The 70,677-nt window shown below is 32.5% G+C and overlaps 7 protein-coding genes, 1 non-coding gene and 1 pseudogene across 12 annotated transcripts; 3 read left to right on the top strand and 6 right to left on the bottom strand.

The window, feature by feature from the left end:
• Positions 1–1,649: 1,649 nt before the first annotated feature.
• Positions 1,650–1,744, bottom strand: TRNAY-GUA (transfer RNA tyrosine (anticodon GUA)). Its single transcript has 2 exons — positions 1,708–1,744; positions 1,650–1,685 (listed from the first exon to the last, which is right to left on the bottom strand). It is a non-coding gene; the product is annotated as a tRNA-Tyr (tRNA).
• An 889-nt stretch (positions 1,745–2,633) lies between these two features.
• Positions 2,634–8,331, bottom strand: LOC11436303 (TBC1 domain family member 13). Its single transcript, XM_003601592.4, has 9 exons — positions 7,839–8,331; positions 7,659–7,751; positions 7,277–7,381; positions 7,030–7,182; positions 6,259–6,357; positions 6,038–6,166; positions 4,888–5,067; positions 4,170–4,286; positions 2,634–3,109 (listed from the first exon to the last, which is right to left on the bottom strand). Exons 1-9 carry the CDS (start codon positions 8,097–8,099, stop codon positions 2,948–2,950), a joined length of 1,299 nt encoding a protein of 432 aa, XP_003601640.1. The 5' UTR covers positions 8,100–8,331; the 3' UTR covers positions 2,634–2,947.
• A 4,064-nt stretch (positions 8,332–12,395) lies between these two features.
• LOC11433230 (purple acid phosphatase 15) lies at positions 12,396–24,682 on the top strand. Of its 3 annotated transcripts, XM_003601589.4 has the most exons (8): positions 12,396–12,570; positions 20,496–20,799; positions 22,276–22,467; positions 23,030–23,363; positions 23,450–23,667; positions 23,763–23,953; positions 24,033–24,317; positions 24,392–24,682. In XM_003601589.4, the coding sequence occupies exons 1-8, from the start codon at positions 12,436–12,438 to the stop codon at positions 24,527–24,529; spliced, it is 1,797 nt and encodes a 598-aa protein (XP_003601637.2). In that variant the 5' UTR covers positions 12,396–12,435; the 3' UTR covers positions 24,530–24,682. The 3 variants fall into 3 exon arrangements, with proteins under 3 accessions (XP_003601637.2, XP_024635414.2, XP_039687507.1); XM_024779646.2 differs by lacking the exons at positions 20,496–20,799; positions 22,276–22,467; positions 23,030–23,363; ... (2 more) ...; positions 24,033–24,317; positions 24,392–24,682 and adding exons at positions 14,322–14,513; positions 15,565–15,898; positions 16,039–16,256; ... (1 more) ...; positions 16,610–16,894; positions 17,260–17,536 and having other exon boundaries at positions 12,409–12,874; XM_039831573.1 differs by lacking the exon at positions 12,396–12,570 and having other exon boundaries at positions 20,137–20,799.
• Positions 24,683–25,675: 993 nt separating this feature from the next.
• On the bottom strand, positions 25,676–29,383 carry LOC11427558 (uncharacterized). The gene is made up of 6 exons (XM_003601588.4): positions 29,093–29,383; positions 28,746–28,861; positions 27,040–27,073; positions 26,761–26,891; positions 26,291–26,327; positions 25,676–25,975 (listed from the first exon to the last, which is right to left on the bottom strand). Exons 2-6 carry the CDS (start codon positions 28,815–28,817, stop codon positions 25,821–25,823), a joined length of 429 nt encoding a protein of 142 aa, XP_003601636.2. The 5' UTR covers positions 28,818–28,861; positions 29,093–29,383; the 3' UTR covers positions 25,676–25,820.
• Positions 29,384–36,514: 7,131 nt separating this feature from the next.
• LOC11442475 (vegetative cell wall protein gp1) lies at positions 36,515–41,816 on the top strand. Of its 3 annotated transcripts, none has more exons than XM_013605747.3 (9): positions 36,515–36,648; positions 37,507–37,818; positions 37,990–38,115; positions 38,230–38,266; positions 38,364–38,446; positions 39,285–39,362; positions 39,484–39,537; positions 39,621–39,749; positions 39,902–41,816. In XM_013605747.3, the coding sequence occupies exons 2-9, from the start codon at positions 37,522–37,524 to the stop codon at positions 41,507–41,509; spliced, it is 2,412 nt and encodes an 803-aa protein (XP_013461201.2). In that variant the 5' UTR covers positions 36,515–36,648; positions 37,507–37,521; the 3' UTR covers positions 41,510–41,816. The 3 variants fall into 3 exon arrangements, with proteins under 3 accessions (XP_013461201.2, XP_003601633.3, XP_024635343.2); XM_003601585.4 differs by having other exon boundaries at positions 38,227–38,266; XM_024779575.2 differs by lacking the exons at positions 36,515–36,648; positions 37,507–37,818 and having other exon boundaries at positions 37,984–38,115; positions 38,234–38,266.
• Positions 41,817–43,203: 1,387 nt separating this feature from the next.
• LOC11435671 (non-specific lipid transfer protein GPI-anchored 6) lies at positions 43,204–45,012 on the top strand. The gene is made up of 3 exons (XM_024777900.2): positions 43,204–43,685; positions 44,470–44,565; positions 44,667–45,012. Exons 1-3 carry the CDS (start codon positions 43,358–43,360, stop codon positions 44,801–44,803), a joined length of 561 nt encoding a protein of 186 aa, XP_024633668.1. The 5' UTR covers positions 43,204–43,357; the 3' UTR covers positions 44,804–45,012.
• Positions 45,013–49,337: 4,325 nt separating this feature from the next.
• On the bottom strand, positions 49,338–50,185 carry LOC11439468 (F-box/kelch-repeat protein At1g55270-like; annotated as a pseudogene).
• Positions 50,186–57,869: 7,684 nt separating this feature from the next.
• On the bottom strand, positions 57,870–63,991 carry LOC11427011 (DEAD-box ATP-dependent RNA helicase 52C). Its single transcript, XM_003601577.4, has 7 exons — positions 63,830–63,991; positions 62,964–63,688; positions 62,786–62,869; positions 61,808–62,050; positions 61,159–61,326; positions 60,385–60,498; positions 57,870–58,906 (listed from the first exon to the last, which is right to left on the bottom strand). Exons 2-7 carry the CDS (start codon positions 63,675–63,677, stop codon positions 58,388–58,390), a joined length of 1,842 nt encoding a protein of 613 aa, XP_003601625.1. The 5' UTR covers positions 63,678–63,688; positions 63,830–63,991; the 3' UTR covers positions 57,870–58,387.
• A 4,030-nt stretch (positions 63,992–68,021) lies between these two features.
• Positions 68,022–70,477, bottom strand: LOC11437358 (pentatricopeptide repeat-containing protein At5g39980, chloroplastic). Its single transcript, XM_003601576.4, has one exon. It carries the CDS (start codon positions 70,422–70,424, stop codon positions 68,370–68,372), a length of 2,055 nt encoding a protein of 684 aa, XP_003601624.1. The 5' UTR covers positions 70,425–70,477; the 3' UTR covers positions 68,022–68,369.
• Positions 70,478–70,677: the final 200 nt, after the last annotated feature.

Genomic DNA, 70,677 nt, shown 5'->3' with positions numbered 1-70,677 from the left:
GGTAAACTCGGACGAGTTTAACACGTGTTAACTCGGTCAAACTCGTCAAACTTTCTGATTTCACCAAAAACTAAGTTTATCTCCGAATTTACACGTTTTTGCCACCTAAAAACGTAAACTCGGACGAGTTTACGAGTTAACACTCAATTTATGGAGCAATGATTTGGACATAGAAAAACCTAACACCTCTTTGAGCTTAACAGAGCTTGCTATTATTATAGATTGTGACCATAGTTAAGATTAACCCAAACTTATATTTTTTATTTATATTATCATCATCCTCATCATATCATAATTCATATCAATAAATTAATAAAAACATATATTCACACGTGCAACCGCACAATGTGCAGTTAGCATTTAGTTAGATAAGACTTGACATGTCAATGTGTTTTTATAAGTGGAGCAGTTCACATCTTACAAAATCAGTTTTGTAAAGATAATTTTCAGACCTAATATAAAAATATAATATGATATCATAAATGAAATGGAAATTTTTCTTAATACCCAAAAGCAAAATAATTATAAATTAACGGACAAAAGACATATTTAAACCTAAAAAAAATAAATGGTGTACATTATTATTAAATAACGCTATGTAGACGCGGATTTCGACTACACCTTTGATGTTCAAAATGAGGAAACACACCATCATTGACAGGCATCTTGCAACACAATGCAGTTATAAAACATGCTGTCTTTCTAACCAAGTGATTAACATGGATCACCAAACCAGGAGACACCATAATAGGTGATTAAAAATCCATTGAAAAACACAGGTAGATACAAAGATAGAAAAAAATAATGTTGGACCAAAGAACTGAAGCTTCTTAACCAACACAGATGTTAAAGGAGGTCCTTCACGAACAAACAAATAGTCCCAAAACGAAAGCTCCTAAGATAAATTCTTGATCTATCTTAACCGAAAAAAATACCAAGAACAAAAACCTTTTTTTTTTTGAAACAGCCAAGAACAAAAACCATTGAAATGATATGGATGTAACTGTTGTTTTCAGTGTGTTAGTAACCAAAGTTGTGGACAAAGCTATATATCAAGTTAAGAGTTTTGGATTTGAAGTTCATTCACGAGTGAAGCAAAAACTGCAAATGAACTTGTACTATGAGATACAAATGCCACATAAATTCCATGGCTGGATTGCTCAACAATTTTTACTTTTTCAGGATGTAGTATATTAGTGGTGCAAAGGCAACGGATAATGGTACACCTAATCTAATTATTGAAATTTTCCATACTCTCTTTCATGTCCTTGTTGAAATTCATTTGTACAGTACACCGTTTATGAAAATGAAGAGTTACAAAACCATGTAACGAAATTGTTGAAATTACATCATAAGTTCCATATGAGAACAACACAATTATATATCTGTCCAATGTCAATACTCGCTCTGTTCCAAAATGCTAGCATCAGTTACTTTACAATACAATTCACTGTACGTAAGCTCGTCTTTGCTTTCATCCATTCCTGCCTGCCCATTCGTCATTCCTTATTTTGGAGCATATGTTTAGATAACGAAAACAAATGGCAAAATGATAATATACAAAGAAATTAAAGCTTATTCAAATTACGTTTGTGATTATTGTCCAGATTGAGAGTGAATAGTATAAATAAAAATAATAATAAAACAGTTCCGACCTACCGGATTCGAACCAGTGACCTAAGGATGGCTATTAGGCTTTTATACCAACTACAGTCCTCCGCTCTACCAACTGAGCTAAGGTCGGAAGATGCAATATTTCTGTTCAAATTTAATTTAAATATAAATATATTTTAAACACGTGTTATGGTATGCATGCATGTATGATGCATTTGATTTGATGATAGGATATATTCGGTTGTTCTTATTGTAACATTTTATGTTATTTTACAATCAAGTATTATTGTCATTTTTTATACTAAAACTTCTACTAATATTTTTTTTCCCTACTTTTAAAAATTTCTCCTCTAAACTATTGGTGGAAAATATGTGTAAATTAAGTCGTAATTTCTCTTTAAACCACAAAATTAGTTACATTCCTTAATTTATGTGTCAATTTCTAAAATGAAGTACCTTTTCAGGCATATTGTAATTTGTAAACATGTTTTCTATTAATAAGGCATCAAAAGGAAATCAAATTAATAAGTTAAAATAACGTCAAAAAAAAATTAATAAGTTAAAATGATAGCAAAGGAAATCAAATTAATAAGTTAAAATGATAGCAGATAAATAAATATGTTGTACCCTTCTAAAAAAATGTTGTATTTGAAATACGTGATTATTAATAATTTAAGATTGCCACATAATTATTCAAATCCACAATTAAAATGACACATTTGCAAAATTAAGTTTTGAATTGGATTAGGAGAAAAAATCCTAAAACTTGTGAAATTGAAGGATTATTTCCGAATTCTATACCAGCACTGGATGGATGCAGTCATGCCCTCCGAATTCAGATATGCTGCCGTTTCCGGCATACTGATGCTGCAGAGGTTCTATGCCATTAATAGCATGTCTCACTACATATAGATAATGTTGTTTGATAGGTTCTATTTGTCTATCAAAGAATAGAAGGAGAACGAGTTGTGAGGTAACTTATATGCAAGCCATACATTATAAAGCCAAGCCATAAAACATCAGTCAAAGGACACATGACACAACTTAAAGCCTTTGGATAGTATTACAAAATACAGTATTAATAAAAAGCTCCACCAATCTATTGTCCTTTTGAGGATACTAGGAGCCGTGTAAGTGGATAATTGATACAAGAGTTTCATCAAGATCACAGTGACGAAACAAACAAAATTTTAAAAAGAAAAAAAAAAAACTGAGTATAAAACAATACTAGTTGCTGCTCTGAACCAACATTTACAGAGTAATTTACAAACATAAATGGAAATGCTACGTTGAAGGCTAAAACAAAATGCAAAAAAAACAGCTGGCAAAACCATTAGATTGACTGTACACGTAACTTGTTAGCAACATGGAGCAAATGACTAATGTTTGTAGAAGGATAACTTTGCAGCAACTTGAGATTAGAAGTGAAATCACCCGCCAGGAGACGCCTACGAACGAGAATTAGCATTGCACAGCATACCCGGAGAAGTGTCTCCTACACAGTACTAAGAGTTAGTTTCCAGTTTTTCTATTTCCACTAAAAGAATTACAAGTAAATTAAAAACATGATCCCATGCTCTTCTCAATACACAATTTGAGATAAAAATGAATCTATTGTAGGGAAGGAAAGGTCACAAAAAGCACATGACTTGTGACTTGTAAGTTGTAATATACCCTTGCACAATTAAGGGCAACACAAAACAAAAAGAAGCCTTTATTTTAGTTCTACAAAAATAAAACCATCCAACACCACGAGTCCACGACTAATCAACTCTTTTACATATGATCCATCCTATAACATTCAGGGTATATATTTCTTCAAGGGATAAATAGGATAAACATTATAAAGTAAAGTAGGGAGTGAATCTCTGTTAATGAACAAATCAACAATTCAGAATTTTATCCGGTAAAAGGCGTGTGAAGAAATAAAATTGTATTCATTGCTGAAGGACAAAATGGAGCGTTGTGTTGAGTAATTTGTTTCATTAATCAATCAACTACTGAATAAGCTAAAAATGTTGTGATGCATTTAACCCCTCGTTGATCACCATTGCTTCGACACATCTTTAATCCTCATAGAGCGAAGGCGGAAAAAAAAGATGATTTTTTTGGGATACTTATCTGAGATTTTGGTGACGTGTCGAGTGTTGGACACCGACGGGTGTTGGGAAGAGGCACACCTAATCCTACAGGTGTCCATGCTTCATAACCTAGGAGGGTTCTACGAGGTTGGTTCTTTATTTGTCTCCTTAAGATATGTTTGCTTTTTGTATGTTCCTTTGGTTTTGTGATTTCTATTGGATGATACCTTGTCCTTTACTAATATACAAGTACAGTAATTATTCCCCAGTTTATAAGAGCCAAGTCCTTTGCTTCATATTTTCCATCTAAAAGTAACTTAACAACTTCAAATCATCTCTTATACTGCCAACTAATTCTAAGATCATCTAAGTCACTCAAAATTACTCTTAAGATACAATCAAGATATTATAAGATATTTTTCAGATAACCTTAAAACCAAATACAATACAAGGTAGAAAGGAATAAATTTGTACCTGTGGACCATCAGGATCACTGACAAGGGTGTCCCAAATACGAAGGCTATCAGCAAAATCAAATTCCTGAGTCAAGAGGAGAGTAATCCACCTAAATGCATAAAATTGGGGGTTGACCTGATATTTAGAAACAGAAATGTGAGAATTTTTTAATCTAACTTTCCTTCTACTACACAGCAACATAAGTTATTTCTGTCTCTGATTAGTTTTACTTCAGTAACAATATTACTCGGTTTTTCAATTCAAATTCTGGTGTCTATCACTAGGCAGGCAGTATCAAGAAGATATACAAACAGAAACGGAGATGAAGATTGCGGAGAACGGAAAATCCCTCCCATTTGTTCAAGAGATATTTAATCCAAAAAAAAGAACAAGAAGAACTCCTCCTCCCTATTCATTTCTACCCCATTTCACAATTAATTGTCTAGTGCAGCCTACTGAATAACTATCTGTGGTTCTAACATTTGTAACTTTCATTGTCTACCAACAGAAACAAACTTTCTAGTCAATTTCATATTTATATTTATTAAGATCGGATATAAAAGTAAACACAAATTTAACAAAACATAGGACAGCTTCACAGGACAAAGTCCACATTGATCATGTGCCAACCAAATTGAGTTCATCGTAAACTTTCTCAGGATAAATTCTCCCTTTAAATGCTTCTCTTTTCTCAAAATATTAAAATGGTTATGCTATATTTAAAATTGTGTCTTACTTTGGTTGTGACCTCAAGATGACGCCATAGTTCTTCATCATGTTCTTTCAAAAGCTGAGACAATCTTGTTATAGTTGAACGAATTCCAACAATACTATTGTCAAGTTGTTGACAAAAATTATCTCGGAATCCACTCAATAGTTCAACAAAACAAAAGAATGTGTCGGCTTCAGAAAAGGCCTGCGTATAATAATTGGCAACAGTTGAGCAAAATAAAAATCATGAAACATGAGTAATGTGAATCTATATTACTCAACACTAGGGGTGGCAAAAAAATCCGTGTCCGCGGGTATCTGTGGATAAAATCTGTCATGGGCACGGAGCGGGTAGCTAAACGGGTATCCGCGGGTATAATAAACTAGTATTTAACTTCCGTTACTTTATGGGCACGGATACGGATTTGATGATACCCGTGCCCGCGGGTATCCGTACCCGTTAATAAATTAAGTAATTTACTAAAATATCTATGTGTATAAGAGTTTGGTGTCTCAAAAAAACCCTAGTTTACTCATGTCTCAAACGCTAAGATTTTGGATGAATTTATCCTTTTATTTTATTTCAAGAATTTGTATGGATTATGTGAGAATCATGAATTTTGTATGCTTTATGGTATGGTGAATTTGCATGAGATTATGTAAGATGAATTTCTTTGGATTATGAAATTAGAATGGAACATGTTATGTATGGATGTTTAAAAGTTAAAAGTTTGTAGGTAATTAAAAAAATATTTTTCTTTTGTACAAAAAATTAATTAAAAAATCCATGGGTACCCGCGAATATCCGTGGGTATCTAAATACCCGTGGATTACCTGTATAGAGATGCCTGCACGGGTATGGGGACGGGCACGGGTACCAAATTTATCCAACGGGGCGGGGACGGATATCATACTACCCGTACCCATGGATACCCATCGACATCCCTACTCAACACTGTTATCCGAGAAACCTATTTTGTAAACAAAAAGCCCGTCAATATTCCGGTGGACATATTAATCATTTCACATATTTTCATTTTCTTATGTGCACATGAGAAAGCTGAATTTTAAATTTGGCAATATTTATTGTCCTAATTCTCTTGGAAAGCAATAATACATTTTCAAACTTATAGAGAAAAAAGGGTGAGGGACAGCTTGCAAGGATATATACTCACTGCATTTTCCTCGTCGGGATCATTTTTGAACACGTAGAATAAAGGAGCCAATACTTCATTCATCCCTTGAACGTATCTAATACCTGGGTTCAACTTTGCAAAAATAATTAATATGTTCTTTAAAGCCTCCTGAAAATGCCCCCAAAAGAAGAAAATCAAATCAAAAGATAAGGCTTTGGTTACTAAGTTTGCATGAGTTTCAAAGGAACCAAAGGAACAACCTGATTAGATTTTGCTAATTGAGAATCGCCACAGAAGAAGTGCATATCTGGATGAGTACGCTTTACATCACGGTCAATCTGCTCTATGATATCGGTATCCTAAAACGCACAGTGTAACAGTTACCATCACAATAGCCCTTCACTCCCCAGAGTACAGCACATTATATATGAGATACATTCATTTAGTTTGTGATACAAAAAAGAGCATTAACCTCTTTGTTAACGATTAAAATTAAAATTAAAATGCCAATAACAGCTAGATCATCAGCGGCATGTGGCAGCATGTTTGCTAAATATAATTACCTCAAAGCCTACTGTTAATGTACAAACAAAATAAGTCATGACCTAGTAATTACGGGTACGGTACCGCTACCGGGAACGAAATGTGGCACTTTAAAAAAAAAAATCAAGGAACGGGTAAGTTGATAAAATACATGAGAGCTAAATTGTTCAATTCACAACATAAACATAAAAATAAAAGTTCGAAAAGTAAAAAATTGTGTATCGTTAAGACAAATAGATGAGAAATTCACAAATTTCACTCGCAACAAAATACTGAGAAAAATGAAGTACCGGACAGGTACGGTATGCGTACCAGTCATGACATGAAGAGCACACATAGATATACTATAACTATTTAGAAACTTTCCTCACAACAGATAACACAGTAATTATGATAAAACAATGGTACAAAGCAGCATAAACACATTCACGCAAAAGGGAAGTTCGAGTAGCTTTCTAATGTCTTATAGAGAAAAGTCTGCATATTACCTGGAAAAACTGATTCCATATGCTGGTCTTGCCAAGACTCAAAGGATGTTCCCCATGAGTGATTTGTGATCTAGAAAGCATGCCCCTTGTCTCACATTTGACATCGTCAGCATCATAACTAGCAGAGTTGAACATCCTCCTCGTGATTTCTGACTAACTAGCCACAAAAACATTCAGATGGGAGCTAAGCAGACAAAAAATAGATATAAATTAGTCTGAATAACAGTAACCAAACCAACTAACTTACAGGATTGATGAGAATGTCTTGTTTAAAACGTTTGTATTGAGACCTCTTCTTTGCTAATTCAGAGGACCAAAGGGACCGATCGGGTGGAAGATACCCTAACAAAAGCTGCAAAAGTTACACGAATAAGGCCTATTTTGATAAATAACTGTGAGACTGGCACTTATTTGGAACTCCGGATTATTAGGGGCCCATTCCCCTGGTAACCAGCTTATGGAAACGAGCTTATGACATGTCCATAAGTTGTTTTCAGGTTATTTCCATAAGCTCTCCAGGAAAGCTAATAAAAACAATTTAACTTGATATTATCTTTTGTTATAGAATCAGTTTATTTGTAAACATAGTGTTAATTGAATTCGAAAGAAAAATGAAAAGGTAAAGGTACCTTCCAGATAGTAGAACGTAAACCAGGAGAATCAGGTATTCCTTGAGATGCGATTTTTCTCAATTCACGCATATCTATAACCTTCCTAGATAACTATTAGTAAACGAAGAGTTAGCAATATTAATATAATTGAATTGAGAATAATAACTATAAGCATTTGGATTTGAGAGTGAAAGGTACCTCTGCTAACAATTGGGACTGGGACTGAGCCAGACGGGAGATGGACATGTCATCGGTGGAGGAAGTAGAAGCGGAGGAGGAAGAAGAAGAGGGGGGTGAAGTAGTAATGGCATTGTGAATTGAGGGAGGATCTTCTACGACGGTGACAGGCGGTGGAGAAGGAGGTTCCGATGGGTAAGAAGTGGCGGAGAAGCGATTTTGTTCGGTGGGGGAAGACCACATAGGACTGTTGAGCCAATCGGGAACACGTTTCTTCGCCATCAATGGTTTACGATTTTCTAGGGTTTCTTTATTTTGATTCTGTTGCGAGCGAGCGAGATTCAATTTGTTGAAAAAGGTTCAAGAGAGTAATCAAAAAGAGTAGATTTTAGAAATGAAAAGGGGCTGCTAGATGTTTGCTTTGCTGCTAATTGAGTGGGCCACTGTACACATGGCCTGTGCAAATGCAACCACAACAACACTGATTCTTCTAACTTGAATGAATTCCAATTCCAACACTAATTCTAAGTTCTAACCTATTTTTTTCCATATTTCTTTTTATTATTAATTTGATAAATAGACAGTGGAGTTTGAATTATTATTACACTGAGTTATTAGTACTGGTGAAAACTTCTTATTTTTTGTTTGCTTGGGTGCAAAGAGAGAATAAGAAATTCAAGCATACATATAAATGAAATGAAAAGGAGAAAATAAAATAGTATGGAAAAATTGGAGCAAATTTATCAACTTATTTGTTTAAATGAAAAAGTGATAAATAGATAAATCTACTATTTCGTACGAATTTTTCCTATCTATTCATTTATCCTCTTAAAAGAAGATAAATTAATTATGTACATCCTTCCTTCCTATTTTCTTTTAACGAAATTGGCTCATTCCCTCTTCATTCAACACCGTTTCCTATATTTTCAACTCTTATAGTTCCTTAAACTCGACTTATATAAATTTAGTTTCAAAAGAAAAAGTAAATCATAGGCAAAACTTAATTTTTAAACTTGAGAAATGAAAATTACTTGATTCAAAGGTTTGTTAAATAATAAATAAAAATGCTACCATAATGTTGGCTCATTAGTTGTGTCATGTTAAACTAAACTATTCAGCCTTCACTAAAACAGCAGTGCTTGGAAGCAGAGTCGGGTTCAATGGTCTGTTTATCACTAGCTTGGAAGAAAAAAGCAATGCAAGTTTGGTCAGTGACCGTTCTTTTTCCTAAGAGATGTGCAAGGTCCAAGAGCTCCATAGATTTTGACATCATTATTTCAACGGTTGCATCAAAATTCATCTTCAAACAAGTGTCTTCGACATTTCCTAAATTGATCGGATTCAACCAGAACCATAAATCCACCTGAGCGCTCAATGGGTTCTCCAAGCTCAGAAGAGAGAAAGCAAACAAATCAAGAACAACAGACGCATCTGCAGCCTCTTAGCAATTTGCTTGTATAAACTGCAAGATGTCCATTGCATATATATATGTCATTGTGGGTTCTCATTGATTGCCAGAAATCAGAGTCCAAAACCAGTCCAGGTCCAGAAGCGAAGACCATGATTCTAGAGCCAGTATTCACAAAACAACACTCTAAGAGTCCAAGGGCTGCTGAAAATGCAACTCCCGTGGACCGGTTTCTGGACTTGAAGTTATACGTAGAATGAATATCTTCAATTGCAACAGTGATCCCTGCTTTGGAACAGGCTGTGTTTGTCCAGGTGGTGTAGTGTAGTGTACTCAAAAAATATGCAATAGAACCACATTTATTAGAGAGAGACATTGAAAGTGGTTCCGATGCTCTTAGATCAATCTTTAAACTTTCTAAATAAAGAGAGAAAAATGTTAACAAATCCTTTTTTTAAAGTTTAAAGTGAAAAATTTATTTTGAAAATTGTGCATTCAAGATATTGAAACATTAAAAAGTTTTTTTACATTAAATTTATAAATTATTTCTATTTTTGAATTTTTAACAAATGTTCTAAAGACACTTGTTAGTATAACGCGTAAAAATTTTATTTATTGGTATTACTAACCGGTGCCCTAATAACAATGGTTAAAGAATCCAAAAATAGATATTTTATGTTGAAAATGTAAGATGTTACATTTGATCAGGTAATGATAATACTAGTTTTTATTAAAAACTTACATGTTTTAATTGTTTAACCAATGTCTATAGCGCATTAGTTAGCATTCTCCAAAATTTATTTATTCAAAAGTCAAATAATTTAATTTTTAATGTATTAAATACACATATTTTCATAAAAATTTAGCACCGTTTGTTTTAGATCCTTAAAGATTAAAGAGTGTCTTTAGGACTCTAGTTAGTATTTCTTTAAAGGTAATCTTTCTAACATCCATTAATACTGAATATATGACATTAATTAATTATTAAAATATAAATCTAATTCAATTCATTACTTATTTAATCATTGTTCAATAGCCTTACAATGGAGTTTTTTTTTTTTGAGAGGCCTACAATAAAGACTTTTTCACTTAGAGAATTTGAATTTATGATAAACACTTTGGTTACGTTTAGTTATTAAAATTGAAGTGCGGTGGATGATGTATGGCGATGAAAAATAAAAATTAGAGGGGAAATGTGCAGACTGACGTGCGGTGGGCGTGGGAATTGTTGCCTGATGATGAAAAAACAATACTTAAATATAGAAAGCAAAAATATATTTAACTTTGAAATTATATATCCTATTTTTTAATGTCCCTTTAGAATAATGCCTCTAAAGATCATCCTTAAAGTTTTTCGAATAAAAGAAAAGACCATCTTAAATCAAATAAAATTATAGTTTTGCACTAAATTAGAAGCCTTAGAAGTACTTTTTTTTTTTTCAATGGTGAAAAGAATTGATATTGAGTAAATGGATTATGTAAAATTAAGTATGTTAATAGTAAGTTGAAGGCAAAGTAATATGTATTTGAATACAATTATGTAAAGTGATACAAGAATCATTTTGATGACGAAATCAATTACTCTAAAACAATTAAACATATACAAGAAACATTTTGACCGGTGGTATTCACACCTCAAAAAAAAACAAATTACGTCATAGAATGACTAATATACCCTTTAACTAAAATAAAAATTTTAAATTAATTAAATTTACATTAACGTAAATTGAACATAAGTAAACTTAATTTACATTAACCTAAATTGAATATAAGTAAACTTAATTTACATTAACCTAGATTGAACGTAAATAAACTGAATTTACAAACTGAATTTACATTAACCTAGATTGAACGTAAGTAAACTTAATTTACATTAACCTAGATTGAACGTAAGTAAACTGAATTTACACTAACCTCTTATATACATACGTAAACTAAATTTACATTAACCTAAATTGAACATAAGTAAACTTAACTTACATTAACCTAGATTGAATGTAAGTAAACTGAATTTACACTAACCTAAATTGAACATACGTAAACTTGAATTTACATTAACCTACATACGTAAACTACAATAACCCCTTTTATATACATACACGTAAACTTAATTTACACTAACCTCTCACTTAAAATCAAATTGACAGGCATATCTCATACCAAAACAAACAATAAACAAATAGAAACTCATCGAAAATGAAATTCATGAAATTCACTAACCTTTATGAATATAGTACAGATCAATAACAAAGATGTTGATTCAGATATTGGTTGCACATCTATGGTGATTTGTGGATGAAAGAGGTACGGGTTCAGAATGATCATAAAAGATGGATTTTTAAAAATTTACATGAAGAGGACAATTTTGGTATTATTATAAAATTTTAAATAAATTTGGGTGTAACTTGTTTTTTTTTTTGGGTGTGACTAACACCAGTTTGATCATTTTAAAAATGAAATCAAACATACACAAAATAAAGATAGATATCACATTTTAAAATAGATTTTACATAAAGTTGAAAAACACCTTAATTTTATTTAGGAAAATGTTAACTTATGCCCTTAAAACACAAGTTAATAAACTAAATATAAAAATATTTTATTGGAAATTATGCATTCCATGTTTTAGAAATTTAAAATCTTATCTTTTTAAGACAATATTTATGTTTTAGGAGGGTATATTGGATAATGATTCTAAGGGATTTTAAAAGACTTTTTTATCATGAAAAAGTCTTGTGGTATTCAATCAAGACTCTTTCCAATTTAAAAAAAGTCTTGTGTTATTCAATCAAGATTCTTTGTCATTTAAAAAAATTCTTGTGGTATTCAATCAAGATTCTTAATCACTTAAAAAAAGTCTAGTGGTATTCAAAATCATTCAAATTTCGAAGGATTGTTTAATAAATCAGATTTTGATGGATTTTGTGGGATTTTCCAGTGAAATTTTAGCATGAAAAAGTCTTTCATAAAAACATGAGATTTCTTAAGATTGTTTTTTTCTTTTAAGATTTTACTATCTTTCAAATCTTATGAATTAAATCCATTGAAATCCTTAATAATCTTTTAAAATAATCAAAATGTCTTTTAAAATTCTCAAGGCCTTTTTAAACAAAATTTGTTATTTAAAATCCTAATTCAATACACCCTCCTTACTTCCATTTTTAGTTTATTAATTTATTCTCTTAGAACAGAAGTTAGTTAAAGAGGAGCATGCTTGTTCAAAAGATAATGTTAACATCATCTTTGCACAATTATATATATCATATGCTCACCGCTCTGTTTTCTAACAACATCAATTCTTTGACCTTTCACATTCCTTCTTCTTTCTTATCTATACACTCCAACATTCTAGCTAGTTATATTTCACATTTGAAAATGGGTTCTGTTTTGGTGCATACTCATGTTGTTACACTGTGTATGTTGTTATTATCACTAAGTTCAATCCTTGTTCATGGTGGAGTTCCAACCACACTGGATGGACCTTTCAAGCCTGTGACAGTTCCTCTAGACAAGAGCTTCCGTGGAAACGCTGTGGACATACCAGACACAGATCCTCTTGTTCAAAGAAATGTTGAAGCTTTTCAACCTGAACAAATTTCTCTCTCCCTCTCTACCTCCCATGACTCTGTTTGGATTTCTTGGATTACAGGTACTTCACCTCCCTTCTTCTTTCTTACTAATGTACTTTCTAATCTTATTCTCCAACTTCAAATAAGAGGTCACAAATGAACTAGGTAGCAACACCTTAGATTCAATGTCGTGTCGGCCTACATGACATCGACAAATGTAGTTATGTTCAATCACTTACACCTTTTTAAATTATTATTGTGTCCATGTCGTGTGTCCGGATAATGCACTTGAAGTCAATTTGGGGCACCATGCCCCCACTAAATTATTTGTGTTGAATAATTTAATTTTTTTTCCACTAAAAATTAAACACTGCATTCACTAAATTTTTTTGATCAATTTCATTTACGAATAATTAAATCTGCAATGATGTGAGAAATAAATTGCATACTGATTGTATGGTTATACATAGATTTTTGAGGGGTGTGGCTATACATAGATAAAAATATTTTTTACGTATTAAAAATGAAAAAAATAAATAATTAATGTTAATATTAAGAAACTTAGAAATCAATTATATATATATTTTTTTGACAAGATAATTTTTAAACATTAGGGTGCTTCAACTTTTTGTGTAGATAATGCATGCATAATTTTTTTGAGAGGTGTATGGTACAATTTTGTTATCTCCAAATTTTCGGTAATATAATGGCATATTTTTTTTATCGCCTATAGATTAATGTTTTTCCATATGAATATTCATTTATAATATGAGATTAATTACACTAATAAAAAAAATTAGATTCGTCGTTATGTCTTTTTTTAGTCAAGTAGTCGAAGGACTAAAATTCACCGTTTAAGATGAATAAGTGAGGTGTCCGAGGTTCGAACTTCATCCCATGCATATTATAATGCATTGTCCATACCAACTAAGATATGTTCATCGAAACCATCGTGTCTTTATTGTTGTTGGGTTCATTCGTTGGTAGATTGTACTAGTACTATTTTTTTCTTTCTTTTGAGGTAGTATATAACCTTTTTGTTTTGAGGGACATATGTTTATAACCTTTCATTCAAAGGCAATGGAGTTAATGTTGTTTTGTTAACATGGCTGTTTACATTGTGTCATACATGAATACAAATAGCTTTGTTTTTATTTTTCTAAATGGAATTAATGTCGTTTTCACATGCATCGAATGGAAGGATTGATAGAGCAAGTACAGTGACTCTCACTCTCTATTTGGTAATAACTCTTTCTTCATTCCACAATTGGCAAAACTTTTATTTTGAGTTAATGCATTTTGAGGTTTTTGAACTACTAGTACTAACCTCACCAATTTCATTCATTTGAAGCTATAGCAACCTGTAGTACCAATTGTAAGTTGATTTTTTCTGTTGTCTTAAGGCCATATTTTGGGAATGTGTTAATTTCATGTCAATTCAAGTGACTGAACTCTCTTTTTTGTTGCTATATATAAGTAGTGTCTGTTTATTTGAACATATATGATATTGTTAGATTACATTTGCAGGAGAATTCCAAATTGGGGAGAATATAGAACCATTAGATCCTGAAACAGTTGATAGCATAGTTCAATATGGAAGATTTGGAAGGTCAATGAATGTCCAAGCTGTTGGTTATTCCCTTGTGTATAGTCAGCTATATCCTTTCGAAGGACTTCAGAACTACACTTCTGGAATTATACATCATGTTCGTCTCACAGGTATATTAACACTTTGACTTAGGATACAACTTAGATGATGATACTTAGTAGTGCGGATGTGATACAATACGATACGGATACACAGATATGCAAATATTTTTAAATTCAAGAATGAAGATAGGATACAACTTAGATGCTTTACCAATTTTTTTATAATAAAACTTATATTCATGTAAAATACACAAAGGAATATACATTGATCATTCTTCATTAATATATAATTATAAAGATCACACTTGCAAAAAAATAATACTTTGATAAGAACACAGAGGGTAGAGCTTTGCTTATAATCATAATCTATTTCATTCCTATTACATGATATCAACAAAAACATCAGTAAAATAACTCAAAACAACCTTTGTGTCATGTTAACAAATTAAGTCTCCTCTCTCATTACCTTCTTCCCCATAAAATACATGAATTTTAAGTCTGATTCATTAAGAGATCATTCTACCGATTCCAAAGATCTAGCACCAACATAAATTGAATCACGTACATCTCCGCTGAATTCTCATAACTTTGTCTCACCTTTTTTATACCTTCAACTTTTCTAGGATACACGTTAAAAAAAGAAATTCTGATACTTCTAGAGTATGTATCAGTGAGTATCCATGGACTATTGGTGTCCAATACAGGCACATCATTTTTCTGAGTATTCGAGCTTTATAGGCTTTAAGCATCCTTTTGTCTCACATGCACCAGCTTTTTTATCCAAGTAAATTGACCCATGTCTTGAAAGGGAAGTGTTCAGAGTACTGGTAGTATCAAATATGGCCAAATTAGTATTTATAGACTATGTAGCACTGATACCTCAGCATGAAGGCATGTATGAGTGTCCAATATTTGTTAGTGTTCGACAATCATAAGAACACACATGATTACATTCAATTACTTTCATTTTTTAAAATTATTACCAGTATTTACATCTCAGTGTCAATGTGTGTTTAGTCTCCATGTCAATGCTTCATAATTTATAGGTGGTGGGCTGTCTCTACTTTACAAGTTCGTTTGCTGTGAAGAACTAATTAAAATTCCATTCTCTTTGCTGCAGGTTTGAAACCCAACACACTATACCAATATCAATGTGGAGATCCTTCTTTACCAGCAATGAGTGATGTTCATTATTTTAGGACAATGCCAGTTTCAGGCCCCAAGAGCTACCCTAGTAGAATCGCAGTGGTCGGAGACTTAGGTCTTACATACAATACCACATCTACTGTCAATCATATGACCGGCAATCATCCTGATCTTATTCTATTGGTTGGTGATGTTAGTTATGCTAACCTATATCTTACTAATGGTACTGGTTCAGATTGCTATTCTTGCTCGTTTTCGAATAGCCCCATCCAGGAAACATATCAACCGCGTTGGGATTATTGGGGAAGGTAAAATTTAGCTTCACTAACTTCACTATGAATCTTTCTGTTATAACTGGTTTAGGCACATGGTGCTAGTCTTGTCATTGTTTTGATTTTGATTTTGAGATTTATTGGCTCAATCGAATCAATGTGAATTATTGATTCAGGTACATGGAACCTCTGATTGCTAGTGTCCCAATAATGGTAGTGGAAGGGAATCATGAGATAGAAGAACAAGCTGAAAACAAGACATTCGTTGCTTATAGTTCTCGATTTGCATTTCCGTCAGAAGAGAGTGGATCATCATCCACTTTCTATTATTCTTTCAATGCAGGAGGAATACATTTTATAATGCTCGGTGCCTACATATCATACGACAAATCAGGTTAACTCTTGGTTCATCATTTTCTTCTGGTTTCTTGTACACAATTGATAGTCCTTAAGTGTCATCCTTCTTTTATTGCAGGGGACCAGTACAAATGGTTGGAGAAAGATTTGGCTTCTCTTGACAGGGAAGTAACTCCATGGTTGGTAGCTACATGGCATGCACCTTGGTACAGCACCTACATAGCACATTATAGAGAGGTGGAGTGTATGAGGGTGGAGATGGAAGATTTACTATATAAATATGGCGTTGACATTGTCTTCAATGGACATGTAAGCACCTTGTAGTTATATCTGGTGTAGTTGATTGTTATCATTCTCAAGATCCAAAATTCTCATGAGAACATTGAACAGGTTCATGCCTATGAGAGATCAAACCGTGTATATAACTACACATTGGATCCCTGCGGTCCTGTTTATATCACCGTTGGTGACGGTGGCAACCGAGAAAAGATGGCAATTGCTCATGCCGATGAACCAGGAAACTGTCCAGAACCATCAACTACACCAGATAAATTTATGGGTGGCTTTTGCGCCTTTAATTTTACATCCGGTCCAGCAGCAGGTAAATTCTGTTGGGACCAACAGCCTGATTACAGCGCTTTCCGTGAAAGCAGCTTTGGTCATGGGATTCTAGAGGTAATCTTTCCTTATCTAGTCTCTACACATTTATCTTTATTTTTTCTTTCTAGAAAGGGCTTAACAAATATACAACATTTGAATTATTCAACCTGAAAACTGAAAACCTTGTTTCTTCATTGCATGTACTCTCTTTATTTGTGGTAATTGTATTTTCAACCTGATCAAGTATCAATTGAATTGAAAAGGTCATCAAGTCTTATGATTTTGGTGAAATGCAAAAATTTCCACAATATTGGTTCATAAAGACACGTTAGCATTTGAAGCCTATTGATAGAAGTTCATACATATTAGTTGCACTTGAAGTTGAAACATAATTAGAATAGGAGTACACACTAATAAGTGGTAGAATAATTAACTTGCAGGTGAAGAATGAAACACATGCCTTATGGATTTGGCACCGCAATCAAGACTTTTATGGAAACGCTGGTGATGAAATTTACATTGTTAGGCAACCTGATAAGTGTCCACCAGTCAAGCCAGAGGAGGTACATAAAACATGAATTTGGATACTATGTACATGTTATATTGACCATTGTTTCTTTATTCTTAGAGATAAACAATCCTTTAAATTAAGCATATCTTTAAGATTTCAGGTGCTCTGTGCAAATTATGAAAATTTTCTACTATTAATTGTATTAATTTTTTTTTTTTTTGTATTTTTGTTTTAGAACTATTAATGGGAAGTGAGCTACGTTAGGTTCGGCTTTAGTTTGACATATTATTGTGTGGTCGATCTGAAAATCATGAAACGGTCTAATCTCCTATGGGAGGATTACCTCTAGGGAGCATTTGGTTGATAAGGTATAATTCTCCTCTTGGAAATGGTTTCTAGGTAAGATTCATGTACTATGAGCGGAAGGTGGAACCTTTCTTCTGTTGGAAGATAGAGAGATTTGTGAAGGGGCGTTGATGAGTTGCATTGATTTTGTTGGCTTCTTGGCTGCTTTCGGGCGCTTTGTTTGGGGTTACATCGTTCCTTCTCTCGTTCATTGGTGGTGCTTGTTGTCGGCTGGGTGTGGTGGTGTTGGGTTGGTCTACTCGTTCTCGATTGGAGTCTTTGTTTTTGTAGGCATTATTTTGGTTATTTGTGTTTATTTTTCCTGTTATGGCTTGTATTTGCATTGTGATACTCTTGTGCTTCTTGTACTACTTGTCACCTTTTCTCTTTGTACTTTATTTTTCATATTCCTATATATATGTTATAATATCTGCATTTAAAAAATTGAAATATCACTTTTGATAAAAATAAAAAAAATAAAAAACAAATTAAAACTATATTTAATCTATCAATGCCCATATTTTCTTTATGGCATTTACAACAATGTACTTAAAATTGATATTTTTTAACTCCAAAAAACTTATGAAATTCAATTAGTGTGATTTTGGGAGTGGAGGGATATTTGTAGGAGTATAAGATAAATTTTTCTTCGTGTAGTATAAGTATAGCTCTGCGGAGCACACGCCAAGTTTACAGAAGAAATCCATCTTTGTATTTTTTTTACTCTGTCTTTTGTTATCTCTTCAATAATATAAGTAGGGTTTTTGTTTTTTCTTTCAAAATTAAACCACTTTGTTACTATACCAAGATGGAATTTTATTTTTACTCACCCCTAGATAGAATATCAAGCAATTTATTCTCAATTTGAATTTTCATATGGAAATTAAAATTTTAATTTGGTTTGTTTTTGTTAGTCATGTGTTTAGAAACTCATATCACATGTCTTTTAGTATGATTCTGCATTATCAACAATTTTCTTCGCCCAAAGAATAAGAGTCACAAACTTTCTATAGAAAAAAAAATGCCATAACATAACCTTGACTGTATAATTGAAGATTAAAGGAATATCAACAATTTTCTCCGCCTGAAGAATAAGAGTTACTCCCGTCCTAAATTATAAGTAGTTTTGTCGAATTCACACTTAAGAAATACAACAACTAATTTTATATGACAAAGAGAATTACAAGTTATTTTATAAAATTATCTTTAACTATTGGAATGAGAAAGATAAATTAATATATTGAAAGAAAAGAGAGTAATAAACAGTTAATAATATAATAGAAAAAAATAACATTAATGATTTATTTGTATTATATTTAACACAATTTTATTTTTCATAATAACTTCTAATTTAGGACGGAGGGAGTATAAACTTTTTTTTTTTTAGGGCGAGGAAAATAAGAGTTATAAGATAAAAGGAATTACACTTAAAAAAACCTCATTTGTCTGATTTGTTTTTTCTAACTAACTTTATCTCAGTTGTTTTACATTTAAGGTATTAACATATGAATTAAGAACTTGACTAAAAAAAACATGAATTAAGAAACTCAATAAGTATCTTTTATTCGATAAAAATATTTGTATATTTTTCTGTCATAAAATGAGTGATCCATTTAAAAAAAAATGTTCTAATTTAAATGACTATTTTTCTAATTAATACTACTTATATCAATTTCTTTTTTAGAACGACAAAGGAAAAAAAAGAAAAAGAAACCGTAAAAACAGAGTTCTGCCTGAGGCATTCAGTCGCAACATTGCCTTTAACTCCAATAGGGGAGCCGGTCAAAAGGTCATACATAACCTTAAAGATGTCCGAGCTTGATCAAGAAATTTGTGCAATAGCTGCTCTCTCTAAGCACATTTGGAAAGAAATGTCAGGAATACACTCTTTTAAACCAAAAAAATTCACCAACAAAGAACATGCATATGCGAGTAATCCAGATGTTAAAGAAGATGGAAGACTTCTAAATAATCTATCTCACAAATAACCCGTTGAAGAGAGTCATTGATTACAAACAACAAATCATGGTAAACCCCAAATAACTTAGTAAAAAGTGCAATCCTCTACCCCTCATTAGAAGAAGAAAAAAGTCGGGTATCTAAATTTCCTTATTGTTGCGAAGTAAACCGCTAGAATCGATTTCATTGGAGACACTACAACTTTCATCGATATTCAACTTGAGGCATCCTTATTAAAGTGGAGTCCATTTATCAATTTTAATTTAATATATTTTACTCTTTTTTTTGGTACAATATTTTCTCTTTTTATTTATGGTAATGATGAATACAATGGAAACCATACTTTTATAAAGAGTACTTTTACAAAAGTATAAAGAGCAATTTGAAAAGAAACCACATCTAGATGTAGAATATCCTTTTTTTTTTTTGGGTATGTCATCTAACTATACTATATCTTATCTAAACTGAAACTTGAGCGTAAAGAGAGATCAAAATGTTGACGGTGGTTACAAGCAATCACGTAAGCCAGATTTATGAATCTCTCCAGCTCCATTCAGACAATGAAACAACCAAAAATTGTCTTGTCTTCATTCCTTCATCATGTGACCTCAGAAGTTATATGAACCCACTTGTCCTTCTTTTACATTAAATATATTCAATTCTTCAAATGTCCCATAAATAAAAATCCAATTCTTTAATGTACTTTCCTAAAAAAAACAATGTACTTTCCAGCCTCTCATGACTAAAAATAAAATCCTCGTTTTGCACATTTCATCACTTTGTTTTATAGTAATAGCATCAATTCTTTGACCATTCACATTCCTTCCTTATTCTCATGACTACTTATTTATACACACCAACATTCTAGCTAGTTATATTTCACATTTGAAAATGGGTTCTGTTTTGGTGCATACTCATGTTGTTACACTGTGTATGTTGTTATTATCACTAAGTTCAATCCTTGTTCATGGTGGAGTTCCAACCACACTGGATGGACCTTTCAAGCCTGTGACAGTTCCTCTAGACAAGAGCTTCCGTGGAAACGCTGTGGACATACCAGACACAGATCCTCTTGTTCAAAGAAATGTTGAAGCTTTTCAACCTGAACAAATCTCTCTTTCACTCTCTACCTCCCATGACTCTGTTTGGATTTCTTGGATTACAGGTACCCTTCTTCACTTATTACCTTCTTCATTACAAGTGCTTAAAAGGTCACAAATGAATGAAGCTATCATTTTTCTTTTCTTGTTGGGGTTCGTTGGTTCACGTGAACTAGTAACTAGTTCTCTCAGTGGCACCACAATGAATGATATATTAGGCTCTCTTTAGTTTATAGTAGATGAGATCGTAGTGGTGAATAACTTATAAACTAACTCATGGTAAAAAAGATTTTATAAACTAACTATAATAGTGAATAAACATTTTATTGAATTTGTAATGATTAAATTAATTTATAAATAAGAAATAGCATAAAAGATATGTCTAATTAATATTTTTTTTCAAATAACATAACATGGGTAAAATTAAGAGTTTTTTTTTTAAGATATGAGCTAATTGAATTACCTTATGAAAATAAGCTATAAGCTAATAAAAAGAATTATAAGTTTGTGTGAAAAACATATTATCATACAAGTCTTTTTAATCATATAAACTTATAAGTTATAAGTTCAAAATTTGGCATTGTCAAATAGAGCCTTAGATAATTTTACACATTATTTCATACGTTATATTTTGACAAATACATGTAATGTTAATGTAAAATGGAAATTATTAAATTAAAGTTGATGCGTGTATTTTCACCTAAAAATAAAGAATTGTTCCATGTAATATTAAATAGAGGTATAATTGAAAGAAAAAAATTGTTACATTAAAAATTGTAAATGTCGTTTATTTTTAATTATCATTTTACAAGTTGTTTACATGTATTAATAAAACTAATATTCCTTTCGGACTTATTATTATTGAAAACATTGGTTAATGTGTATTGTTGTGTGTGTGCCTAAATGATTTAGATTTGTGTTTGTGTCTATCTTAGAATTTCTCTTAGGAGAGAGTCAATTTTACTTGACCAAAAAATATAAAGTATGAAACAATATTTTTTTTACTTTAAAATGGACACTCAAAGGAAAAGAAAAGGACAAAGTATGCTACTCTTAGAATGGAGGGAGTAATAATTTGTTAACATGGTTGTTGACATTGGCTTATATGAAGACAGATAAAATCAGTTTTCGTTTTTGTTTTTCTCCAAATGCAATTAATGTCACTTTCACATGCACTGAATGGAAGAACTGATAGAGAAAGTACACTGACTCACTCACTCTATACTCTCTAGGTGTTGGTAGCTCTTTCTTCATTCCACTATTGACAAAATTTTTCAGTATGAATTAATGCATTAAGTTGATAAGAATTTTACATTTTGAGGTTACAGAATTACTTTTCAACTAATCCCACCAATTTCATTAATATCTTTTAAATAGCAAAGATGATTTTATTGAAAAGAAGAAATTAGTATTAGCTATGAGATTTAGGCTCTGTTCGGTAAACATAGCGAAAATCCCTCTCAAACCCAAATTCGAGGCCTATTTATTTAACATATTTGGTATAAAAATACATGGATGACATTGTTGAATTACATTTGCAGGAGAATTCCAAATTGGGGAGAATATAGAACCATTAGATCCTGAAACAGTTGGTAGCATAGTTCAATATGGAAGGTTTGGAAGGTCAATGAATGGCCAAGCTGTTGGTTATTCCCTTGTGTATAGTCAGCTATATCCTTTTGAAGGACTTCAGAACTATACTTCTGGAATTATACATCATGTTCGTCTCACAGGTATATTAACACTTTGACTTAGTACAAGCATTATTTTGTGTCACATGCACTACTTCTTTATTCCAAATATATTGACTCATGCCTTGAAAGAGAAGCGTTTAGAGTACTAGTCATATGGCCAAATTAGTAGCTATAGGTTATGTAACACCGATACTTTGGGTTGAAGGCGTCAGTGCCCAAGTGTGTTAGTCCTTGATGTTCGATACTCGTATAACAGTAGCACATGTGGTTATATTCAATCACGTTCACTTTCTCAAATAGTTATCAATGTCTACATGTCATTGTCAAAATATGTTTGGTTTGTGTCAACACTTTAGAGATTTAGTTATGGGACCCGAAAGGTGTTGAGAGTTTCACATTAGATAACTGCGTGGCCTTAACATTCGTTAAAAATTAGACACAACTCAAATTTTAAGAGGAATGAAACAAGATTGAAAAGGAACAAAATATTTTAAAGTCATTAATCCACTGCCTAGTCATTCTATGTCAAGTCGAGTCAAGCTTGACATATGCCTGGTTATTTTTGAAGAACTAATGTAGAACTCTACTCTCTTTGCTGCAGGATTAAAGCCCAACACACTATATCAATATCAATGTGGAGATCCTTCTTTGTCAGCAATGAGTGATGTTCATTATTTCAGAACAATGCCGGTTTCAGGTCCCAAGAGTTACCCTAGCAGAATCGCCGTGGTTGGAGACTTAGGTCTTACATACAATACGACATCCACTGTCAATCATATGATCAGCAATCATCCTGATCTTATTCTATTGGTTGGAGATGCTAGTTATGCTAACATGTATCTTACTAATGGCACTGGTTCAGATTGCTACTCTTGTTCATTTTCTAATACTCCTATCCATGAAACATATCAACCACGTTGGGATTATTGGGGAAGGTAAAATTTTTACTTCATCTTAATTTTGACTTGAGATTTCTTGGTTCAAACCCAGTTTATGAAGTCAATGTTGATTATTTATTCAGGTACATGGAACCATTGATTTCCAGTGTCCCGGTAATGGTAGTAGAAGGGAATCATGAGATAGAAGAACAAGCTGAAAACAAGACATTCGTTGCTTATAGTTCTCGATTTGCATTTCCGTCGGAAGAGAGTGGGTCATCTTCAACTTTATATTATTCTTTCAATGCGGGAGGAATACATTTTATAATGCTCGGTTCCTACATATCATACGACAAATCAGGTTAACTCTTGGTTCATCCTTTTCTTCTGCTTTCTTATACATAATCGATAGTCCTTATTGATTCACTTTTAGTATCATCCCTTTTTTTATTGCAGGGGACCAGTACAAATGGTTGGAGAAGGATTTGGCTTCTCTTGATAGGGAAGTAACTCCATGGTTGGTAGCTACATGGCATGCACCTTGGTACAGCACTTACAAGTCACATTATAGAGAAGCGGAGTGTATGAGGGTCAATATGGAAGATTTATTATATAAATATGGTGTTGACATTGTCTTTAACGGACATGTAAGCATCTCGTTGTTTTCATTATTTATAATTTGTTATTATTCTCAAGATACAAAATTCTCATGAGAACATTGAACAGGTTCATGCCTATGAGAGATCGAACCGTGTATATAACTACACATTGGATCCGTGCGGTCCTGTTTATATCACAGTTGGTGACGGTGGTAATCGGGAAAAGATGGCAATTACTCATGCAGATGAACCAGGAAACTGTCCTGAACCATTAACTACACCAGATAAATTTATGAGAGGTTTCTGCGCCTTCAATTTTACTTCCGGTCCAGCAGCAGGTAAATTCTGTTGGGACCAACAGCCTGATTATAGTGCTTTTCGCGAAAGCAGCTTCGGTCATGGGATTCTAGAGGTAATATTTCCTTCTCTAGTCTACACATTTATCTTACTTATATCTTACTAAGTGGTAGAGTAATTAACTTGCAGGTGAAGAATGAAACTCATGCCTTATGGAGTTGGAACCGCAATCAAGACTATTATGGAACTGCTGGTGATGAAATTTACATTGTTAGGCAACCTGATAAGTGTCCACCAGTTATGCCAGAGGAGGCACATAATACATGAATTTGGATATTATGTACAAATTATATTGAACATTGTTTCTTCATTTTTAGGGATAAATAATCCTTTAAATCAGGGTCATCCCTGACATTTCAGGTTCTCCGTGTGAATTAAGACAGTGTTATACTGTTGGTTATATTAATTTATTTTCTTATACTTTTTGTTCTAAAATTATTAACAATTCATTTATAATCAAGGTTATTGAAATATCATTTTTGAAAAAAAAATCAAATTAGAATATTTAATCTATTGGTGTCCCAAATGGCAGAGGATTAAGAAATCACCCGACCTCACATCTGTAACAGTCACAATAGTGGAATTAAATTTGTTCTATTGAATTAAATTTTTCGTTCGCTAAGATTAAGAAGGGATTCAACAAATATTGGTTCCCCTGAAAAATGGGACCATGTTTTGTGGCACCACCCACCCATACATGCCTAGGACTCTCACTGCTTTGTAAACAGGACCATGCTTCTTCTTCCTCCTATTTTTGTCTAACCGTAAAGCTTTATCTAATACATCATCCTCCGACCTCCTATTTATATTTTAGATTTTTTTTCAATTAATGATGTATATGGTCTTTATTATAAACCACATACATCATTCAATGAATAAATTTAAAATGTTAATTTTTGTTTATAACAGTGACATGAGGGTGTATCATTGTATCTACTTACAAGAAATTAAAACATTCAAACAACATTTACTTCTTATATATCATTATAAAATCTTGTCAAAGAAAATATATATCATTATGAAATGTAAATTTATTCGTAGGTTTTTCTTTTCTTTTTCCATGCTTAGGACAGAGCTAAAAAAATAAATTTAAAGAAACACTAAATATGTGTTTGAATGGAGGGTTTAGGAGGGGGAAGAGAGGACAATGTTTACTTTTCGTTTTTAAATTTTGGACACTATGAAATGTTTTTTAAAAAGTTAATATATTAACATGATAAACGATCATATAATACTTCAATCACACTTAATTTTATTTTTTAAAAAATGTTATATAGTTCGTAGTTTAAAAAAGAAAAGTGAATATGTTCTTCCTTCCTAAACCATCAATCCAAACACACTTTAAAGGTATGAAAAGGATTGGTAAAAATAAAAATATATGAAAAAGATATAAAATTCAATTGTGCTCACGGCTTAAACAATGTATTCATCCATAAAAATAAAAATAAAAAACATTTTTTATGAAGGTGTACAACTTTACAACAGAAATAAAAAATTTTATTCAATTCAAATGCATTACTAACAATGGTGCATTTTGGTATTCCTCTTAGTTTTCCGATTAATGTAGCATGGACGTATTTGTGTTCAAAAGTAGTTGTTCAGAAAACCCAGGAAACGGACACACGCATTGTGCACAACAGCTGTAACATTTCTCCAGACAACCATCCTTGTTTCCAATCCTTCCACAACTCTTTCCACATATATACTTGCAATCTAAATAATACAAAAATTTGAGTTATGGACAGCATCAATAAATTAAATTAATTTTTTTCTCAACTTCGTTTTTTTCTTGTATATCAAAAAGAGTAATGATATTTAATATTTATTCAACCATATTTGTGACAACTGTTGAAATAACATTCTTTTATATTTTTATTGGTAAAAAACATTACAGCAGAAGAAAAAAAAGGTAAAATCACAATAAGAGTATAAGATTGAAAGTTAATTGTCCCAAAATGGTTGAATAAATATCTTTTGTCTATCAAAAATAAAATAAGTATGATAAGATATTAGCTAGAGCTAGATTACCATCTTCCACATTGTTGATTGGTACTTCTCCATTGCCCTGTCAAATTTTAATATAAAAGGGAAAAATAGATGTAACATGAATTCAAAGACTAATAAATAAAAATATAGCCCCTAAAAAAATACTTACAGAAAAAGCACTCGAAACATGCTTTTATATTTCAAAATAAATTTAATGTGAAACTAATATGTTATTTTTTTTTGCTAATATAAAGTAACTATTCTTTAATATAGTTTTTTTTTAATAAATTTCTTTAATATAGTTAATAGTTAAAATTTAATGATAAATAATAATGTAATTTAATTTAATACTAATATAAATAACCAACAATTAATTGATTCAAGTGTTAAATGCTCCTTGAACTTGTGATCAGAGGTACGATTTCTGATTTATTATACGGAAAAAATTCAATTGGGATTGAAAAACACTCATACTAATGGTAATCCAAAACAAAATACTAGTATAACCAAACCTTATTTAAAATCTTTTCTGCAAGAGCATACGGACACGAACACTTTTGACAACACATGCTACAGTAGCTTATACACTCATTCTTATATTGAGATCGTGCACAACGGCTGGGACATACTATAGTCGAACAATCTGAACAAAATCAAGATTTTAGTTATGAACAACATTAGTAAATTTAATTAAATAATTTGACCCACTTCCTTTTTGTCCTAAAAGAAAAATGTCACAAAATATAAGCCCGATCTTTGTTTAATTAAAATAAAAAAGTTAGAGCTATTACCATATGGACTCAAGTCTCCTTCCACACCGGCCATCTGAATTTTTTAAAGAGAAAAAAACATATTAAGTTGTGGAAAATAAAAACAATAGCATGACTAAAAAGAATGTAAAGAATATGTGTGTGTGAGTGTGCGTGACACAGAAATATGCAAGCGTGAAAGAATAGGGTGAGAGAAATATTTACATTTTGCATCACAAGGGCAATGGGAAGTATGAGAAGAAAGGTGCAAAGAAAATTAGCCATGGTACAATTGGTGAGGTAAAGGAGTTTTTTTTTTTTTTTTTTTTCTTTCTTTCTGTAGAGGAGCTGTGGAGGTTAAGGAGTTATAATATAGGCAAATAATATCACAGTGTTTTTAAAGTCAATTATTTATTTGACTAAACTTAATGACATTTATGAGTAAAAAAGTACAACTTTGCATATATTAGCAAAAAAACAATTCCTTGATCATCTCAAAATAATAATTGATTAAGATTTGTGTACAATTGATCAAATAATTGAGCGTTCGATAAAACTCAAGTTCGATTATTAAGTGGAACAATTTTTGGCCATGTTATCCTTACCTCACGACCGAACTTCGGGTTACTAGGGGATTATTTTTAGCCATGTTATCCTTACCTCATGACCGAACTCCGAGTTACTAGGGGATTTTAAGGAAATATTAATTGTGTTGATTTTCTTAACTCACGACCGAACTCCGGGTTACTAGGGGATTTTAAGGAAATATTAATTGTGTTGATTTCAATAGTAAAATACTAAAATACCCTTATTAATTATGGTTAGTGGAGTAGTTAAGTTTTATGAAATTAAATACTCTCATTAATTGTAGTTAGTGAAGTAGTTAAGTTGAATGAAACTAAATACTCTTATTAATTGTAGTTAGTGAAATAAATAAGTTAGATAAATTAAATAATAAGAATATAATAGTAGAAAAATAAATAAATGTTGCATTGATATTCTAAAGGGACAATTATTTTGAGACATGTGAAGTACAATAAAAAAAATATTACTATAAGGAAATTCACCTAAAACTATAGTTGTTTTAGAGGGAGGGAGTATTAATAATGGAGTGAAAACCTATTTTATTCCTTTACAATTTTCATTCAAGTCAATTTAGTCTCCAACAAAAATAAAAGACAAAGTAATCTTTGACGCTTTTATATAAAAAAAAACAAATTAGTTTCTTTGTTATAAGTCAAAGACAAATTTGACTACTTATTTTCATCATAGTTATGAAGTATTAAAGCAAGTCTTCACCTTTGTTGCCGTACCTTCAGTGCCACCGTTGTTGTTGCCGTAAAAAGACATCAAGAGAGATTACGAGGTGCGATCTTGAAGTAGTAGATGAGATAAACGTCGGCGACGGTGAGACGCGGTGGAAAACAGAGATGCAGATGGATGTAGGGAAGGAAGAAGAAGGGTAATGTAATTCAGACAATAAGGACATACCATGTGTTTTTAAAATGTGACTTGTTAATCTCGGTCATCTATTTTCGATCTAATGATTGATGATCATTCTTATGTAAAACAGTCATTCTCATAATAAACATTATATATATAGCAATGCTAAGGACAATCGGTTGGCCACTCTCTTTACTATTAGACCACATCACCACCTTTTACACACCAAGTAATAGGAAACCGCTCTAACCAGTTTATACTATTTTTATTTTATTTTTAATAACAGGTCAAAATTCTGATAATACCTTCGGTGGTAAAATAATCATCTTCTTGTCGTCTAAGGTTCTTGGAATGAACATGCAGAGATTGAGTGCCATCTTTTGTTTTCTTCTATTTGTTTCCCATTCTTTCTTTCATAGATCTAAAAAATCCAATGGTGATTCCATTAGAAAACTGTCAATTTCAGAAATCACAACTGAAAACTGTCAATTTCAGTATCAAATTTCACACAAAAGGAATGAATCTGAAAATTATTCCAATAAATTGCAAGATGTTACAATCTAGGACTGCTTCAACTAATCGTATTTTGTGCTCACATGATTATTCACAGTTATCATAAAAACCCAGATCTCAATTCATAAAAAGTTTTGACCTTTGCAATTAATCTTTGGCATATGATGGAGATAGAAGAAATGAGGTTTATGAAAAGTAGATTAATAGATGGCCTATTAATTATTTGGGATGTTGTTGTCGTTATTGTTGTTTTTCTTGTTGGCGGCGGCCATGAACGGTGGTTATGTGTGCGTCTGAATTGAGTGAGGAGGAAGAAGATCTTCGGCTTTCTATTTTTTTTTTAAGTTCTGGAAAAAAAAAACTAACTTAACCTGGCTAAACCAGTTTCCAGTTGCATTGTTTGTAAAAAGTGGTGACGTGGTCCAATAGTGAAGAGAGTGTTCAACGGAGAGTGACCAAACAATTGTCCTCAGCATTGTCATATATATAAACAAACTAGTATAGTGACTCGTGCTAAGCACGGGAAATAAAATACTTTTTTGATCAAAATATATAGATTTTATATTGTGTTATCTTAAAGTTATAAGTGTGGTTATAATTTAAATTTGATATGGAAAAAAATATCATCTTAATTTTGTATATATTTTGAAATATCTAAACATTGCACATAACGATTAAAGTATTTGGATTTATACTTATACTAATTATTTGTAGTATAAAATGTACTCATTGTTAAACTTAGCATATGTAATATTTTTGCAAAAATACTCCGACATACTGTATATTATTATTTGTTGACATAATGTATTTTATTAATCATAAAAACTAAAAAATTTGTATTTTTTTTTTATATAATAGTAAGTGTCAGATGTATACACCTAGTCTGTGAATGCAAACGTTAAATTTTTTACGGGTGTATATAAATATAGTTTGGGCTACAAAAACGTCGATTGTTATTTGTTTTTATTTTTTACAAAACCAATGGTCTAATGTAAATATTGTATTTTGGGGTAACAATGATGTAAAAAAAAAAGTTTTGCGTACTGTTATACCTAAAAAGTGCATCAATTAAAAGTCAATGGCAGGAGGATCTGCTTATATAGAAATTGCATGTCTTGTAATGACCAATACGTAGACATGGCAACGAGGCGGACCGGAGGCAGGTTTGAGTATCCCCGTCCCCGTCTCCGCTTCCATACACCCGCCCCCGTCCCCAAACCACATCGGGGGTAAAAATTGAACACCCAACCCCGCCCTCAATGGGGACGGGTCTCCCGGCTCCACCACCACCCCCACCCGCGAAAACATTATTTTTTATAAAATATTTAAAAAATGCATATTTTTTCTTTTTAAGAAAGAACGTTTTCATTTTTTCTAATATATTAAAATAGGTTGGTGCTTATGGAAATAAGATTATAAAATTTAAAAAAGAAAGTTTTAAAAAGCGGGTGCGGGGCGGGGGTAAGCATCCCCCACACCCGCCCCCGCCCCCTGTACTAAAACTCCAAATTTCCCCCACACCTGTACCCGCACCCGCACGCGTACCCGTACCAATGATCATACTTTTTGAAAAACTTCACGATACACAACATTTATGGTCTACTTGCAAACATTATTATTATCTTCATCCAAGATGAGCAGCTTCAAACCTTTTATAGGAGTAACTCGAGAGACAGCGACATAGAGTTGTCCATGCGTGAACACGGGCTTAGGAAGATAAACTCCCACTCGAGATAAAGATTTACCCTAACTTTTTTTTATTGTCATTGCAAAACAAAGCGTCAATGAAAATTGACCCTAAATATCCTTCTTTGATTCCGTATTAACTATGATGTCTACCTCATTTCTCATTCTAACTTTGTTAGTGTACCAATTCTTAAACCTTGAACTATCTAATTCTTTCGCCCTTTCATCCACCCACTTAATTTCATGATATTAAAGATGTATTGTTCCACAACAATTTTTAGGAATATGATATGATCTCCTATCCTTTTCACATCTATAATATCCTTATTTCATTCCTCATCAACAATAATGTCTACCCTATTTGTCTGTCTAACTTATAACACTAAAGACGTATTGTTACACTATAAATTGTATAGATATGATATGATGTCCTATCCTTTTTACATATACAATATCCTTCTTTGATTTCGTATTCACTATAATGTCTACCTCATTTCTCAATCTAACTTTGTTAGTGTATCAATTCTTAAACCTTGAACTATCTAATTCTTTCACCCTTTAATCCACCCACTTAATTTCCTATAGGCACCTACAATAATCTTCCTTCTAGTATATCAACTATTTCAATATATTTTTCTATAAGAGTGCCTATATTCCATGATCCAAAATGGATCATACTCTCTTGTACTAACTTCTTTATCCACACATCATTTTTAGAGGTCCATATTACATCTCAAAATGAAGATGATACAAATAACATACATTTTGCCCAAACCATGGGTCGTTTATTCGTATGATGGTTTACCGAAAATTATCATTGATAGTTGGAAGACCAATTTTAAACGGCTATATTGTGGTAGCAAAATATTTGCATTGATTTTGCTAGGCTGTATTTTTTATACATTGTTTGAAAAATGAAATATGTTATTTAGTATATCAAGAATATTAATGGGATTTATACCGTCTTCAATAATTTTTATTTTTAAACCAAAAGTGGGCAATTAGAGTATCACCTCACCAAAATATATTAAATAAAAAATATATACAATAGAAAAAGAGGAGAGACCAAACCAAAACTCAGAAATTTAAGAATCTAAAGTTTGATAAACCAAAATTGTTTCCAACAAAATACTCACTAATTTGGACAGAGATGCTATTGCAGTTAGTATAATCATTAAGAGTCAGACCTAAATTTGCTAAAGCATATAAGCAAAAATTTAATTCTCTATAAATATAAGAAACTATAACTTTCATAAGCATATATATTCCAAATTTGATAAACACTCATACAAATTTCTATAAGTAGCTAGTAGTTCCCTTTATATATATATTCTAAAACTTTTTTTATATATGTTTAAAATTATATTATCCCCGTGAGCTTAGCTCAGTTGGTAGGGATATTGCATATTATATGCAGGAGCCGGGGTTCGAACCCCGGACACTCCACTTCTCCACAATTAAATTGTGTGAGCTCTAGCCACTAGGCTACTTGACCAAAAAAAAAAAAAAATTATATTTGTATAAAATTTGTTAAACACTCGTACGAATTTCTTATGGAAGTCAAATATCTCAAAATTAAATAATTTTTTATATACACTTAAAATTATGTTGTATAAAATTTATTTAATAAAACACTAATAAAAATGTCTCAATTAAGTAAGTCGAATATCTCCAGTTTATATGTGATTAATGCATTAAAATCACGTGATTCTCCTTTATTTCTCCATTAAATATCTAAGGTATTTTATTTATGATATTAAATCAATTTAAACGAAATTAAATCATTTAAATAATGTGATTCTCATTACTTTATAGGAGTAAAGTGTATATATATATATATATATATATATATATATATATATATATATATATTATCTTGCAACACAGCCCTTTCGTTAAGGAGACATCTTCATTAAAACTAACATTCATTTAAAATATTAAAATGTGATTAATGATTTAGAAATTTTTTATTACATTAATATCATTAGCTTTTTTTATGGTCCTTTTGAATATTTGTATTTCTTCATCAGTTTGAAAACAAATAATTATTGTTTGATGGTGAACCACGAAGACCATATATAGAACTTGAGATTCTTAAAATGCTTTTCCAAAGAATAAATATTTACACCAACAACACAACACGATAAGAATGGTATACACCATATTATTGTGGCCAATATACATATGATTTACTAATAAATCCTTGAATGTCTACACATGACAATTGTCCACAAGTTCATTATGAATATTTCTAAAAAAAAATAAAATCATTATGAGCAGTGGTAGATGTGAATCATTCTCAATAATTGGCGTAGATGATGGATGTGCAAGGTAACTTCTTACTGATCAAGTAGTATTGAAAAAGAAATGGACCTTTCAATGTTTCATGAATAATGACACCAAACAATAGCATAAAATTAGCATATATTTTGTTCCATGAATCCTAACTTTATCCCCTCAAATTAATTTACATGGGAATCTCTGAAAACCAAAGAAGCAAGAATAGAAATGAATGTACACATCGAAAATAAAACCAGTAATTGTTCTTATTCAAATTAAAAATTAAAAATCAGGGCCAACAATATGCTTTGAATGTATATCAACCTGACATTCAGATGATGAATTACACTAAAACATCAAACCTTTATATAGGATGTTGGTCTATAAAATATGGTTCATAATGCAAGTACAATTGATCTGTATTTTAAATTGACTTGTTTAGTACGATGGAACAAATGAAGTACAGTTTGATTGCATTTTAAATAGATTGATCATGTTAATGATTTGCCTTTAAAACATGATTTGAACCCAACAAATATAATTAATGTGATACATGTGCTGTTTTGTAGAAATTGAATAAAACATTGAAGTTAGTTAACCAAATTGAGAGAAGTTTTTGACAAAATTTTAAAATTTTAAAATAGCATTTAGGAAACGGTGCTTTTTTCAAAGAAAAAAAAAAGAGAAGAAATGTGTATAAGAGTAATATATAGGGATGCTATGAACTGTGTATAAAATTGAAAATAAATTAAATATGTGTATGCTTTAGTTATTTCCGTTTTTTTATTAAAAAAATTGATAAAATTTGTCATTTATTATTCTTAATGATAAATGGAATCAAACAACCTTATTGTCCATTAAAACCATTTCCAAGGAGTAAGAAAGTTGATCCTTTTTCATATCCCTCACAAACCAAAGGCGAACGACTCGAACCCTGATATTTCAATTTTCTTTGGAAGGGGATATATCAGAAATCAAGTCAATCTTTGGTGCCATTTCAGCTTAACCGAGAGATACGAAAATTACGCAAAGAAAAAGAAAGGAATATGAAAGACAACTGCAAAACAGAGTTGTGGTGTGAAGAAAGTGTTGGCCAATAGATCTACTTTATAATAGATTTTAGAGGACAATTAAGTAAAAATTTATTATCAATATGTTCGTAGCCTTTTTTAAAAAAAAAAAATGTTTGTAGCCGAAAATAGAAAATCAATAGGTCATAAGGTTGTTTTTTTTTTTTTGTTCGGATTGCAAAGAAAGTTGCTCAATAGGTTGTTTAGTTTAGAAAATTTTAATTTGATTTTAATACCAATAAATTCCAATAACCCGTATTTATTTGGGTCAAATAAAAAAGCTACAAATCAAGAGCAAATAATATCTCTTGCAATGTTTATTTGAGAAAGTTTCAATTTGATTTATAACTAACAATAAATTCCAAAACCTATTTATTTTCGGTCAAACAAAAAGAGGAACGCATCTATGATAAACTAAAAAATCAACCTATTTATTTGGGTCAAATAAAAAAGCTGCACATCTATGAGAAAAATATACAATTTGATAGGGTATCAATCGGTCAATGTTACAATAAAATTTTGTATTAGATAAACTATTATTAAATTTATAAAATATAGATTTTACTACTTAATAATAAAAAAAATTCACGGATTGGCAAAAAAAAATCAATTTGGTAGGGTATCAATAGGTCAATGTTGCAATAATATTTTGTATTAGAAAAACTATTATTAAATTTATAGATTTCATTGGTTCACAAAAAAAATCATCGATTGGCAAAAAAAAAACCTGTATAACATTTTTTTTGTTTTGTTTTGAATAAACACTATTATACGATATTGTTTTGAATAATAAGTGTTTTTTTTCTAACATTATTAATAAAAAACAAATATTAAATTTTATATTAAAAGTGTAACTTTTGCAACTTTTAAGAGATTAAATGCATAATATTTTTTTAAATTAAATTTTATATTAAAAGTATAACTTTTTCATATTTGTTTTGCAATCATTAAAATTAAAAATATTATAATAGCTCACATTATTATTGTGAATATAAAAATGAAACAATTTTACATTTCATTAAATTCTTTCAATATCAATACTTTTAATCAAATCGTATTTTTATTATTTGACATATATCAAAGATTTGATCTCTTTGACATTAAAATATTTAAATTTTATTATTCTTTTATTATAATACCTGAAATTAAATATTTAAATTTAAATTATTTGATTTAAATCCGTATTATTTGAATTCAAAATGTTTGATTTTTAATTTGATATGAAATATTTGAATTATAATTGAATTTGAATTTGAAAAACTTCCTTTTATTCATAAGCATTAAATACAAATTTGTGAGGTTGAATGTGGTGAGAGTATTTGTGAGGATGAATGTGGTGAGAGTATTTGTAAAAACTCATGAAAATGAATAGGTTGAGAGTGCCACATGTCATATGAATAGATTGAGAAAAACATTTCCATAAAAAACTATGAAATAGATCCTAAATTTATATTATATAGATTAGTGTCTTTGTTATACTAAGTCAAAGACAAATTTGACTACTTTAAATTTTATTTTTATCATATGAATTCTAATACATATAAAATTTTGAAAAGTAAAGATACTATCATCCTTCAAAATGAAAATTAAAAATACTTTATGACAACTTTAGTTATAAATTGACAAATTGCATACTCTTCTAAATAGATTTAACTTTAAATAAAAATAAATTAGAGAAGATGAATTTATTTTTTAAATAAAGTGATAATAATTAATATTTCACCTTTTTTTTTTTGACGTCCCTTTAAACTTAGCTCAGTTGATAAATACAATACATAATAATATAAAATATTTCACCTATTTGGTCTTATATAAAAGAAGAAGAAGGTTAGACAAAATGAAACTCATTTAATGTGATAAAAATTCACGAAATTGTTAAGTTCAACATTGTGATTGGTGTGCGAACCTCAATTTTACTTTTAAAAAAAGAAAGAAAGAAATCAATTTATTTCATTACTCAAAAGATGCCAAATACATGACGGTACATCATCATAAATGGTGGGGCTAGGATCAGATGGGGCTACCCTCGCTAATTTGTGAGCGACCTCATTAGCTTGCCTCCTATTAAACTCGACATGAGTGTTTTGAAAACTATCCTGAAACAACTGTCTACAGGCCGTAATAATACAACCAAGTTCGCTATCATCATCTACTCCTGTATGAAAAGAATCTACGATCTGCTTTGAATCTAGGACAAAATCAACATTATCAAATTGGAGGTCTGATATCCACTGCAGCGCCGTGTGTAACCCAATTGCTTCTCCTATCATAACTTCACATAGAGGAGAAAACCAATCAATTCTCACAAGCACAAAGTCACCTGCATCATCTCTGATACATATGCCAATATCAACTCGGTTAACTCAATTTTACTTGTATGTGATTTTTAATGTCTATTGTCATTTCGCTTACCGTAAAAAAGTTAATTAATTTTTTTACAAAATTAATTTTTTTTTTGACAAAAGACAAAATTAATTATAACTATGCCAATAATGATTTTAATGCACTACTATCACATATAGATTTATGACTTTTGATTAATTGTGAGAAGTTATTGGAGGGAGAGGGTTTTGTTTAACAGCTGAGCTACGCAACAACACTACGGGGGCTACGCGCACTGTAATTGCAAATACAATTCCGATCTCTGCTTCCTTCATCGGTACTCTCTCTCTCCCTCCCTCTCTCTCTCTCTCTCTCTCTCTCTCTCTCTCTCTCTTCAAATCTTCATTTATGATTATTACTGTTGCTTCTGAGTTCTGATTCCAACTTAAACATATCTTCATTTGTTCAATACGAACGAACGCCAAATTAATCTTTATTCTTTATACTTTCAGAGCTCAGTTCAAGATTTTTCATAAAATGCTTAGTATATTTGGTCATTTAAATTTGTTGTTGATGATTCATGATTCTCGGTTCATAGATTTTTAGCTGAATGTATTGCTAATATAGCGTCTCTTTGGATTGACTTATTTAAGCTTATCCACTGACATAAGTCTTGTAAGACTGTTTGGAAGGACTTATTAAAACAACTTACGACGTTGTTCCTAAGCTATTTTCAGCTTACTTTCATGGATTGCCAAGATAGCTTATGGAAACAGTTTATAGCTTATACGAAAACAATTTAACCTTATTTTATAGCTTACTTAATTTAGAAAAGAAAAATAAGCCCTCCAAAATCCTCCATCCAAACATACTCTTAGAAAAGATACCAAGTGCTTAATAAGATTTGAAACATTTTCATATGATAAAGGAATGTTAGCACTTTCTTACATTTAACAAACTACTACTACTGCCTGTGTTCATACAAAAAAGTACTGTGACTGTTGGGAGAAACCTATATGTCAAGATACAAATGTTTCCTTATGATACTCTACATACTACATAGGGAATACATGTTCTTTAGTATTGCAATTGTTAGTTATATAATCAAATTATTTTAGTGGCTATGACAAAATAATTTGTGTTATTTGGAGATTGACTCAATTCTTTCCACCAATCTTTGATCACATGTACAAAGTTATTGGATAAGTGAATGACCGCAAAATTCGATTTAACGTCTGCTTCTGAACCTCACAAGATGTCTGGAGCTACATCTACAACACCTTCTAGTAACCAAAAGCTCTCTAAATTTGGTGCCAAATCTGGATTTGTTATCCCCAAAAACAAGTTATTAGGATCATTGGTCCCCATTATCCGAGGAGCTAAAAAAGACGGGGTCACTGGAGTTGTCAATGAAGAAAGTTCAAAACAAATCGAGAGGAAATCAAGATGGGGACCTGATCCAACACAGGATGCATTTGTCAGGAAGGCTAAGGTTTTGGCATTGCAGGTGTTTTCTGGAATCCTTTCTAAGCATTCTCTGTTATCATTCTTAGCTAGATGCTGCTAAAATTACATTATAAGTTGGGCACTATTGCATCTACATATGTGTTAATAATTCGGATGAGTTCTGGTTTCCAAGATCTGAATAAGTGATGCTAATGCTGCACACCTTTTGTAGATTCGAGTGGACCAAATTTCAAAGATGTTAGAATCAGAAAATCCAGAGATTGTAGACACTCAGAACTCACCATTGGAGGATGAGAATCCAGGTGCAAGCAAGGCTGGTTCTCAAATTAATAGCAAGGTTAACAACAATTGACACTTTTGTTTTTAATTGCTATTCTTATTACTTGTCATTTTTTAGATGTAGTAACTATTTATGAATAAACTACTGATGTTTATTTATGGTTCTAAGAAGTCAGAAATGCTAGAACTCGAAAAGCGGGAAGCAATAGGTATGTTTTCCTTAAGTATATATTTCCTTTTTGTTCCTCCCCTTTAATTCTTATAGCCTGCGTATTCGATAATAACCTTGATGTTAATCATATCCAGGTGAAATACTAAAATTAGATCCCAGTTACAAGCCTCCACCTGGTTTTAAACCATTGTTAAAAGAAGACAATGTTCCTTTGCCTGTAAGTATTGGTTCTAAAATTCTGCTAGGCCCAATTCCGTGCTATTTAAATTTTTTGTTAACTTGTTAATTTCATTAGTTATGAAAAGTAAAGGATACATTTACTGGATTTAGAGTTCAACTTCAGTTTTTGTTTATCTAGTATATTTTGTGCAATTTCTTCCCAGTTATTGGTAAATAGCAGCAATATACTCAGTGTTTTTATGCCTTGTCTAATCCATATTATCATTATTAAGGGGTGTGGCCAAGGTTTTGTGGGCCTTATAGTATTTCTTTATGTTGTGAGCTGATGAGGGGAAATTTTAGGAGATTTGTACCAATAAAGTATTAGGCGGTGAGGCCTTATTTTATTTCTTCATGGGTTCAAATTAAACATGGTATTTGACCTTAGCATGTTAATGAGTGTTAGTTAACTGCTCAAAAACAGGTAGCTCATTTCGAGAACTTTTCCTTTTCCAGAAATGTTCTTCTCATCCTTTTTCCTTGGCTGTTTTCGTGATGGAAAATGCTGTCGGAGGTCCTCATATTCTTGAAAGAATGTTGAAAACTAAGTTGCAGTATAAGGTGTATTAATGAATTGAGCTCTAGCATCGAGTCACACTAAAAACCAGCCTATATTACAATTACGATATTCAAGTAGGATACTGATTGCTCTGTAGAGTAAGAGTGCACAATGACTCAACCTCTTTTGCTTCTAATATCTTATTGCTATCCTTTGGCTTCCCTTTGTTGTATAACTTTTTAAGAATGATCTGTTATAGTTTTCGAAAAATCAAAAGTCTCTATCTAAACCTGAAGTTCTACAATGAAAACTCTTATATGCAGTACCATCTTTACAGGTCCAAGAATATCCTGGGTACAAATTTGTTGGTCTTATTTATGGGACTGAAGGTGATAATCAGAAGCGACTGGAGAAGGTAAAACCATTTTGTTGGTATCTAATCTTCCTCTTATATGCAACCCCTATCTTTTGATAGAGATCCCTGAATTAAATTCTAATCTTTTAATCAATTCATATTTAATATATACATTTATCAGGAAACTGGTACCAAGATAAAAATTCATGGAACCAAAGCAGACACAGGAGAGAAAGTAAGTTCTTTAATGTGGCTTTTATTCTGCATCAAGGAAAGAACTGTAATTGTTTGCATTTGCTTTGTATGTTCCATTTCCAGGGTGAAATTAAACCAGGCACTGATGTCCAGTGCGGTTACCAAGAGATGCATGTCAACATATCAGCTGATAGTTTTGATAAAGTGGATGCAGCAATTTCCATCATTGAACTACTAATTTCCTCTGTAACGGTGAGTTGTCTTTTCATGCAATGCAACATAACATTTTATGATTTATGGCTGACTCAGTTATGTAGTAACACATTTTATTTTTTTACTTTTCTATAATGATATATTTTTTCTGTTATTTTGATCATTATTGTCTTCTATGCTCTTCTATTCAGGGGAATTCAGCTGCTGGTTCCACACCTTCTCTATCTGTTTCTGGGGACACAACTAATGTTCTGAATCAAAACAAAGACACCACTCCTTCTCATGCAATTTCTCTTTCTCTGGAAAACCAGGCTGTGTTTCAACCTGCAACCAATACACAAATGCAAGGAGATCACTTTCAATACTCTGGTTCGTGGTTTTCACCCTTACCATCTCATACCCCTTTATTTGCTTCTTCTGGCACTGTAGTTCCCCCAAATCCACAACACCTTGCTAGAGCACCCCCTTTTCCATCACAAACAATGAGCCCTTCAAGTCTGATTTCAGCTTTTGGTGCTCAACCTCCACCTGTTTCTGGATTCCACCCGTTTATTCCTAATCAGCAGTTTTCTATGCAAGCACCACCACCGACACAAATCTTACAGCACTCACAATGGCCTCAAACAAATCCTTTTGGTCAAGTTGGGCCACCAAGAAATCCTTCTGTAATACGTGCACAGAATTTGTCAGCACCAACAAATGCTTCACTTTCATTTCCAGTTTCTTTAAGCCAACCAACACCAACTGGACAACTCCAGACATCAGTCTCTTCAACGCCTCAACCTTTGTCTGGTATATCGCCGTCACCAATAGCTAACCAGCCATTAACCCCTCACGGCGTATCTACTGGACTGGGTGGAGGACCCGTCAATGTTAAAATGTCTGTAGGTCTCAGCAATATGGGGCCGATGGCTTCACCGGCAGTTCCCCCTACAAGACCTGTTTCTCTCGGTCCACAACCAGATGTTGAATATAAGTCACCCCAGCCAAATATGTTGATGATTCCACGACCTGGCAGTATTCATCCACATCATGCAGGAATGTCACCTAGACCACCATTTTCTTTGGTACCAATGCCAGGAACTGTTCATTCAACTGGAAACCATTTATTAGGGCCTGTTTCATTTCCTTCGCCAAGAATATCCTCTCCACTTCCATTAGCTCAGCAATCAGGAATACCTACTTCTGCCTCTCAATACTCCCACGTAAACCCACTGGCCTCCATGCCTTCAAATTCGGGAAATTTTACCTTTCAAGGACAGAGGCCCAATGCAGACTACTATCAAGCGGTTCCCAGACCAAACAGTCAAGCTACTACTCAGGGTGGTACACAAGAGCCACCTTCCGGTCCACGCCCGCCACCATTTAGGTTTGCTGTGCCTGATCAGCCTCTTCAAAGCTTTCAAAGGACACAAGTCTCCAACCAGCTGGATCCATCTCAAGCTTATGTCTCTGCCGCTCCTTTTGGGGGAAGTTCGGGTTCTGTCTCATTTCCACCCAGACACCCTGCATTCCCATATGCTGGTCAACCTTCACCAAGATCTCAAGTCCCACAAATGGGTATGAGGAACTTCATTCCTGCCCCTCAAATGCAAAATTTGGCCAGTCCTGATGTCCAAAGAGGTATGCACAATCGACAAAGCTATCCTGCTCAGGGAGCATGGCCTCTGAATCAGAAGTTTAGCAACAATCCCTCCTTGGCGTCCGGTAAGCCAGCACATCCTGCAGACCAAATTTATGATCCTTTTTCACCTACATCTGCTGCACCTCCACACCTGAAAGGTAATCCTGGAAAATGAGGGAATTGAATATGGCTACAGATACGAAATACTGACAAATACGAAATGAGGTGATACTAATTTCATAGATTAGTAATGGGCATGGGTGTAAGATCATGTTATTTCTAAGCAGAAAGTTTGGTTGTCTCCCTTTGATGACTTATTGTATTCCTTATTAAACCGACCTTTCTTTTCTGAATGCCCATTGTTGATGATTGATTAGGAATTGAGTTTCATTATAGATTTTTTTTGAAGAATAATGTTAGATATTTTGCTATATTCAAACATAACTTTGCCAGAATATAATCATATTTTCACTTTATGTAAACCATGTACCATTCTTTAGGATATTTCACAGCTGTCATGTTTGAATTTACACTCGATGTTCTCGTTACTGTTGCATCATACACCATTTACCTTTGTTTTTTTTTTTAAAGCTGTTACCAGGATAAATAATTTAAACTATTTATAGAGACTAGTAAACTAAACAAGTTGTACCCTCAAAAAAACATTCTAAAAATAAAGAGACATTATCCTATGTACTATGACAAAGTACTATTCTCTAAATCGGTGGCTATAATTAACTGTCAAGTCCCAACGTCGAAAGTAAAATAGTACTGTACTATAATGTTTTAGTTTGGACCATGATCAGAGACAATTTTTGTGGGTCCAATTTAATCATAATTAAACTATATAGGTAATCACGGATAGATCCAGCATAATCATCACGGATTAGCCAAAATGAAATAATTTAAATTTGTCACGGGTTCATGTTAAAATACTCTTATTATATTATCATCATCCCTAAAGGAAAGGTAGTGATCACGTAGTCGATAGGGAGCATAGGAATGGACTTCTCTCGTGTTAAACTTTCACACAATTTTGTCATATTATAAATTTCACCTAAGAATAAAATCTTGTAACAGCCAGCTTGCTCAAATTTTTAAACATATTTGTTTTGGAATGCAGGTTGGGGAGGGAATTAAGTTTTATAAAACAATTAGTCTTAACAATTATACTAAACTTATTATGTCGTATAATTTTAACCCTCAGATCAAGATACAACTCAAATCAAACATTCAAGATTTGGTGGCACTGGTTGAATGCTTTAAAGGATTTGGCAAATATAATTAAAGTCGAATCATGTGAAATCGTTCATCTAATGTAGTTAAATCTCGACAATTGAGTCAAGATACAATCAAGATTTGGCTGCGCTTGTTGAACGCTTATAGAGGATATGAAGTCGAACCTAGATCTTATATGTAGTTGGTGCAACTAAATCTCGACTGTCACATACGATATAGTCAGATCTAATAATCACGATTTGGTTGCACCAACGAGGCAATTCTACAACATTAGATTTAACACTAGTTTCTCCATAGTTTACATCTCTTTCTCTCGTTTACCACTTCGACTCACTTATATTTTGTGTGCAGTCAAGTGAGTCTTATCTTTTACTATCAAATGAGGGTATAGCCGTCTAGAGACAAAAGTCCCCTCACATGTGATAGCTAGGATGACCCCACAACACATTGCATGACAAGGAAGAACAATTTCAAAACGAACACTCATATTTAGACACAAAATGACACGGTATAAAATACACCTAGTTTTTAGTGTTGGTTGGAGAAAAAGTTAATAAAAGAACCAAAAATTACATGAATGACATCAGACAGAATACCGTGTTGGTGTCAAATTATAATGTCTAAGAAACGTTTACGTTTCAAAATTAGTATCAAACTCATATAAGTCACGAGCAAAGCAAAGTATAGCATAAAAGAGCTTATTGTTTCAGATTCTTTTCCCCACCCCACACAACAAGTCTTGATCTTTCAACTTTATTGTCCTCTCTCTCTCTCTCTCTCTACAATGATGGTTTCCAACAACAGTGTAACTGCATTATTATTTCTACTGTTGGCTGGTTTTGTGAGCTCAGATTTAACAGAAGACAGAAAAGATTGTGCTGACAAACTTGTTACTCTTGCTAGTTGTCTTCCTTACGTTGGTGGTAGTGCCAATACCCCCACTATAGATTGTTGCACTAACCTTAAACAAGTCCTTAATAACACCAAAAAATGCATCTGTATCCTCATCAAAGATAGCAATGACCCCAAACTTGGCTTCCCAATGAATGCCACTCTTGCTGTACAGCTTCCAAACGCTTGTCACATACCATCTAATATATCTGAATGTGTAGGCAAGTATATTTTTCTCATGATCTTATCTATCTATCAGTTTAGTTTTGCTTTTATGTATTAAGGGCCTGATTGGACTATATCCATGTGCTGTTTTAAGCTGATGTTCATAAACTCTTCAAATAGCTTATGAAAACAACTTATAGATTATACGAAAATAATTGGACTTTATTTTATCTTTTGTTATAAAATAACTTATACATAAACACTTGTATGATATACGCTATAATATAAGTGTTTACTAAAATGTTTATATAAATAAGGACTAATCAGGGCCGGTCCAATAATCTTCAAAGTAAGTTAGGCATAAAGCGAAATTCAATATATGTCTCCTCTTCTGTCACGTGAGACATTTATCTTGTAAAATCTAATTTTTGAGAAATGATATTTGAACAGCCAATTTTAAACAATTTTAGTGATAACATTTTTTCCTCTCTCCTCAATGCACAATAACAATAGAGAGAACCCACTTGGGTTGGCCCAGTGGTATTGACTTGGAACCTAGGAGTGTGCTCCTCCTCAAGGTCTCAGGTTCGATTCTCTCTAGTGCCAATTTGAGGGGTTAATTTAGCTTCTTAAAAAAAAAACAATAGAGAGAAAAATGAGAGAGAAAATTGTTACAAAGTTGTTTAAAAATGGTTGTTCAAATATCAACTTTCTATTTTTTTTTAATTGGTCGGCCAAAAAACAAGGGTTTTAGTAGCCTTGCTTTTGGACCTGTCCCGTGCCTAATTCAATTCGATGGAATGTTTAATTTATACTTTTGTGTTTTTTTTTTTCTTCCAGATCTTCTACATTTGTCACCTAAATCCCCTGAAGCTAAGGTGTTTGAAGGACTTGGAAATTCTACCAAAACAAACAGTTCCACCCCTATTTCCAGCGGTAATTAACTTTAGTAGTAATACTAAATATAGTATTGTTATTGAGTGATTTTTGCTTGTATTGAAAATTGAAGTTAATTTGTGCCCCCAATAATGTTTAAGGTTCTGCTGAGAAGGGATCAAGCTCAAGTTCTGAGGAAAAGAGTGGTGGTGGATTGGGAAGGAGGTGGCTGGTGGCAGAGGTGGTTTGTGCTATTTTACCATTTCTTTTCATATCTCACTTCTTCATCCTAACTTGAAGTTCAAGTTTGAATCATGATCAAGATTTAGAGAATGGAATCATTACTTGAATTGGATATATTGATATTGGTTTGGTTGATGTTTTGATCTAATAATTCTCATAGTTTTGTTATGTATGTTTTTCCCAATTCCTATATTTTTCTGAGCAAATTCATGTTACTGCCCATTTATCTATTTTTAGCAACTTAGTACTAGTGTCCAGTTGACATGTGGTTGGGTGTTCTCTTTCGTTCTGCCACTATCTTGTCCTTTTCTTTCTTCCTTTCTTTGTGTTGCAAATATCCTAGGTAATCTATATTATTTTCCTACTAAAAGATGGCTTATAAGGAAATCAATTAATGGTAAGGTGCTCTTTGTTTTTTCCTCACAATACCAAATCGTTAATTTAAATCTACAAATACAACAAATCTCTCCATCTTTTTTTTAAAAAAAAAATACAAATCCCTTCATCTTAATAAGCAGACCAACATAATCTGCGGTGCCAAATCAGTGATTGGAAGCTAAAATAAAGCAATTATGTTTCCCATCATATTCTCTTCTTGCGCGTCCCATTGAATTGTTTTTTTTTTAGATTACCCTCTCTTATTTAGAGGGTATTTTACCCTCTTATGATATAAACCAATCAAAATGTAATATACATTGACAACATTAAATATCATAAATGAGTCAATTTTTTTTTAAAAAAAGAATCAATTATAGACATGATTACATTAGAGCACATATACATCTTTTTTCTCATTTTTTTTTTTATTAAAAAAAATACATAATTTTATTTTTTTTAAATATCTTTTTATTAAAAATGAAACAAATCCAGAAATATGATGAAGATGTTCATCATCTTCATCTTCTTCCTTTGAATCTTCATCATCTTCATTGAATCAAAAAAAATTCTACACAAACATATCTCCAAATATCATGAATTAATGTTATATTCACCTCAAATCTTCTTTTAAACACAAAAATCAAACCCTATAGAGAAAGAGATTTAGTTTCATCACAAAAAAAATAAAAAAATTAGTTATATAAATTGCCACGCTGTATATTATTATTATTATTATTATTATTATTATTATTTTCTAACTCAATATTGAAGTCCGACATAAAAATAACCTCAAAATTGATAGCAGCTTTGCACATCAATTTTGTTGTTTCCAGAACAATCTTAACTTTCGTAAAGTCTAACCCTTCTGCCAGTGACTAAGCATCCACCATCCACCTTGCAACATTTGTGAAATTAAGGTTTTGATTTTTGTGTTTAAAATAAGATTTGAGGTGAATATAACATTAATTCACGATATTTGGAGATATATTTTAGTAGAATTAGTTTTTATTTAAAGAAGATGATGAAGATTCAAAGGAAGAAGATGAAGATGATGAACATCTTCATCATATTTTTAGATTTTTTTTTCAGTTTTAATAAAAATATATTTTTAAAAATAAAATTATGTATTTAGGTGTTCAATCTTAATTAATTTGCACTACAAGACCAAAGTGTTACAAATAAATAAGATAAAGAACCCATAATGTAATATTGCCTTAATTATATTTAGGTGTTCAATCTTAATTAATTTGCACTACAAGACCGACTTAGAACAATTAAAATTTCACATCAAATTTCTTTCATCTGAATGTCCTTAAATTTATTCCTCCTATTTTGATTGTTCAATTTTGTTGTTCCCAACTGCCGCATTTTTCAATTTTCATGAGAATCGTCATGATTTTAAATATCGTGAGAATTGCTGTTATTTCCAGTACAACGTCAGGTATGATGACTTGATTTTTCTTTTTGATTTGATTTTTCTTGGTTGTGAGGTAGTTAAGTATAACAATTGAGTAAATCATCTGTTATACTTTAAGGGCTGCTAGCAGATGTTGCCGCTGTGATATTGTGGGAGTTTGCTAGCATTTTTTTGGTTGCTGCTGAAATGGTTATGTGATGAGGCTTTTGTTCTTTTATTTGGACTTAAAGGCTTTTGCTAATAGTGAGACAGGTCTATGCGTGTTAACAAATTTTATTAGGTTGACTGCTTAAATAAAAAAAAAAAGTCACAATACCTGACGCGGTTCTAGAAACAACGACAATTCTCATGATAATTGGAAATTGCGGTAATTTAAAACGACAAAATTGAACAATCAAAATGGGAAGAAAAATGAAAAAGAAACAAAAATTGATCAATATGGAAGAATAAAGAAGAAGATTGTAAGAAAGAGATGCTTTTGTTCTCACGTTCGGGGTTCTGGAATGGAAGAAATTTTATGAATGTAAATGATGAATTTAAGGACATCCAGATGAAAGAAATTTGATGTAAAATTTTATTTGTTACAAGTCTTGTAGTGTAAATTAATTAAGATTGAACACTTTAATATAAAAAAAAATTAAATCATTTGTTGTTTAAAAAAAAAATTAAAAGTATTAAAAGTTATCTTATGATTAAGATTAACTCTCTTTCAAAAAAAAAAATTAAGATTAACTCTTTTATTTTTAGAAAAAATCTACTCATTTATTTGACATTTAATGTTACCTATGTATATTACATTTTGATTGGTTGATATCATGAGAGGGTAAATTACCCTCTAAACAAGAGAGGGTAAATTACCCTCTAAACAAGAGAGGGTAACGTAGTCCTCACCCATTGAATTTCAAAATATGCTTTTGCTATTTTTGGATTATATTATCCGAATTGAGTCCCCCTGTTTTTTTGATGGAAAAATGTATTTTTCACCGATTTAGATTATAAAATCCGAAAAAACAAGTACTTCAGATTTTATAATTCGAACACCCCCTATGCAACATACTTCAAAACATTTATAATACAAAATCCTCAAAAAAGAGTTTGGATTATACAAAACATAACGAAATATTTTTGAAATTGAGTTGGGCATGTGTGAAGATAGCAGGGTGAAAAAAGAAATTGCCGTAAAATAACCCGATTACAATAGAATTTGATTATTTAAAAAGAAAAAAGAAAAAAGATGAACAAGAATGATTCAAGCGCATATTTGTTGAAAATGCTTTTTTGCATATATGCCATACAAAGAATACTATAATTTGGATAAAGCCTAATTCAAACAAGACAGCTTGTAAGACTAGAGATGTTAACTATTCATAAATTGTTTTTACATCCATTAAGCCCAAAAGCATGTTAAGAAACAGCTTGTCCTACCAAATGAGAAAGAATAAGACACTATGAATATGGCATTTGGCACTATCAAACTGAACCAAACACTAACCAGGAAAATAGCAACATAAACACCCCAACTTTATGTTACTGTTGTTTTATTCTTTCTTGAGGTGGGAAATGTGGGATAATATATCATGTAAACATCATGACATTTTAAACACCAAACCTTACGTAAATTACTAGGAACAATGAATGCTAAATACTTTTTTACCTCTTCATTTGCAAAAATGCTCTAATATCGTTTGCATTAATCAGCATTATCAAAACCTGCAGTAACATATCATTTATATTTTTTTAACACTCTTCGAATAGTGTCAAGTAGTTGATTCGTGAATGTATCCAAAACTGTATTAACATGCCATATTCCTTCTGTCAATTCAGATGAAAAGGTTGAGAATGCAAACTTTTCCCCCTCTGCGTAAGGAGAATACAAACGATATAAGAAAGCACAATGATTGTCTTTAAGATGAAAAGCAGCTTATAAGGGTAGCATATTGTCACGACATTTCGGTCCGGTTGGTTTAATAAAATATATAAAGTGACAAATCCTAAGTTTTCTTTTCTTTCCTAGTTTTTTCCTTGTTCTGCTCACACCTATCACATGCTTAAATTTGAGGGTGAGGTTGTGCATAAATACTGATCTTTCTGGAATCAAGAAGCCACTCTTGAGCAAAATCTCATTCTCATAACATTACCTTTTCAACGTACGTATCACTCATAATGGATAACCAAAATGGCTTCTCCGACAGTGTAACCAACATCAACATGAAGGAAAAACTCAGCATGGATAGGAAGAAATATATGATGAGCAGAATTGTATTTTTGGAGAATGAAGAAGACATTAACATGAAGGCTGACACATTTATTACTAACTTCCGCAAGCAACTAAAGATTGAGAGACAAGAATCACTCCAGCATTTCCATGAAATGACACGCCGAGGTGCTTGAATGATTTTCATCAAAATAAAACTACTGTTGCAGTTTGTTCATGAGATAGAAATGATTGCAGTGTGATTAACATTTGTGATTAAGCATGATGTAAAAAAATTACAACATTTATACAAATTTATTCAGCAATGCATAGTTCATAGCTTTTATGACATGAAAAACATAGTTCACAAGTCTACTATAAATTATGTAGTGCCGCAAAGTATGTGTAACATCTTCTCACCTTTACATGAATGTCCCTCACAAGTAAATGGATGAAGCTATTTTGACTGATTTTCCAAACAAAACGTCCATTTCCCTAAATGTTAACTGAGATCAACAAATAAATTTTGTAGCTTAAGCTTCAAGCACCTGACAGCGTTCAACGCAACCCCTCAACCCTTCTCCAACAATATTTTGCTTTCTACTTGTTTATTATATTAGGATTTGAAACATCGACTAGACTGATGCTCGTATTCTTGTGGATAAAGCAAAGCTTTCCATTTAGGGGAGCGAATGCCACACCAAGGGCATATGAAGTATTTCCATATTTTCCATGAATCTGTTGCTCTGTTGTATATGGTGAGGTTGAATTTCCCCCCCTCGCAAACAAGTGCATAGAGATGTCCATTCAGTGAAATATAAAGCTTATCACGCCAACCATTTACCATTCCACTACTAACCGGGCTCTATGTATTTGTTTCCGTCGAATAGGTTTCAGCAATGAAAGTGCGACTGGACCCAAATCCCTTAAAAAATTATGTTCCATATGAACAAAGCCAACATAGGGGGTTCAGCCACATGGCCGTGCTCATTAGTGAGATGAAATTCCACCTATTCTGGTTACGGTCATAAACTTCAGCAAATTTAAGATCTCTATTAATTTTTCCATATTCACCACCATCCATAAAGACAGTTATTTATTACACGAACTGAACCTTGCAAAATGACGTTTTTCCAGCATGTCTGAAGCTCTATATCATTTATTTATCAAAAGCATGCAATGGAATTCTTCCTTGATCTCTTCTAATGACTTATACCCACTCTTCTGCTATTCCATGACTTTTCTTAAAAGAAGTTTTCAGACAAAAGGTTGTTCCATCTGTTGCAAACCAAATGTAACTTCCTATGCTCAATCTGAGGTACACGAATCAAATAAGCAATATCAAGATCATCGGGAAGACCAGGTAGTATAAGAGGTTGATTTCTTGCCGTTTCCTTATACGAGTTTTTGCTCCTATGTGCATCTGAATCAACCTGGAATCTTCCCATTTTACCAGGTTAGTATGTTAAACGCAAGAGAAGAACTCCATGGACGGAGAGGAAGCTTTCTTTGATCACTACTTGAATCGGATGAATATAAAATTACACATGTGAAGTCTATTTATATTATGCTAGTCTATCATACTACCACTACCATGTGCCGCATGCATTTCATTCTAGCACACTGTCTGTGTCGAACTAAATCTCTATGATGAGATGGCCTAACTGTCTGTCATAACTGAATTGTGGTTGCTATAAGAATCCCCTGGTTCCTCCAATACCTAACTGTGTTTCTTTTCCCTCAATTCATAAATGTACGTACAATGAGAACCAAAATCAAATCCAAACCTCTTGGAATGTATGTTGCAACTTAAATACTTGTTCTTACTCATTGGTTGTTAAATACTTGTATCTATTACTCGCACTTTAACTAAAAATAAATTAATGAATAACCAATTGCCATCCCTACAAATGTATTATTAAGCACATCAACGTAATAGAAATGACTTCTCAGGCAGTCTAACCAATATCAACAAGATGGCCAAACACAGTATGGATAGGAATAAATATATGGTGAGCAGAGTTGTATCTATGGAGCATGAAGAAGACATGAACATGAAGACCGAGAGATAAGAATCGTACATCGTTTCTAAGAAATGACACGTTGATGTGCTTGAATGATTTTAATAAAATAAAATAAAAAGCGCGGTGCTTCTCATTTGTGATTAAGCATAATACTGATGTATACAATTACAAAGTAATGCAAAGTTCATAGCGCTTGTATATGATTTCAAAATCGGTTTTAAAAGTCTACTAACTGCTAGTACATCATTTATTCCCGCAAATTATGAGTAACAAACCTAACAACTTGTAACATAAGCACGTACAACATATGATCCCTATTCTATGTCCAAAATCAACAATTAACCTCATCTTTACAGGATGAAAAACATAAGTGTTTCCAACATGTCCCTCATAACAAAATGGATGAACCAATTTTGACAGATTGATTTACCAATGAAAACCAAAGAAAACGTCAATTTCCTTAAATGTTAACCAATATTAGCAGATAAAATCAAAGAAAATGGATCACATCATTTATTGAAATTCATGTAAAAAATGAAATGAAATTATGACTTTTCTCAAAAATAATTGAGTTTAGTACTAGAATATTTAATTGTTGTCTTCTCTTACGATTGACAATTTCTATTGTGCACTGGGAAATTCTGAGTATACCTATTGAATTTTTAAATTAATATAAATGAGTTGTTTTTTTTAGTTGCTTTTTGAAAAATTAAATTATTTTCTATCGTTTATATTATTACTCCCTTGTTTTACAATACTTGTGGCTTTTGAATTTCACTTTCAAATTTCAATCCAAAGTTAATTATTGGTTTGTCAATAATACCCTTAAATATTTATTGTAGAGAAAGAAATACTAGAATGAAATAATAAATGGTTAATAGTATTATAGAAAAAACACACAGAATTTCATCAAAAATAATAAAATTTATTTAATTTCTTAGTATGTGTAAATTCCTCAAAAACGACAACTATTCAAAAATGTAGAGGTAGCTAAAGAATGTAGAGGTAGCTCATTTACTATGAGCTAAGGGTTGAACAAGTGGTGAAGTTAAATGATCAGGATTCAAACCACGGTGAAGTGAAAAATAATAACATTTATAAATAAACATGGGAGATAAATAAATAGGGTTAAAAAAAAAAAGGAATAAGAATGATTCATGGGGATGTATGTTGATCATGTTTTGCAAGTATGTCAGAAAAAATTAAGAATGGTCGTTTCATTTACAAGAGCTCTTATATTTGACCATCCTTAACTTTTTAACATTCATTCAACATCTTATTTTCTCTCTATTTGTCTCTTCCTATCACATCACCATCCGATCACATTTGATCACATCATTGTCTGTTTCTTTCTCTCCATGTGTAGATGAGGTGTATGTGTCTATTAATTATTTTTTATTTATAATATGTCATCATGTCTTAGATCTATTAGAGGAATGTTATTTGAATATCCATTTTATGAAATAACTTGTGGGACAATCAAAATATACAAAGAAATGTAGGTCTTGCCACAAAACCAAAGTAATAGAGATATAAAATTAGAATACGATGTGAGTATGAGAGAGAAAGTTGTCACAAAATTGTTGTTAAAATATTATTTCTCGATCTATTAAGCACAAAGTAAAGTAAGAAAGAATAAACCACTATAAAAATCTAGCATTTGACACTATACAACTTAACCAAACACTAACAAATAAAACAGAAACATCATATTCTCATCATCAATAATATATCAAAAGCAGTCATAAAAAATACCATAAAGTTAAGGGGTAAAACTCAATCCAAATCCAAAATAGATTTGACTAGTTTTCCAAAGAAAGCGTCGATTTCCCTAAAAGTTGACTAAGATTGGCAGATAAGTTTTGTAGCTCAGGCTTCCAACACCTGACAGCAAACAAAGTTACCCTTCAAACCTTCTCCAACAATATTTTCCCAATTGTAAGGGTAGCTTTCTACTTGTTTATTAGGACTTGAAACATCGACTAAACTTATGCTCATCTTGTTGTGGATAATGCATAGTTTACCATTGAGTGGAACGACTGCATCCACATGAAGACCTTTGGAGGTACCCAAAAGAAGTGGTTTTGCCAAGGAACAGGGGGAAGGGTTTGCCATCGTTGGTAGATGGGATCAAAAGCATGCCATGAAATTCTTCCATCGTTAGTTGTAATGACATATATCCACTCTTCTGCCATTCCATGACTTTTCCTAAGTGAATAAAATAAGTTTTCAGATAGAAGTTGGTTCCATCTCTAATCTCTTGCAAACCAAATGTAGCTTCCTATGCTCAATCCGAGGTACTCGAACCAAACAAGCAATAGCAAGCTCATCAAGAAGATTGAATTATTTCCCTTTCTTTACCTGACTTTTTACTCCTATGTGCATCTAGTTTAATGTTGGGCTGGATACCTTGCTTTGATCTTGGAACGAATCTACTTTACAATAGCAAGTAGAGGAGTCAACCTGCAAATATTCCCAAATTTCCAGTTTAGTTTGCTAATCATCACCCATTTCACACACTATGCTTTATAACTTTTGATCCCAAAATATAAAACATCTTTTACACTGGTATTTTTCTGTGAGAAAAAATTAGTAGTTCTTTTTTCTTTTTGGTTACATAAAAAAAAAAAAGAGTAGTTCTGCGAAAATAACTGCACAATGTTTTGCCTCTCTAAACAAAACAAAATAACTTCACAATGTTTTATTGTATCAAACAAACAATCACTCCATCAAATCCAAATTTTATCTTTTCTTAATATAAAATTTGAGTTTGTCTGCAACCTCCCATTCAATTTACTATTCAACATAAACATTATATATATATATCATAATGTTCTATCATAAACCATATTCGGATCTAGCTCATTAATCTCTAAATCTTTCAAAATATTTTCTGTTATAGTTAATCTAGGTCTTCCTTCCTCTACATCTTGTAATCCGACTATCCTCCATCTGATGTAACCTTCTTACTACAAAATCCACAAGTCTTCTTAAACATTATATTTTTTTAAAATGTTCTATCATAAACTATGTTCGGATCCAACTTACAATTTGTCATGAAATCGTGGATTAATAGAGACAATATTAGTATTATTTTTTTTAAAGACAAATATTAATATGTTAATTGTTATGAAAATTTACTCAACCCTTGGTTCAAGTCAGTTGAGCCACGAACCCTGGTAATATTAGTAAACTTTATTAATAGAAAAATATAATAAAAAATAAAAGGCTTAATGATGTGTTTCGTCCTTGCAATTAGGCGTCATTTAAAAATTAGTCCCTGTAATTGCTAATCCTGGCAATTTACCCTTGCATTGTTTAATCATTTAAAATTTCATCCTTTGACCAACTTAATCACTGCCACGTCATCAAATTAGCAAAATGGCATGAGAATAGACAAAAATACCCTTGTCATCCATTTGTGAAATGACTTTTTTAAAACTCGTTTGAGCTTTAGCATCGAGTTTAATTTGTTGGCTCATAATTCCAAAGTGATGTTCAATTCTTTGATCTCTGAAACTTCGCTAGAACGGTGAATAAATAAGGGTTACTTTCTCTAATGCGGGTGAGAAATACAACCACGCAAACCGGGCTTTTTATAAAAACAATTTAATCTTTTTATGAGCATGTTTGGTTTGAGTTTATGAAAAATAATTTGTGTAAATAAATAAGCTTTTATTTTAATTTATAAGTTCTCACTAACAAAAATTGTATCTTCATAACCGATTTTTTCATAAACTACCTTAAAAATTTCTAAATAATACATAAAAAACTTATTTGCATAAGTTGTTTTTCTATAAACTCTAAAATAAGATAATCCAAATGAAACCTATAAAAAGGGACACAAAGACTTTTTTTGGTTACTAAAAGATACAAGATTTTGAATTGGTTTTTCATTCTATCAAATAATATATTTCATTTAAATTATTATAATTATAATTTTATCTTTTTTATAATTACATTTAAACATTTCATTAAAAGAAAAATTAAATCTCATTATAATAAGAACAATATTTGTTAAATTCTAGTATATTTTAAAAATATATATAATCAGATACGACAAAATAAATATTAAATGTACAAAAAAAATTATTCAACAATGGAGTGCCTATATATTTACCTTTGTGTTAAATAGAATAGATGAAGTATCTATCAATGTCGATGCACTTAGTCCATACTTTATTTACATTTTATTTGGTTGCTGAACTAAAGACAAAAATATGTTATTTCCTCTCTTTACTTCATTGACCAAATTAAGTGTAAACGATTAGAGAAGAAGGAAAATAACATGAGAGAAGATAAAAGTAAAGACAAGAAAGAAGAGATGAAATAATATGATAGAAAATAACATGGAGTGCCTGCCTATTTGTTTTGAATCGACTTTGGGTCATAATCGAATTTGTAGAAATTGTCTTCCAGCTCGTGTAAGAGGCTTAGAGACAAATGTGTTAATTGTGATGCAACTTTTGCCTTTTGTAATTTAGAGGAAGAGGATAATCTTCGTCTCTTTTTCAGGTGCCCAAGTGATTGTAACATTTGGTTTGGAGTATCTGGGAAGGCTATTCCTCCATATCTAATATCTTAAGTCAAGACTATGATTTTTAACATTTTGTAGGTGTTAGGAGTCGATGATGCAGCTATTTTTTGTTGTATTCTTTGGAACATTTGAAAGCAAAAAAACAATAAAATTTGGAATAAGGTAACGGATGCACAACCCTTTATTCTTTCAACAAACAGCACCAAATATTCAGCAACATGGTAATGTGTCTTGGACAAAGCCGAATGCATGACGATGCAAATACAACACTGATGCATCTTTTTCAAAACAACTTAATAAGGTTGGAATAGGTATGTGCATCAGAGACAATCATGGTGCTTTTCTCCTTGTCAAAACTGAGTAGTTTAGTCCAATCTATGAAGTATGTATTGGAGAAGCTCTTGGTTTATTTTCAGCGTTGGATTGGGTTCATGATCTTGATCTGGGACCTATCGATTTTGAGCTGGATGTAAAGAGAGTGGTTGGTAGTTTTTTTTTATCATGAGGAATGCTAGCAACACTCACTTTTCAACACTTTCTCCAGCACTCACTCTTTTATTAGATGAAATCAATGTATGTCCTACCACTTTGTGTGGGTTCAATTTTCAAAGTGTAGACCTACAATGATTTAAACCACTAAGAGAGTGAGTATTAGAGAGGGTGTTCATAAAAGAGTGTTGCTAGCATTACTCTCTTAAGTAATGCAAAGTTCATGGCTTCTATATGACTTCAAAAACAGTTTAGAAGTCACGCTAATAACATCATATTTATAGGATGAAAAACAATAGTTTTCTACATGTCTCACGCAAGAAAATGGACAAACATAATGTTTCTGATTTTCCAAAGAAAACATGAACTGAGATTAAAAAAATATACTGCTAAAAAGTAAATGTAACAAACCTTACATCTTGTAACATAAGCATGTGCAACATCTGCAATATACTTGAGAGTGAAAATGAATGGCTCCATTTTATTGTCAATAAAAAATTAACAGCATCCGAACAAGACGAAAAACATAATTTTCCTACATGTCCCTCACAAGAAAAATAGATTAACACCTATTGTCTGATTTACCAAAGAAAACGTCAATTTCCATAAATGTTGACAAATATTAGCAGATAAATTATGTAGCTCAGGCTTCAAGCACCTGACAGCATAATGCAATCCTTCGACCTTCCTCCAGCAATATTTTCCCGAATGTAATTGTTGCTTTGTACTTCTTTATTAGGACTTGAAACATCTACTAGACTGATGCTCATATTTTCGTATATAATGCATAACTTTCCTTTAAGGGGAACAAGTGCAGCCACGGGTGAGGTATGCAAATCAAGTAGTTTGCTATCCATAAACATTCTCCATGAATCCGTTTCTCTGTCTGTCCCGAGAATCAAGTGCATATAGTTGCCTATTCAGTGAAATACAAAGCTTATTACTCAAACCCGTTACCATTCCATCAGTAACAGGGCTTCAAGTATTTGTTTCTGGAGAATATGCTTCACATACGATATTGTAATTGGACCCAAGTCCATTCAAAAACCATGTTCCAAATCTATGATAATAAATTTATGCACCTCTAATACATGTGCAGTAGCACGAGTGGGAACCAGGCTAAGGCTTTCCATAGAAGTAGGTCTCACATGCTCAAAAAGTTTACGGCCCAAACATTGGTGAATCTCATATCGCACCCTCTGATTGCTCGCGCGACCTGGTTTTTGGATTCTAAAATTTAAAAAAAAAATCGGAGGCTTTTGCGTGATTTTTTACGCATTTGAAATATAAAATATGAAATAAAGTGTGGTGTTTGAGAAGTGAGGATGGCACGATAAGAAATTACCAAATTGTTATCTTTCATTATTTGTTTTAGGGTTTTGTTAACGAATGTCTCGGCACACTCTTTAAGGATTCCTAAAGAAGAAATTATTTTATAAATTTTAAGGTTTTGTTAACGAGTGTCTCGGCACACTCTATAAGAATTCCTAAAGAAGAAATTATTTTATAAAAAAGTTAAATATTTCGATTTACAATGCGGACATATTTTCATAAAATGAGAGAGTTGGTTTATATATCAATGTGTTTGTTTAAGCTTATCGCCTCTTCGTAGCTTGTGCAGTACATATAGATATGAACCATTTTGATATTCAAGTATGAAAGCTCAAATTTTGAAAATGAATATTATTTGCAACTTTTTTTACTTAAATGATACAAGAGTTGAGATATTAACAAGTTTTACACGTGTTCATGAAAACAAGTGCATAAGTTGAGTTGAAAAACTTACGATTCTCGCAAGTGCCAGCAGATGGAATTATGGATCCGAGCACATAAACGCTTACCACTTGCTTTTTATCCTCAAATTCATGGGCTGAACCAGAATAACTTCCAAACCTTTGGAATGTATGGTGCATACTTCCCCAGGGAAACCGATGCTACTTTGTGAATTTTAACATTAATTGAAGTCTTGTTGCATGTTTATCTACCTACTTAGTTTCATTCAAACATGTATAACTTAATCATAGAAACACAATCAGAACAAACATTAACATGCTAATCAGCTAGAGCAATACAAGCAAGACCAATACAAACATCCAGCAAGAGAACTTTTTCATTCATTTGACACCACTAACTATTACAAAACCTTACCCATCCATGTAGGGAATGTTAAAATGACAACAATATATTTAGTAGAAACGTGATAAAGAGAAACAGATACGACTGTAATGAAAAGCCTCAATCAACCCCTCACCACATATTCTACATCTCCCCGAAATAACCACCGAAAATGTTGGTTACAGAAAGCTGTCAAAAAAGAAACTCCTAATATGTTAGTAATCACCATTGCCAACACCTGCTAACACTACACAACTTCTATTCGAGTGGTAATAATACCACATACACACCCACATGTCCCTTGGCGATTAGTGTTGTAAACCATAAGTAATGATGTTGGCTTGAAAACACTAGGAGGGAAAAAGTAAATGAAAATAAACTTCAAATAAAGAGAGAAAGGGAGAAAAAATAAATTCTATAGGTGTGGTGTATGTTCTCACACCTAATACCTAAGACAGTATATAATGCTATCAAAAGTTGAAAAATCAGTCCCATGCACTAGTCACCCCAGGACCGGCGCTATTTCCTGCATACCCACCACCATATCCTCCTCCACCATATCCACCAGAAGCCCCGTATCCACCGCCACTATTTCCTGCACCATGGTAATCAGAACCACCCCTACTAAAAGAACCTTCTCTTCGAAAGTCGCGGCCACCAAATCGGCCTCCACCTGAACGACGGTTCTTTCCTCCACCAAAGGATGAACGTGCAGCGAACCGCGAGAGCCAAGCAGGTACTTCTTGATTTGCTTCTTGCATCAAATCTTGTAGAGATCTTGCCATAGATGTATTGTTTTCATTAAAGAATGCAGTTGCAAGACCTTTCTTTCCTGCTCTCCCTGTCCTTCCAATACGGTGTACATAATCATCAATGTCATTGGGAAGGTCAAAGTTAACTACATGTGCAACATGTGGTATGTCAAGACCACGTGCAGCCACATCAGTAGCAACCAATATGGGGGTGTTGCCACTTTTAAATGATCTTAATGCTGCCTCTCTTTCCTGCAGGCATTGCAAAGTATGAGGAACATATATACGCAGATAAACCATAAAAATGCTCTCAAAAATAATAATTATAACTAGATCAAAAGCAATTTGGTTTTGAAAAATAATTCTAATAACATTAACCTTGAGGGTAGATCAAAATGAGTAAATAACTACTAGCGTAGACCAGAGTTCTGGGGGGAAAACATTGATTTGAGCCAAATAACTAAATTACCTATGTATTCATATTAGAGTTGAAAAAATATCCCTCATCAACATCAATGATCCATATGATGCTTGTGCTCCACACAAACCACTTTTTTTAATGGTTTTCAAGGTATAACATATTTTACAATTTCCCGGGGTGCTTAATGCAAACCAAACACTTGTTAAAAAAAGGAATTGAAAGTAATCCTTATGCTTCATGTGAACCAAACAATTTTTAAAATAAATTCCTCGTAAAAGAATACTTGAAGGAATCAGGTTCCTAAGAATTTGCATAATTGAATGCAAATGGAATCTTTCTTCCATGACACAAGACTGCATACTGTCATGCTGACCCCATCTTATGTCAACTTATGCTTTAGGACTTCGTAAATTGAATATTCCATCCGTCTCACAATAATTGTCTCTTTAGCAATTTTTCTTTTTCTCAAAATAATTGTCACTTTACAATACCAATGCAGCATTTATTTTATTTTTTTCCATTATTATACCCTTATTTAATGAATTTCATTCAACTTAACTATTCCACTGACTATAATTAATAAGGGTATTTTAGTAAATGATATTAATTTTACCATTGTAATCAATACAATTAATCATTTCCTTAATAATCATGCACAAACCTTAAACGGCTATAATATAGAGACGGGAGAGTATTTTTTAGGCCACGTACTGTCATCCTTTTTTTATTTAGGCCCCAATTACTGTGAAAACATTTTTTATTTCCTAAAATTTGTGTTAATTTTACTTACTAACAATGAGATACTAGATGCTTGAAGTGAACAATTGTGTGCATTTTTTTGGAAACAATGAAAACAATTCTTTTAACATTTTCATTGTTTCCAAAAAGTGAGAACAATTGTACACTTCATGAGTCTAGTAACTCCTTGTTAGCAAGTAAAATTAACACAAATTTCAGGAAATGAAAACAGAAAATGTAATCACAAAGTAAACACAATCTTGGTATTCGCTATGAACGTTTTGGCTCACCCATATATTAAATTTTTCCTAATACAGTAGGTAGCCAAACACAAAAATATATAGGAGAGACGGTTCATGATGGTGTCCCTACTTAACACTTCACTAACTCCAAACAAGAGAAGGTCACCTCACCCATGAATTTTCCACTGCTTTCCAAGAGCATTGCACACTTTTACAAAAGAAAATTGAGAAAACATGGGTACAAGTGCAATCTTCTTTCATCAAAAACCTTAAACTTTCATGGTCTACTTACTGTTATAAAGAAAAAGATAAAGGTAGAACAGACTAACCTGTTGAGACCTGTCACCATGAATAGTAGTTGCTGGGAAATTATTAAGACACAACCAGTGTTCTAGCGCATCAGCTCCCTTCTTTGTCTCCACAAAAACTAAAGTCAAAGCTTGCTGCAAATTCCAAAATAATGCATGCAATAGTCTTAGATATTTAAAGAGTTTATTATCTGAGAAACAGGACATAATACACACCAGCAGAAATACATGTGCTGCCAGAGGTTGGCATAATCCGACAGAGCTAAGACGGACAGACAAGGAGTATAAATATCACGAAAATTAAGACAACAGATTGTATGCATTGCCCTAAAATACAGATACAAATATGACACACAACATTTGTATTAGGTTGTATGCATCGTGTGCTTAAAAAAAAAACATCAAATTGTATGCATTGCCCTAAAATACCGATACAAATATGACACACAACATTTGTATCACGTCACATGCATCATGTGTTTAAAAAAAAGGTGATAAAATGCTCATCCAGAACAACCCGTCCAGATTGAATTCATACAGCTTTGAGACAATACTAATCATCAAGTTCACTTTAAAAGCTTTTAAGTTTGCTGGAACGCTGCTGAAAGAGCCACATTTTACAAAAGAAAAAAGCTTTTCAGTTTCCCAGATAAATGCATACATGCAGCAGAGTTAAACGAAAGATTGAAGACAAAAAAATTGAATAAAACAATGGAAAAGTGTATTTCTTTACTTCTAATTTCCAACAACAGAGTTTTATAGAAGTGAAATGCACTTTCTACAAACCGAGAATACCTTTCCTTGTACGCCATTTGCTCTTTGTGCATGAAGAAGGTCCATGAGATGGCTTCTCTTGTCAGACTCTTGAACGTACTCAACTCTTTGGTCAATTAAATCGGTACTTGATCCCACTCTTCCAACAGCCAGAAAAATATAATTTGAAAGGAAATCAGAGGCTAGTCTCTGCATATCAACGGTAAATCACCACAAAGGTCAGAGATGAGACGAGGAAATTATATGTCGAACAAATAATAATCACTATTTATATATCTCCAGGCAATTTATTGCCTCAACTCAAATTAGACATATCCACTATTTAATTCTAACATCACTTAACCTTTCTAAGAATTAAGATGGAAGGAGCAATTGAGGGACAAAAGAACACCAGATGCAAATATGGAATACACAAACACAAATGCAAAATGATCTCAAAATAGGTGCATCTCTCTAAATGGATGAATGCATCTTCATGAAATTTAAACAAAGTGAAATGTAACAAATGTATCCATAGAGACAAGGAGGCAAGAAAAGGGGAGAGACAAAGTCTAACTGGCATCAATGAAGTAGAATAGCTGGCAAAATTAACTAACAAACAAACAAATTACAAACACATATATGAAAAGATGTTTCGCTCATTTCCTTTTCACATAATAAAAAAACAAACCTGTATCTCTTTCGGAAAAGTGGCACTGAACAACATAGTTTGTCTGACACCTGCCGGAGGCATGTCCATTTGTTCAACAATCTTTCTAATCTGTGGCTCAAAACCCATATCAAGCATCCTATCTGCCTCATCTAAGGCCAGATACCGAATCATCGACAGTGAAACTCTGGCTCTTTCCAACAAATCAACCAGCCTTCCTGGAGTTGCGACAAGAATGTCCACTCCTCTCTCAAGCTCTCGTAGCTGTACAAATTAATTTAGTTATGATCTATACCAAAATATAAATGCTTTATACTGGCATTAAAAAGTAAAATATGATTGGTCATTCAAGAACAATATGCTAGTGTCTAGTCCGAATTGAATTATTTCATCAAATAAGAACGAAATCAACAAGAGCGTAGCAGATAGAGAGACATGATTACTTTCAAAATCTCTCGTGCTTTAATGAAAAAGTTATAAGCGGTTTGTATTCAAATTTTTGTAAGGATATAGTACTGGCATTAAAAAGTAAAATATGATTGGTCATTCAAGAACAATATGCTAGTGTCTAGTCCGAATTGAATTATTTCATCAAATAAGAACGAAATCAACAAGAGCGTAGCAGATAGAGAGACATGATTACTTTCAAAATCTCTCGTGCTTTAATGAAAAAGTTATAAGCGGTTTGTATTCAAATTTTTGTAAGGATATAGTAATTCACAGAACCTCTGATATACAAAACAAAACCTTGAATGTGCTAAAAGCTTAACCACAAAAGATTCAGAATCAACAAGAACTCAAGTAACGAATAGCACCTAAGCATTATACCACTAGGTTGGGTTAGCTATGTGGATCAATAACTGAACAAAAAAGATAATAATTGAAGCATCATCTACGAAGAATAGTATCACGTCACATGAGTATCCTGAATAATCACTTTTAATAAAATAAATAAAGCAATCATCAATTATACGCAAAAATCAAAAATGGGACATAAACCTGCTGGTTTATTGGAGCACCACCGTAAGCAACAACCACCCTAACCCCTGTCTGGTATGAAAACTTCCTAGCCTCTTCGTGTATCTGAAACAAAATGATAGCATTTCATTTATATAATTTTTTCACCATAAATCAAAATGAATATCATAATACACAGTTAATCACACAACAATCTCACCTGCATGGATAGCTCCCTAGTTGGCGAGAGAACAAGAGCAAGCGGACACACGGTACGCACCCCACGAGGCGGCCTCTGCGCAGGCTGTCCCGTCATAATTCCACTGATTATCGGAAAACAGAAAGCCGCAGTCTTTCCTGAACCGGTCTGCGCACAAGCCATCAAATCCCTTCCACCAAGGGAAATCGGAATTGCATGCCGCTGAACAGGTGTCGGCTTCACATACTTACAACGCCTTATATTCTGATTAAGCGCCTCCCCCAAATCAATCTCAGCAAAAGTATTAACCGGCGGAGGAACATTTCCACCGCTCGTCTCCACCGGAATATCCTCATAAGCATCAAAGTTTATCCCTGTATTCTCCTGCTCCTCTTGAGTAACAGGCTCCTCAGAATCATCCTGATCTGCAAATGGATTTGCTTCACGACGATCCCAACCACCACCACCTCTGTTCCCATAACCACCGCCACCTCGACCTCCACCACCACCGCGATAATCGTTCCTAGGGGGAGGTGCCCAACGCGATCCGGAGTTATCGAAAGCAGGTGCTGCTGGTGCAGGTGCTGAAGGTCCACGGTTCCTTAGATGAGGAGGAACGTAAACAGGACGAGTGTTGGCAGCATTGTTAGCAACAGCAGCAGCAGCAGAAGGTGGTGGTGTTGGTGCATTCTCGGCCGCGGAATTTGCAGCCAAATCAGCCCATGAAGATCGCATAGTATCAAAACCTAAAACTCCATAAATCGAATTCAAACATTTAGATCTCGTAAATTGCTCAAAGTAACAACGATCGAAAACAAAAAAAAAAAAAATTGAAGAAAAAAATGGTGAAAAATGAGAGAGAGAGAGAGAGAGAGAGAAGAAGGAACCTGTGTTGAAATGAAAGAGTAAAACCCTGAAAATGGAGAAAGGAAGAGAGAATGTTAGACGAAGAATGAGAAACCCTAAACGACAGCAAAAGAAACGCCTTCAATTTTGGGATGGATGGATACAAAAAATATCTATTCTACCTCAGGCTCAGGGTGCGCCTTCTCTTTCTCTATTTTATTTTTATGTCAAAATCCATTTTTGTCCCTCACAATTTTTGCATGATCCAGTTTAGTCCCTCACAAAAATAAAGTCTCCATGAGTTCAGTTTAATTTTGTAAAAGATAAATGTTAAAATCACATATTTTTCAACACATTCTTTTTAATTGGTCTCATATAAATTTGGTGGGATTGATGTAAATTTTAACCACCAAATAGAATATGTTGAAAAATGTGTGTTGCTAGTATCTCTCTTTGTAAAAATGTCGAAATTGTTAGATTGGATATTTTTTACTCATCCATATATGTGCATGAACTTTCAATAGATTTTGTCATTTCGTCTATCAACTAAAAAAATTAATCTCAAATTGTCTTCAATATGCAACCGATCGAGTGATGACTTCAAATTCCTGACTTATTCATGTTAATATGATGTGCCACTACGTTAGTTGACAAAAAAATAGTTTATCACTTATTTTAACGGAGAGACTAACTTAACACTCTAGTCAATACGCTACTTTAGATTTTATTTTTGTCAAAGACTAAATTGAATAGCAAGAAAATTGTGAAGGGTGAAAATGAATTTTCACTAATTATTTTATTTTTTATTGTTATTTTTTGTTATTTCTTTCTTTTTGAGATTTTTTTGGGATACTAAGATACCTAACGTATCGTAAATCTCTTCCACTCTCTACGCTTCAAAAGTTTTAACCCAATTTAAGAATTTGCGGCTCCGTAAATCTCTTTTAGCCATTCTTACTTTTGAGTTCCAATTTGATCGAATAAGTCCGGATTTATTTACCAAACAACGTATCCTCCCTAAATTACAGCTGTTAAAATATTTTTATGCCGGATTTAGAACTTAAAATAGTATTTTTCAGATTTGTTTTTCTTTGATAAAGTATCACGTTTCATCTTTAAAAAAGAATGAAAATATCATGTTTCAAATCAAATAGTTGAAAAAGAGTATCACGTTTGATATTAAAATAGAAAGTATCACTTGCTTGTTAGAAAAAAATAGAAAGTATCACTTCCTTGTTAAAAAAAATAAATAGAAAGTATCACGTTTAAAATGATTTGGAGGAATACCAAACATTACTCAAATGCTTTAAGTAAGGTATCAATCAAACAATATAATTCCATAAGAACGTTACTTATGAATCGTGATTAGTATTTTTTTTTTTTCCGGTGTTTTGTCCATGTTTGAACTCAGAACTTTTAACTTATTTTACCCTTAATTCAAATTATATGAGTTATTCTACACCTCAGGAACTTACTTTAGAGACTTATAGTTGTTTGGTCTTGGTTAATATAAGGTATGTTAAACTATTTTGTGTTTGACGTGCACCTAATAAAAGATAAAAAATAGATATTATTCTTTCTTTTTTGTGTTGAAAAATGGGGAACCTCTGATTCAAGCTCACACGCTATTAATGAAGTTATAGTGTTATACTCACAGAATTAAGCCACTCAAAAATAAAATAAAAAATTGGTAACCGTCCAATCTTGAGAGGAAGAGAACTCTACTAATTTAGAATTCATTGAGGGTAAGTAGAGTCTAATAAAAAATTGTCTCATCTAAAAATTTGAGTCTTAAATTCTTCTAAAGTATTCATCATTTTGTGAAGTTGGGTTAGACACTTGAGTTTAATCGCTTATTTGTTTATAATAAATAGTGATATGATATCATTATTTATTGCATGTAAATTGCAAAAAATAAATAATGGTATAACAATATACTTTCTAACACGATCTCTTTGATTGGATAAAATTTACATGGATTCCACGTGATTTTTCTAAGACAATGTGTTTCACATGATTTGGTGAGATCCATGTGCATTTTAATTTTTAACCGACCGGAGAGAGGGGGTTGAAACTTGAAAAGTGTGTTTTGTGAGCACTCCTTAAAACAAAATACATTGATAACAAATTATAATCTTTTGATAAAAGGAAAGAAAATATATTATATAAAATGACAAAGCAGCCTTATAATTAAATTATTATATAAATATAAATATTTATAGAAAATAATAATTAATATTAGATATCTGGCTATGAAAAAGAAAAAGTGGGATCAAAGAAAATCAAAAGAAATGGACTGATTTTTTTTTATAATGTATCTCAGATAAATTTTGATCATTCTCACCTCTGAACTTCCCTAGATTAAATTTTTTGGCCATTCAACCAAGTAATTTTACCATTTATATAATTTTTGTAACGTCCTAGTCTTATAGGATATTACTTGAGACTCTTAATAACTCTCACAAATGAAATAAAATATGTACTTTTTATAATTAAAACTCAATATAAACACAATAGTTTCCGTATACCTTTAACTGTCTATCCACCCCAAATTGTTAAAATATGCGTTTGACTCAAACAAAAACCTAACAATATTTTTTAAAATACATATCGCAGTCAACCACTTCACACATGTTAATGTACAACTTTGATTGTTAATATATTTAATTATCAAAAGCAAAAAATTAAAAAAAATGTAGTATTTTGAAAATATTTGTCAAGACAAATCAAACATCTTAGAGGCTAATACTTGTATTCATATGTTAGTTAAAAAGTACAGTCAAATTATAGTAAATCATGTTAATAGTGCACATTGCAAATATGAGACGTGTATTTTGAAATGGATGGAGTATATACTTTGGAGGATGTGACGTGTAATTTTTTTTTAAAAGATAGAAATTTATCATTAACAAAAAAGCACAAGCAGGGCTAATTTACAACTTAACAGTACCATGAAATCTATGTCAGTAACAATCAAGCACAACTCTATCAATTATCTCTTCCTTGATTATCAAAGTCTAAAAAATTCTATCCAATTCAAGCACACATTATACTTTTTCCTTTGCCTCCACTTCTTCATTTGCTGCGCAAACAGCTATCAAATTGCTCACTTAAATAATTCAACCACCAATCCAAGACTATAGCTTCAAGTGCTGCTCTTTGGCCTTGCCTCCAACTTTTCATGTGGCATCAATGATTTTAATTGTCTCCATTTCATCATGCCTTGCCAGTTTCCACCAGTAGCCTTTATCATGCATATACAATGTGTTGCTAAGTTGGCTTAAAACATTCTGCCACCTCTGCATGGGCCAAATGTTTGTGCATCAAACGAGTGCATAACACATTATACAAGCTTCTACTCCCTATGCCTTTAGTGGTCTCCTGGAAATTTTCCATTACACTGAATCACCAACTGCAACAGAACACCACACACAAGCTTGAAATGAATCTGGACCAAACCTCTGTAAAGTTCAAAGGCAGGTAAACTCTAGGACTTCCCAGTCTGCAGGAAAACTTTTGCTGATTCGAGCTAAGTCATTTCACCACAAATCCTGAAACACAGACCATACAAAAGCAGCAGTTGCTACAAACCACGACTACTTCATAGCCGCCACATCAGTGGACTATTGCACCATTGATTTACCAAGTAATCAGAATTTTTATATTCACTTCTATGTTTTAATCGTTTCCAAGCCGCAAATTTGATTTTTTTCCAATGTTTTTTCCACCTCCCACCTAATGTAAGGTAAAAACATTTTATTCCTTGCTTTCAAAATTACCCAGACACATGCAAACCAATAATTGATCGAAAATTAATTCCTACTTAGTTTGTGAATCCAAATGAATTGTATGGTTTTGCCTCTATATAGATATACACACTCAACTTGGATCATTTGAGGTCCAATTTGGCTTCCATATACCAAATGTAGGTTTTATCATTTGAAGGGGAAATTGCTCCCAACTTCTCTTGGATGTGCAGAAATGATCCACACATTTCATGTATTTCTTGAAAAAAACTCACTCCCCTTATGTGTTTAATTAAGTGAAATACCAACTGCCCATAAAATTGAACACATAATGGGGGTGAGTGTCAATTTTTTTTTTATACAATGAAAGATCAAAACATTTCATTAGAAATAAAAGGGATAATACAAGACAGACATAACAAGGACACTTGATAAAAAACTTGATACTGTGGTCGTAGGTAAGCTATGAGCTGCATTAGACTCACAATTGAATTTCAAATTCGATTCACCATTGAAACTCTCAGCAGATACACAGCTATCATATTGATGAAAAAGTGGCTCCGTTTTCTGTAAAGAGGCATAAGGGGCTTGACAAAAAGAGTATAGTGCTCATAAACCTGAATATATAAAACTGTAATGATTAATTACAGGGATGATGCTATTCAGAATGTGTGTTGTTGTTGCTCGATACAATATATACAAGAGAAAATTAGACACTTATTACTTGGGAATAAGAGAGATTTTCTGAATACGATGTTTATGGATATGATTGGTAGCGAAAGAATGTCAATCAACACAAGTTACAAAGGGAAAGGCGGATTCATATTTCTATGCTCTAAGCATTACCATGACTTCTTATTGCTTTGTGATTCATCCTGTTCATGATTCGTGAAGCATCGTTAAATCTATCTGCTCTTTCATAAATATTGGCAACAACAAAATGCAACTCCTTCTTGTTGATATTAGGATGGGAATCTAGCTTCTCAAACAATGATTCCACCATATTGAAATCCATTCTCGCACCATATAGACCGAGCATCTGAAAATGAACTTCGTCTGGGAAAACACACCCCTCTTCATACATCTGTTTATACAAAGCATCTGCTCTCTCAAACTTGCGCAGCTTTCCAAAAGCATTCAGCACAAGAGCAATAACATTAGAATCAGGAAAATGTCCAACCTCTCTCATCTTCTCAAACACTTCAACCACATGAGCATACTTTCTCTCCCTGGAGAAAATATCAATGATGCACCCAAATACAGATATATCTTTCACTTCTCCAGCATCAAAAGCCTGCCGGAAAACCCACATAGCCTCGTCAACTTTACCGGCTCTAGCAAGTATTGTGATTGCCGTTTCCCTGGAAACATTATCTGGTTGCTTGAGCTCATTAAGTAGTCTTTTAGCATGAGCAACTAAACCAGCCTTCTGATAGGCCACAATCATTGTCTGATAAAGAATCTCATCAATTTTAACTCCAGAAGTCCTTAACTTGTGAAAAAGCATCGCTGCCCTGTCCAACTTCCCTGCCTTTTCCCATATAGATATTATGGTTGAATAAGTGATAGCATTTGGTTGAATACCTCTACTCTGCATTTCTTGAATGAGATTCGTTGCCTTATCATGCTCAAGAGATTTGCCATAAATACTAATCATGGTGTTGTAGGTCACAACATTCTGCGGTACACCTTTCATTTGCATCAAACTGAAAAGGTGAACAGCTTCACCAAATAACCCAGCCTCTCCATAAACCCTCAAGACAGTGTTGTAACTAACCACATTAGGTTCAATTCCCATTTTCCTCATGCCCCAAAAGAAGCAATCAGCTTCCTTGATCATCTGAAGCTGACCATAAACATCAATCATAATATTACATGTAGTAAGATCAATCGGACATTCAACTTCGTTCATTTCAGAAAACAAAGAAACCGCCTCAACAAACTTCTGATTATCAACATAAATCGCAAGAAGTGTCGAGTAACTAGCGGTACTCGGGTTAACACCATTATCTCTCATCTCCTGAAGAAGAAGCCGAGCCTCACGAAAAAGCTTAGCCTTACCATACACACTAATCATCATATTACAAGCAATAAGATCAGGTACAATATTACCGGAACCTTTCAACGCATTAAAAATGGAAATTGCCTTGGAATAATCACACAACTTCCGAGAAAGCTCAATCAAATTACTATACAAAACAAGGTCACCGGAAACATTATCACGTTCCATTTGTTGCAGCCAAAAGAAAGAAGAATCAAACAAACCTTGTTTACTGAAATGTGTAATGAGCGTTGAGTAAGTGTACTTATCAGGTGAAAGACCCTTTTGAAGCATTTCGTCGAACAGTCCATGTGCAAGTTGCCATTGTTTCGCACGAAGTACATTGCGAATAACAACATTGTAAACGTTAAGGGAAGGTGAATATTGAGCTATTTCGTTCATCCAATCGAGAATTGCGAGGGAGCGTTGCCAATCGGGTTCGCGGGAGAGAATTGAAATCATGAAACGAATTGAAAGTTGTCTGCCATTGTAAGGGGACAATATGGAGTAGAGTTGTTCGATGTTTTGGGTTTGTGCGATTGAGGTTAGTAGTTCATTCATGTCGACGCTACGGTCCATGTACGGGGATTGTTGTTTTTGTTGTTGTTGGGTTCGGGTATGACGTTGTTGTTGTTGTTGTTGTTTGTTGGTGTTGGAAAATGGAGGATGAGGTATTCTTCTGGTCCAGACATGTTTGGATGTGGCTGATGTGGATGTAGTAGAAATGGTTGTGTTTGTGGTGGGGGGTGTGGTTTTGTTGAAAATGGTGGTTTTGGAAGAGGAACAAGGGAATGAACAAGAAGAAGAAGAAGAACCCACAAGGGTCGCATAGAATGAGAGTGAGAACATTGTAAATTCCAAACTGTAACTAAACTATCTTCAATTAAAGCTTGTATGCTGTTTCTTATTCGCAAGTGATTGCTTTGGTTTTTATCCATAATTTATTTAATTATTATATTTTGTCCTTAAAAATATTTTAGTTTTTCCTTTTAATCCTCGTAAATAAATTCTTCATTTATAGTCTTCAAAGTTTTTGGTCAATATTTTTTATCTCTATTTTTAAATTAGATCATGACTATATGTTAAGAGTTAACTCAAAATT

Source organism: Medicago truncatula, chromosome 3, assembly GCF_003473485.1.
Source record: "Medicago truncatula cultivar Jemalong A17 chromosome 3, MtrunA17r5.0-ANR, whole genome shotgun sequence".
Taxonomy (NCBI): domain Eukaryota; kingdom Viridiplantae; phylum Streptophyta; class Magnoliopsida; order Fabales; family Fabaceae; genus Medicago; species Medicago truncatula.
Note: the sequence above shows the minus strand (reverse complement) of the source record. Positions and strands in the feature narration are given on the sequence as shown.

Excerpts from the sequence above, each read along its gene's own strand:
- LOC11436303 (XM_003601592.4), bottom strand. The coding sequence starts at position 8,099 with ATGGCGAAGAAACGTGTTCCCGATTGGCTCAACAGTCCTATGTGGTCT. Across the intron at positions 7,752-7,838 it reads AGTCCCAATTGTTAGCAGAG|TTATCTAGGAAGGTTATAGA; the intron begins GTACCTTTCACT and ends GTTTACTAATAG. Across the intron at positions 7,382-7,658 it reads TACGTTCTACTATCTGGAAG|CTTTTGTTAGGGTATCTTCC; the intron begins GTACCTTTACCT and ends TAACTTTTGCAG.
- LOC11433230 (XM_003601589.4), top strand. The coding sequence starts at position 12,436 with ATGCTTGTTCAAAAGATAATGTTAACATCATCTTTGCACAATTATATA. Across the intron at positions 12,571-20,495 it reads TCTTATCTATACACTCCAAC|ATTCTAGCTAGTTATATTTC; the intron begins ATTCTAGCTAGT and ends ATACACACCAAC. Across the intron at positions 23,364-23,449 it reads CGTTGGGATTATTGGGGAAG|GTACATGGAACCATTGATTT; the intron begins GTAAAATTTTTA and ends TTATTTATTCAG.
- LOC11427558 (XM_003601588.4), bottom strand. The coding sequence starts at position 28,817 with ATGGCACTCAATCTCTGCATGTTCATTCCAAGAACCTTAGACGACAAG. Across the intron at positions 26,892-27,039 it reads AGGAGACTTGAGTCCATATG|ATTGTTCGACTATAGTATGT; the intron begins GTAATAGCTCTA and ends GATTTTGTTCAG. Across the intron at positions 26,328-26,760 it reads CAGAAAAGATTTTAAATAAG|GGCAATGGAGAAGTACCAAT; the intron begins GTTTGGTTATAC and ends AAAATTTGACAG.
- LOC11442475 (XM_003601585.4), top strand. The coding sequence starts at position 37,522 with ATGACCGCAAAATTCGATTTAACGTCTGCTTCTGAACCTCACAAGATG. Across the intron at positions 37,819-37,989 it reads CTAAGGTTTTGGCATTGCAG|ATTCGAGTGGACCAAATTTC; the intron begins GTGTTTTCTGGA and ends CACCTTTTGTAG. Across the intron at positions 39,363-39,483 it reads ATCAGAAGCGACTGGAGAAG|GAAACTGGTACCAAGATAAA; the intron begins GTAAAACCATTT and ends TACATTTATCAG.
- LOC11435671 (XM_024777900.2), top strand. The coding sequence starts at position 43,358 with ATGATGGTTTCCAACAACAGTGTAACTGCATTATTATTTCTACTGTTG. Across the intron at positions 43,686-44,469 it reads TAATATATCTGAATGTGTAG|ATCTTCTACATTTGTCACCT; the intron begins GCAAGTATATTT and ends TTTTTCTTCCAG. Across the intron at positions 44,566-44,666 it reads TTCCACCCCTATTTCCAGCG|GTTCTGCTGAGAAGGGATCA; the intron begins GTAATTAACTTT and ends ATAATGTTTAAG.
- LOC11427011 (XM_003601577.4), bottom strand. The coding sequence starts at position 63,677 with ATGCGATCTTCATGGGCTGATTTGGCTGCAAATTCCGCGGCCGAGAAT. Across the intron at positions 60,499-61,158 it reads CAAATGGCGTACAAGGAAAG|CAAGCTTTGACTTTAGTTTT; the intron begins GTATTCTCGGTT and ends TGGAATTTGCAG. Across the intron at positions 58,907-60,384 it reads ATGGTGACAGGTCTCAACAG|GAAAGAGAGGCAGCATTAAG; the intron begins GTTAGTCTGTTC and ends CAATGCCTGCAG.
- LOC11437358 (XM_003601576.4), bottom strand. The coding sequence starts at position 70,424 with ATGTTCTCACTCTCATTCTATGCGACCCTTGTGGGTTCTTCTTCTTCT.